The following is a 72,089-nucleotide window of genomic DNA, read 5'->3' as shown; positions in this document are numbered from 1 at the left end:
TCCATTCAACACATATGGTACTTCCAATGTGTGTGTGTGGAAGTCAATTTATACACTCACTATCATGCATTTAAATAAATTTACAAGAATTAGAGATTGATAATAAAGTTGAACTACCATATGCTTGACTTAATTATCACTCTCCACTAATGTAGGCTAATACACCACCTTAAATCATTAGGACTTCATGGCTTTTATTGTCAAGGCTAAAAGGGTATGGCTTAGAAGAAAGAAAAGGATAAGATATAATAAATTAATGAAAGAAAGCTAAATTAAGTATTAATGAATAAATTACTTGTAAAATTTGTTTCTTTCTTAGATTTTTTTTCTTCTTTTCTTCTTTAACTTTCAATATAAACTTACAAATCTTCTATTTCTCCTTTTCATTGTATATGTATTTTTTCTTCTTTTTCACATCAAACACATATATATATATATATATATATTTTCAATTGTTTTGCTTTTCTTTTTCTTTTCTTTTCTTTTTCACTAAAGCCCCAAACTCATTTTTCTTCTTATTACGCATTTGAACCTCCAACTTATACAAAAATACATACCAAAACCAAATTCACCAAATACTTAACCTCCAAACTTCATTTTTTCCTTTTTCTTCAACACTCCCACTAACTCATAAGCATATATTCATATCAATTCAATTAAAGCTCTCTTTATAGTATACTCAAGGTACGAAAAAGAGATTTAAGGCTCAAAAAGGGTAAGTAAATGTGCTTTAATGAACAAAAGGCTCTAATACATCTTTATGCATCCTAGAGGCTCAAATAAGGTACAAGTATAAGATGATGTTTTAGGTAGGCTTGAAAGGCTCAAACTTAAACAACGATGGCCTAAACCTAGGATTTCACCACAAGCAATAATCAAGCAAGTTCTAGAGTTCAATTAATAATAAAGTACTGTAATTCATGTAGACCTTCTTCAAAACACAATCTAAATCATGCATTATTAATTATGTGCTCAAAAAATATTGTTACCTATATGTGAATATAACTTCAAGCATTTAAGCATACACAAAACTAATCCACTATCTAAAAACCAATTTATTTTCAATCATATTCTTATCATTGGCTCATCTAAAGTTCTTAAGAAAACAACACAAAAATAATTTTTATTATTATTTTTTTTATAATGAAGGAAAATAAAAACTAAAACTAACATGTTTGAAAACTAATAAAAACACTTAAATGACAAGATTTAAAAGATGCAAAGCATGCTTTTCACCCCCAAATTTAAAATGAACAATGTCCTCATTGTGAAAAACATAAAATAAAGCAAAAGTAAATAAAAGGTAAAGAATACTCCCCTATGAAGACATGGAATGTTCCTCACAATGTGAAAACTTTGGAAAAACCTACATGTTGCATTTTCCCTACACATCATGCGACCAAAAAGAAGGGCATGTACCCATGCAAGTTGATGCACTCCAATGCATATTCAAGGTGGTTGTACTTAAAAAATCTAGCTTGAATCTCAAAATTCTTAAAACCCATCTTTTGCTCTTTTATACCTAAACATCTTAAAACCTTCCAAAAACTCAAACAAAACACATCAAAACAACCTAAAAACAAGAAAACAAGCAAAAACAACTAAAATAAATAGATAAATAATAGGTAAACAAAGAAACTTGGGTTGCCTTCCAAGAGCAGTTGTTTAAAGTCATCAGCTCGACTCCTCCTTTTAACTTAATTAAGATTATCCAAGTAAAGGCTAGTCTCAAGCACTCCACCTTCATAATATGGCTTCAACCGCTGCCCATTCACCTTAAAGCTTTCATGTCTCGGTTTGGTGATTTCAATTGCTCCACTTGGAAAAATTTGTACAATCTCATATGGTCCACTCCATCTTGATCTTAATTTACCTAGAAACAATTTAAGTCTAAAGTTATAAAGAAGTCTCAAAAGCATCCATCCTAAAATCTTCAAGTTCATCCAATTGCAATAGCCTATTCTTGCCCACGGCCTTTTGATCAAAATTGAGAAACTTGGTTGCCCAATATGCTTTATGCTCCAATTCCACGGGGAGATGACATTCCTTACCAAAAACCAATTTATATGGAGAAGTACCAATGGGGTCCTTGTAGGCGGTGCGGTATGCCCAAAGTGCATCATCTAGCTTTAAGCTCCAATATTTTCTTGAAGCATTGACCGTCTTCTCCAAAATCCACTTTATTTCCCTGCTTGAAATTTCTACTTGCCCACTAGTTTATGGGTGGTAAGGAGTAGCAATTTTATATTTAACACCATATTTAGCAAGAAGGGATTCAAATTGTTTGTTACAAAAATGAGTGCCACCATCACTAATGATTGCTTAGGGTGTACCAAATCTAGTAAAAATGTATTTTTTTAAAAATTTCACTACAACCTGTGCATCATTAGTAGGTAGTGCACTAGCTTCAACCCATTTAGAAACATAATCCACAGCAACGAAAATATATTTATTACCACAAGAAAAAGGAAAAGGACCCATGAAATCAATACCCCAAACATCAAACAATTCTACCTCATGGATATTCTTGAAAGGCATCTCATTCTTCCTTGATATATTCCCGGTTCTTTGGCTCCTATCACACCTTTGCACATAAATATTAGTATCTTTAAACATGGATGGCCAATAAAATCCAGAATTCAAAATTTTGTTATGGTTTTTCTAGTCCCAAAATGGCCCCCCATACTCACTAAAATGACAACTTTTAATAATGGACATTGTCTCTTCTCTAGGAACACACCTCCTAATTATACCATCGGCACACTTCTTAAAAAGATAGGGGTCATCCCAAAAGTAACACCTACTTGTCTTAAGAAACTTATGCTTTTCATATGGTTTTTCCAAACTAGGCGACAACACATTAGTGACCAAATAATTAACAATGTCAGCATACCAAGGTACATCAAACACACCATCAACCATAAACACTTTCTCATCTGGAAAACACTCTTCTATGTCTCTTTCTTCTTTTTCCTCACTAAATTCCAGCCTAGATAAGTGATCAGCTACTAGGTTTTCTACTCCTTTTTTATCCAAAATTTCTAAATGAAACTCTTGAAGTTACAAAACACGTATAATTAACCTAGGTTTAAACTCTTTCTTACTCATGAAGTACTTAATTGCACTATGATCGGTATAGACAATGGTCTTAGAACCTAATAAATATGCTCTAAACTTATCAAAAGCAAAGACAATGGCAAGCATCTCTTTCTCAGTAGGAGCATAATTAAGTTGAGCATCATTCAAAGTTCTAGAAGCATAATAAGTAACATGCAGTTTTTTATCTTTCCTTTGTCCCAAAACAGCTCCTATAGCATAATCACTAGCATCACACATAATTTCAAAAGGTAGATTCCGATTAGGAGCACATATAATGGGAGCACATATTAATTTTTCTTTCAAAAGATTAAAAGCATGCATGCATTCATCATCAAAAACAAAGGGAACATCTTTATTCAACAAGTTACAAAGAGGTTTAGTTATCTTGGAAAAATCCTTAATAAATCTCCTATAAAAGCCCGCATGCCCAAGAAAACTCCTAATACCTTTTATTGAAGTCGGTGGAGGCAATTTCTCTATAACTTCTATTTTAGCTTTATTTACCTCAATTCCCCTTTTAGAAACCTTATGACCTAAAACTATGCCCTCTTGAACCATAAAGTGATATTTTTCCCAATTAAGCACAAGATTAGTGTCTTTACACCTTAGAAGAACCCTAGATAAATTTTTCAAGAAAGAAGAAAAAGAATCACCAAATACACTAAAATCATCCATAAAAATTTCAATGATATCTTCTACCATATCGGAAAAGATGGACATCATGCACCTTTGAAAGGTTGCAGGTGCATTACATAAACCAAAAGGCATCCTTTTATAGGCAAAAGGTCCATAAGGACAAGTAAAAGTAGTCTTTTCTTGATCGTCAAAGGCAATAGCTATGTCTTTGATGGAGGAAAAAATTTGTCTAGGAATTTGGCCTCCATAACATCCCATGTAGTGACAGTACCTGCAGGTAAAGAATTTAACCACACTTTTGCCTTGTCTCTAAAAGACCAAGGAAAAAGTCTTAATCGACAAGTATCATCAGAAACACCATTTTGTTTAGACATATCACACAATTGAAGAAAACTATAAATAGGATCTTCATGAGGCAAACCACAAAATTGAACATTATTAAGCAAAGAAGTAGTAGATGCTTCAATTTTAAAATTGTTTGCTTTAATGTGTGGTCTCCTTATGCAAGACAAATCACCAACTTTCTTGTGAGTGGCATACTCGCATATGGGCAAATCATCTTCTCTTTGGTTGGCTATTGCACCTTCTTGAATTCCTTGGTCTATACATGATACGAACCTAGAGCGACCTGCCTCTAAACCCGTAACAAAGATTGAATTAGGACCGTCTAATTACAAGTTATTAATGGAAGACCTCGACCCGTTACCTATATTTGAGGTAAGAACCTTGGTATAGTGAAAACACCACAATAGGGTGCGGAATAATCAATAAGTCAAATTTGAACTCCACAAACAAAGCTTGAAAAAGTTCGATATAGTTCTTAGAGAACCAAGAGAAAAAGTTCGATAAGTTATTAGACCTCGACCGTCTAATGACTTATGTGCCTTTAAATAGGCAAAATAAATTACAAAGCTTTCCTAAATTTGCTAAAAGTAAAGGTGGAATAATAATGGACGAAAATTAGGTTTAGGAAACCTAATTTTGATAGGTTTAGGAAACCTAATGTGGTTAGGTTTAGCAAACCTAATGCGGTTAGGTTTAGGAAACCTAATTTAGCTCCTAGTTTCCTAATTTGAATGGCTTTTAATTTTTTGACCAATTCAACTCTAATAAAATTAGTAAAGTAATTTAAAAACCTAATAAAAACTAAATTAGGAAAGTAAATAGGCAACATGCCAAAATCCAATCAAAACACAAATAAAAATTAATATTTTCCTAATTATAAAATCTGGCCAAGCTTAGTTGGATGCCATGTCACCATATGATGCCACATCACCATGTTATAGAAGTCCATGCGTTAAACTCTCTTTCACGTTGGCATCGACCATCCCAATCATATGGACCAATTTTAGTTCATCTTCACTAATGAACTTGCTTCCTTGGGTTGAAAACACCTATTGGATTAAACCATTTAGTGCCTCTTTTAATCTCTTTGCTCATGCTCGGGTTATGGGTCCTGTAGACATTTGAAGTGGATCTGGGTTCCATCTTGAAGGGCTCTTGGTCATGTCCTCATCAATACGTACCCAAGTACCCCTTATGGCTTGTTTTCTAGATGCTGGTTTATTTTCCAAGTCAACTTCCTCCTTGAACTCTTGATCACCACTATGACTCATACACAGCACCTAATTCCTAAAAAGAGAGCACAGAAAATAAATAAGAAAGGAAATTAGAAAATTAAACAAGAAAACAAAAATTGGAATTCTATTGTTGCTAGCTAATCTAACGATTAAAATCGATTAGCAATAAAGAAAAACAAACTAACACTAACTAAAAGATAAATAAAATAACTGTAGGAAATAATGAACCTCATACGCTCACGGATGCGAGTATGGTAGTGAGATGATGATTTTGAGTGAATGAAATGAAAGTGAATAACCAGATAGTGATTGGATATGGAGATGGGATGCAGAACAAGGAACTTAAAAACAAAAGGAAAAAATATAATAAAAAAAAATATATCCAACTAAGACCCACTACCTATTTAGAGGTAGGAACCTATGGTATTGACTTATGATCCTTTATCTATGGAAGATAAGAACCATAAGTATAAAGACACTCTCAAGTGAGTAACCTGGAGGTCCAAGAATAATGGTGAAAAATCAATTCTCAATGAGAGAAAATTCATTAAAAAAAAAAAATCAATCTCCTTACAAATGGAAAAATAAAATCCTTAAATAGAGTCTAAGACTCTTTAGAAACCCCAGACAAAGCATTAAAGATTATTTTGACTTATTTTTTACCAAGATAAAATTAAATGCTTAATTTAACCTAGTTGGGCCTAGCTAGCATCAAATTACATGGCCTGGATGTTCTAAATTACTTGGTCTCCTAAAATAGCACCAAAACAGCCCATTTTGCAATTTCCTCAAGCCCATTTTATAATTCTCCAAGCCCAAAACGTTCCTTTTAATTTTGGCTTACTCTCCGAACCAAAAAAACTTGATCTTGGGCTGTCAAAAACCCTTATTAGCCTTCTTTTTACAGATTTTAGTTTTCTTCTCAATGTGCTCTTTCACCTTTGTGTGTAAGTCCTGCACAAAACAATTTCATTAGTAGGTAAGGGCAGCAAATCCAATGGTGTAAAGGGATTAAAACCATAAAAAATTTCAACTGGTGAACAAAAACAATCCTCCCAATGTTTCAAATTCCTTTGAATCAAAGCTCTCAACAAAGTTGCTAAAGTTCTATTAACCACTTCAGTTTGTCCATCCATTTGTGGATGACAAGTGGTTGAAAATAGCAGCTTTATTCCAAACTTTCCCCAAAGTGTTTTCCAAAAATGACTTAAAAAACTTAACATCCTATCCGAAACAATGACTTTGGCAATGCCATGTAGTCTAACTATCTCCCTAAAGAACAAATCAGCAACATGTGTGGCATCGTTTGTTTTGCTACATAGAATGAAATGAGCCATTTTTGAAAATCTATCTACTACCACAAAGATAGAATCATTTCCTTTGCTAGACCGTGGCAAACCTAAAACAAAATCCGTTGAAATGTCTATCCAAAGGGCATTTGGATTAGGTAATGGAGTGTACAAACCATGTGGTTGTACTTTGGATTTGGCCTTTTTGCAAGTAATGCATCGTTGGAAAACCCTCTCCACATCCTTTCTTATGTGTGGCCAAAAGAAGTGCTCACCTAAGATGTCTAATGTTTTAACAACACCAAAATGCCCCATAAGGCCACCCTTATGTGACTCTCTAACAAATAATTCCCTAAGTGAACATTATGGCACACAAAGTTTGTTTTCCCTAAACAAATATGCATCATTTCTATAAAACTTATCAAAAGCAATCTTTTCACATGCAGCAAACACATTTCCAAAATCAGGATCTTTTGCATACAATTCTTTAATTTGTTCAAATCCTAACATCTTAGTATTCAAGGTTGAGATTAGAGTGTACCTCCTTGACAATGCATTTGCCACTATGTTCTCCTTTCCTTGCTTGTGATTGATGATGTACCGGAACGATTCTATGAACTCCACCCACTTGGCATGTCTTCTTTGTAACTTGCTTTGCCCTTTGATATGCCTTAAGGAATCATGATCTGTATGGATGATGAACTCCTTGGGTCAAAGATAATGCTGCCAAGTCTCCAAAGTTCGGTACAAAGCATATAATTCCTTGTCATACACCGGGTAATTCAAAGCAGCTCCTCCAAATTTTTCACTAAAGTAAGCTATGGGTCTCCCGTCCTACATCAAAATACCTCCTATGCCAAGACCAGAAGCATCAGATTCGATTTCAAAAGTTTTAGCAAAATTAGGTAAAGCAAGAACAGGTGCATTTGTTAGCTTATTTTTAAGAGTATTTGTTAGGTCTAAAATATTGATGATTTTATGCCATTTTTATAGCTTAATATTTGTTAGTTTGTGTTAATTTGTTATGGAAAAATACTTAATTATGTATTTTTTTTTAATCAAGATGAAAGAGGAAGAATTTTAAGAAAACAACCATAAAAATGGATTCTTGGGTCAAATTATGGTGGAAAGCAAGATTTGAGCTCGAACGGACTAAGCATTAAAAAGATTCCAAAAAGATACCTTGAAGATTCCATAAAGATTCCATCAGGAATTTAATAATGAAAGTGGATGTTATATAAATCCTCACAATCTGACGATCTCAAATGTCTCATTATTTTTGAATTTCGAGGTGCCAGTAAAGAGTTATCGTCATTTAAAGTTTAGAATTTATGAAAAGGAATATTGTAGTTAAATCTCCACCATTGATCAAAAGAGGGAATCAAGGCAATTAGGGGGCCAAGATGAAGACAAGAGGCAATAATTGGTTAATTTATCATTATATGCTCTTCCAAACTCTTACTATATATAAGAATGTCATCAAAATACACAACTACAAACTTTCCTATAAATGCATGCAGGACATGATTCATTAACCTCATGAATGTACTAGGTGCATTTGTCAAGCCAAATGGCATGACCAACCACTCAATAAACCTTGCTTGGTTTTGAAAGCTATTTTCCACTCATCCCCCTCCCTTATCCTAATTTGGTGGGAACCACTCCTAAGGTCTATTTTGGAGAAAATTTCAAGCATGTCATCTAATCTAGGGATAGGATAATGATACTTTACCGTAATTTTGTTGACGGCTCTGTAATCCATGCACATTCTCCAAGTTCCATCTTTCTTGGGCACTAAAAGCACCAGTACAGCACATGGGCTCATACTATCTCGAATATACCCTTTTGCCAAAAGTTTTTCAACTTGTTTTTGCAGCTCCTTTGCTTCTTTCGGATTGGTTCTATAAGCTGGACGATTTGGTATTGTAACTCCCGGAATGAAATATATTTGGTGCTCAATCCCTCTTAGTGGTGGTAATCCACTTAGAACCTCCCTGGGAAATATATCTTCATATTCCTGCAAAAGAGATAGCATTGCATTAGGCAACATATTATTAGTATCAAGGTTCTCATCTTTGTACAACATAAGAAAATGGGTTTTTGAGTTATAAATGCACTCTTCAAGTCACTCATGTTTGCATAAAAACTCTTTTGTTTTCTCTCTTTTTCACCACTCTCTTTTTCTTGGTAGTCATTCCCTTTTCTCTCTATTTCTTTCCCTTTTTCTTCTCTCACTTTCTTTTCTTTTGCATCTTCACTCTTTTCCTTTTTTTCTCACCCTTTTCTTTTTCTTCATTTTTCTCACTTTTCTCTCTTTTATCTTTCATTTGTACTTCTAAGATTTGACGTGGAGTCATGGGAGCAAGAGTTGTTTTTCTTCCATCCTTGTTGAAGGTGTATTTGTTGGTGAATCCATCATGGATAACCTTCCTATCGTACTGCCAAGGCCTTCCTAAAAGAATGTGACGAGCTTGCATTGGAACCACATCGCACTCCACTTCATCTTGATATCTTCCAATGGTGAACAAGACTTTAACTTTCTTAGTAACTTTGATTTCCCCACAATCATTCAACCATTGCAACTTGTATGGGCGAGGATGCTTGGTTGTCCTTGGCTTTGACATCTTGTATGGAAAATGTTCTCCCTTTGGTCCTTTTCTTCTTCCTTGGCTTGTTCATTTAGAGCTCTCCTCACCACCAAAGATTTTCCTTCTGCATATTCACCTTCTTCATTTTCGCTTTCGGACTTGATTCCTCCATTCCTCATCACCATAGTTCTGCAATTAGGACATTGAGAGGCAATATGTCCTTTTCCTAAGCATTTGAAACATTGGATGTCCCTATGCCTTTTTTGTTCTTCTTCCTTAGCTTTCCCTTTGTCCCTTTCCTTAGAAACTTCTCCTTTTGAGTTGTTGAATTTACTGCTGTATGGTTTGTCATTCTTCTTCCAATTTGAATTCCCACCTTTCCAAGTATTTCCTCCCTTTCCAAAGGTGCTAATGGAGTTGTTTTTGAAAGAAGAATTCCTTTTCTTGAGTTGTTTTTCCACCTTGGTTGCAAGTGAATCACATCCTCCAATTCCACATATAGTTGCAGCTCCACCACATTTGCTATATCCTTATTAAGCCCTTCAATAAACCTAGAAATTGTAGCTTCTCGGTCCTCCACAACCTTAGCTCTAATCATAGCAACCTCCATTTCCTTTGAGTATTCTTCCACACTCATATGACCTTGAGTAAACCTTCAAGTTTTCGGTATAACTCTCGATAATAATAGTTTGGAATGAATCTTTTCCTCATAACAGCTTTGAGTTCTCCCCATGTTCTTATGAGCCTCTCACCATTCCTTCTTCGGTTCATGACAAGTTGATCCCACCATATGATTGCATAGTCACCAAACTCAATCACAGCAAGATTAGATCTACCTCTTTTCCCAATTGAGGTACTCATCCGGATCATTCCTTCCTTGGAATAATGGTATGCTCATTTTGGTACTGTTCAAATTACCATCCTCTTCATCTCGACCTCTATGATTCCTCCTTGGTAAATTCCCTCTCCTTACACCTCTCCTTGTACCCATTCTAGGATCCTCAAACTCAAACTCTTCCTCATATTCATCCTCACTAATTTCTTCAATATCTTCTTCTCTAGGCATTGGAGCTCTTCTATTGTTTCTCCTTCCTTCATTAGTAACCTGTGGTGTTCCCTCTTGTGGTCTAGGGAAATTCCTTTGAGTATTCATTTGTTCTTCCATCAAAGTCATACGCCTCATTAATTCTTCAAACCTCCTTTCCATATTGCTGTTGGCATTGATTTCTTCATATTTTGCTCTAAGCTCATCGGATGACATGGTGAAAGAAATGTCCTCACTACACTCCCTCACGTGTTTTCTCTCACTCTCATGTTTCACACACACACAATAAAGAAAGAAAATATGCACTAGGTGATTCACCAAGTTCTATTGGACTCAACAAGTACCACTATCAAGCACAATATACTTATTTGAACAAGGGTGAAACAAGAAATGTAGCACTTTTATGAGATGATGAATGAAATAACAAAGAATGAAAGGAACAAGATTCTAAGAAAGACAGGAAGAGAAAATGACAATGGAAATAGTGAGCAACAAAATGTAAAATAACAATCAATGAATTAAGATCAAATGAATAGAGGATATTGGGAAGATTTGTAGCAACTAATATAGATAATCCTTTTGTACCAGTGGCCTTTTAAACAAATCAAACAACCAGATCAATCAAAAGGAAAGATTTTGAAAGGTTGGATCTACTTTCAAGTGCCAAAAAGGATATGCTTCTTTTTTTTTTTTTTTAATATATGTATCAGATTTTTCACAACTTTTTTTTTTCGATTTTTTTTTTGTTTTTTTTTTCTTAAACAACCTTTACTAAGACAATGTGGCTGTATATATATATATATATATATATCAAACCTTCCAAACAACAGCAAGTGGTAGAAATAATTCAAAGATGCTAAGGAAACTCAATGAAAAAGATTGTGGATTTTCTAGGGTATGCCAAGCAAAAGAAACACAACAAAAATGGACATCAAAAAGGAAAATGGATGGAAACATAAAATGGGAATAGAAGAAAAAAAAATGAATAGCAAATGACAAGGAATGAACAAACAAGGAACAAAAGAAGAATACCAAAAAACAAAACAACGCAAGCTAGGGTTTCAATATGTTATAACCAGGAAGTAAATAAAACAAAGAGAATTCTCACATACCTTGTAACCAGGCTCAAGGATGCGGGTTTGATAGTGAGATGATGATTTTGAGTCAATGAAATGAAAGTGAATAACCAGATAGTGATTGGATATGGAGATGGGATGAAGAACAATTGCAACGAACTTAAAAACAGAAGGAAAAAAATAAAATACAATAAAATAAAATATATCCAACCAAAACCCACTACCTATTTAGAGGTAGGAACCTATGATATTGACTTATGACCCTTTATCTATGGAAGATAAGAACCATAAGTATAAAGACACTCTCAAGTGAGTAACCTGGAGGTCCAAGAATAATGGTGAAAAACCAATTCTCGATGAGAGAAAATTTTTTTAAAAAAAACCAATCTCCTTACAAATGGAAAAATAAAATCCTTAAATAGTGTCTAAGACTCTTTAGAAATCCTAGGCAAAGCATTAAAGATTATTTTGACTTATTTTGAACCAGCTAGAATTACCTTATATAGTTATTACACGTCCAAAATTACCAAGATAAAATTAAATGCTTAATTTAACCTAGTTGGGCCTAGCTAGCATCAAATAACATGGCCTGGATGTTCTAAAATACTTGGTCTCCTACAATAGCACCAAAACAACCCATTTTGCAATTTCCTCAAGCCCATTTTATAATTCTCCAAGCCCAAAACGTCCCCCTTTAATTTTGGCTTACTCTCCGAACCAAAAACACTTGATCCTGGTCTGTCAAATAGTTGTTCCTCAACTTGGAATTCTCAAAAGTGGGTTTGGTAATGTCCTCCCCTTTAAACACATCAAGAACCTTCATGAATGCAAATAAGGCCTCCTTGAATCTTTTGGCTCTACTTCGAGTAATTGGGTCTTGAGGCAGCTAAAAGGGATCATTGGAAGTGTGATGTATCAAGACAGATAGCTTTTGGTCTTGAATCTTCTATAATGAATAGTTATCTAGTTTACTAGTCGATCAATATGCATAATGCTTTGAATTATCAACTTTTGATGTAAACTGAGACAATAACCCACACACAATTCCTTTTCTGCACAAAATTTGTTCTAATTATTATTTCATTTTGGCATTGAACAACTTGGTTTTCATAAATGCTTTAGAGAATTACGCCTTTTTTAATTCTCATAGAAGTGGCCCCACTTCTACATTTATATAGGTGACTATTTATAAGAAATATCCTGCCATATTTTACTTGGATTTCCAAGATATAGACATCATTAAAAGCACAGCTTATCCTAATAACATGCTGCAAGCAATACTATTTCACCTTAGAAATGGGAAGAAGAATTTTCTCTTTTAATACTTCACAGTATTGCTTGTGAATTATACATACTTCTGTTGTTCCATTGAACCTAAACCCTTGGATCTCCATTCAGCTAAGTTGGGCTTCCATTTATGATGATTTATTAGATTTAGCATTTAGTCCCATTCCCCTCGATGATTTATAAACTTAACCTCTAGACAAACCATTAGTAAATGAATCTGCTAGGTTGCCCTTTGTATTTTACATATTGAATATTTATGATTCCATTAGAGAAAAGTTGTCGAATGGACGTATATCTTGAGATTTACCATTATACATATTATTTTATGACTACCAATTGCTGATTAACTATCACAATGGATACATATAAGAAATACAGGCTTTGATCAATTTGGAATATCTTCTAAAAATTTCTAAGCCATTCGGCTTCTTTTCCATCTTTATCTAAAGCTATAAATTCAGATTCCATAATTGTTCTCGCAATATAAGTTTGTTTTGAAGATTTCCATGATATAGCAACACCTCTAAATGTAAATACATATCTACTTGTAGATTGTGTCTGATATCTAGTTAGCATCACAATATCCTTCAACACAGCAGGATATCTTGTATAGTGTAACCCATATGTCATGGTATATCTTAAGTATTTCGAAACTCTAATTAATGTTTTCCAATGATCTTATCGGGGTTACTAATAAATCTACTTAACTTATTAATAGCATAAGCTATATTTGTTGTGTGTAATTTAAGATATATAGCAGGCTTTTTATAATTCTGGAGTATTCCAATTGATATACACTTTAACCATGATTTTTAGCTAGGTGTAAAGTTATGTCAACAGAGTCTTTGCTGGACCTCCATCATATTTATCAAATTTCTCAAGTACATTTTTAATGGAATGAGATTGTGATAGAACTAATCAATCTGATGTCTTAGTAATTTTAATACTTAAAATCTCATTAGCTTCACCTAGATCTTTTATATCAAACGTATTAGTCAACATTTTTTTAGTAACTTTAATAATTTCCATATTGCTATCTGTTATTAACATATCATCTATATACAAGCAAATCATGACATATCCTTTTTGAGTGCTTTTATAATATATACATTTTGAAGTCATTTATCATCATTACATTATCAAATTTCCCATGCCATTTTTTTGGTGCTTGTTTTAATCAATACAATGATTTAACTAGCTTGCACACTTTCTTCTCCTGTACGGGAACTATAAACCCCTTTGGTTGTTCCATATAAATCTTTTTTTCTAGATCTCCATTTTTAAATGCAATTTTTACATCCATTTTATGTACTTCAAGATTATACAAAGCTGCTACTACAATCAAAATTTGAATTGATGTAATTCTAATTACTGGTGAATAAGTGTCAAAATAGTCCAAGCCTTCCTTTTGCATGTAACCTTTAGCTATCAGTTTCGTTTTGTAGTTATCAATTATACCATCTGAGTTTAATTTTCTTTCAAAAATCCATTTATAACCCAATAGTTTAGCATCAGATGGAAGATTTACCAACTCCCATGTATGATTTTGCATTATGGAATCAATTTCATTATCAATTGCTTCCTTCCAAAATGGAGCTTTAGGACTTGACATTGCTTCTTTAAAGGTTTGAAGTTCATTTTCTAACAAATAAGTCACAGGACCAAATGACTTGAATGTTTTAGTTCTCTTACTACATCTCGGCGCATCCTCTTTTCTTTCATTTGTGTCTCTTTGAGTTTGATTATTGGTAATCATATCCTCATGAGAACTTTTTAGTGAACTATATATTTTTCCTATTTTGTAAGAAAAAATATCTTCAAACGAAGATGCAGTTCTCGATTCTATAATGGTGTTAACATGCATGTCAGGAATATCATATTTATACAACAAAAATCGATATGCATTACTATTTTGTGTATAGCTAATGAAAATACAGTTAATAGTTTTAGGTCCTATTTTGACCTTTTTAGGAAATGGTACCGCAGCTTTAGTAAGACATCCTCACATTTTCATGCACTGATATGTAGATTTTCGACCTTTCCATAACTCATATGGTGTTTTACCTAATTTCTTATGAGGTTGATTAGAAGTCAATAAAGCTTCTCCCCACAAATTTTGCAGTAAACCAAACATAAGCAATAAGAAATTCATCATTTCTTTTACAGTACGATTTTTGCATTCGGCTACGCCATTTTTTTATGGTGAATAAGGAGCGATTGTTTGGTGTATAATACCATGTTCTAAACAAAATTCCTCAAAAGGTGATTAATGCTCACCTCCTCTATCACTCCTCAAAATTTTTGTTTTATTGCTTAGTTGGTTTTCTACCACATTTTTATAATGTTTAAACATTTCAATTGCTTAATCTTTACTTTGCAATAAAAAAAAACATAACAATATCTAGTACAATCATCTATAAAAGTAATAAAATACTTTTTTCCACCTCTTGTTTGTACATATTTTAAGTCACATGTATCGGTATGAATTAATTCTAGAGGTTGTGTACTCCTTTGCACATTTTGAAATGGGGTTCTAGTTAATTTAGCTTCTACACATGTTTCACATTTATGATTAGAGTCAATCTCAAATTCAAATAATAAGTCCATGTTCATTAATTTGCGTAGTGCATCATAATTTACATGTTCCAACCTACCATCATACCATAAATTAAATGACTCCATAATATAAGTAGAAGAGTTAACTTTATTATTATTAAAAGGAGGTACAATAGTCAATACATTCATTTTCAATAGACCATTAGTTAAACACCCTTTTCCCACATACATCCCATTTTCAATGAGTATAAATTTGTCAGCCACAAAGACTCACTTAAATCCATTTTTGCTAAGCAAAGATCCAGAAATTTGATTCTTTCTTATTTTAGGTACATGAACAACATTTTTAAGAGTAAGTTCCTTGCCGGATGTCATCTTCAGAATGATTTTCCTTTGGCCTTCAACCTTAGATGTTGAGGAATTTCTCATATAAAGATCTTCTCCTATGTCCACACCATGATAAGTAGTAACATGTTCCTATTGGAACATATGCGTCTAGTAGCACTTGTGTCTACCCGCCACTCTTTGTTATTACAAACCAAATTTACTTCAAAAATCATAGCAGCAAGGTTCATTTCTTCTATGTCAATTGACAATTTATCTTCCTCTATCATGTGGACGTGAGATTTATTCTTTTTGTTGTCACTTTCTATTTTTCGATTTCTCCATTCATTTGCACGATAGCCTTGTTTGTTGCACACAAAGCATTTTCCTTTAAATTGTTTTGCATTTCCTTGGCTATTATTTTGCCCAAAATACTTTTCTGTCCATTCTTGATCACATTGGCTTTGGCTTCCAGGTAATGAGTTTTAATCTTCTTTTCAAATCTTCGATTGTCTTCCTCAATTCTAAGACAAACAATTAGATCTTCAAGACCCATTTCCTTACATTTATGCTTCAAATAGTTCTTGAAATCTCTCCTTACATTTCAGCATGAATTTCATAAAGGATCAATTGGAGTTCTAGTAGTTGGTTCATAAAAGTTTTGGAATTGACCATTTTGAAATCAAGAAACCTTCCAACCACAAATTTTTTCATGCTAGCATCCTCAGTTTTATACTTTTTATCCAAGCATTCCCAAAGTTCTTTGGAAGTCTGAATTGGACTATAGACATTATATAGTATGTTGTCAAGACCATTGAGGATGTAGTTCTTGCATAGAAAATCTCCATGTTTCCATGCATCCACAGCTGCTACAATTGTCCTAACTATTTCATTCTCATTAAGGATAGGAGCCTTCTCATTCAAAAACTTTGCCAAATTTAGTGTTGTGAGATAAAAGAGCATCTTTTGTTCCCATCTTTTAAAATCTACACCATTGAACTTTTCAAGCTTCTCTCCATGATTCACATGAGGAGGGATAGAATTTTGGCTTGTATTTGCCATTCGTTTGTTAACAAAACTTACAGACCAAGTTACTTTAAAAGTATACTTCAAGAATTTTGCACAAAATATAATATCCAAAATATATATTAACCAAAGAAAAGATCCAATAATCAAAGTATGTAGAGAATAAAATAAAATGTAAATAAGTTTAAGATCTATGAATATATATATATATATAATTTTGTCAAAGAAAAATCAATTAAAACATAAAACTGAAACTAACAAGAAACCATTCAAGACATCAAATTCACTGCACTAACTAATGTCAAACAATAATATTATATATATTATAATAAACCAAAAGCATAACAAGTTATTTATGTATATATGTATGTATATATATATATATTGATGTTAAACAATAATAGTATATATATATATATATATTTAAGTATGTATATGCTTATACTAGAAATGGGTAGTGAAGAAAAAATTGACGACTTCAGCAAAATGTCGGTGATAATATCGAATTTTGATGAACATCAATATCAACAGGGGTGAGAAATATCGTTGATAAATTCTTTACAAAATGGGTTGAAGATTACTTTTAAATAATTTACAAAACGGTAAAAGGAATCGAAACAAAAGGTTTTCGATACAGAATGGTAAGAGGAATCGAAAATCTCATGAATAGTATGATCTCTGTAATTGTATCACCAACCATACTGTGATTTGTCCGATTTAAAAACAAAAATAAATGCAAAGACTTAAGGAAGAGATTTGATCTGTGCTGGAGAGTATAGAAAATTCCCATAAGGTTTGAAGATTGGTATTAGTTCATTAACACTTCTATTACCTCTCTGTAACTTCTGAATTGTATTTACCAAAACTTTTTACAAAATTCTACAATGAACTTGTCATACTCTAGCAAAAAGGGCGTGAATTCAAGCATGAATTTCAAAATCCATACAATTTTGATTGGTAGAGGAAGAGAAAGTGTAATAACAAGAGAAAATGAGGGTTTTTTATGGTGGATGGGAACCGGGAAGGAGGGTGAAGGAGTGATTCTACATAATTACTAAAATATCCTTTCATAATAACATATTTTTATTTTTTAATGACATATTTAATAAACTTACAACTCCCAATTATCCCTATGTGGCTAATACGTGACAAGCTTTTTTTTTTTTTTTTTTTTTGGTTAATAAGTGACTGGCTAGTCAAATTATGTATTTTATTATTGTTTTTAAAATATTATTATTATTATTATTTAGATTTAGAACATCCTACAAATTATATTTTCGAACATGTTTGAGAATTAAAATATTAAAATTACAAGAGTTTTTTATTTTCCCTTACATTTCATACTTCTACAAATTGTACAGAATTGTGATGCCTAGTTAAAATTAAGTTTATAAAGTTATATATAATATACTATTATTTATTGAAATTTTATATGTATCTTATGATAAACGATACAAAAATTTTAAAAAATGATACACGATTAGATTCACGATTTAACAACCTTGGCAATAAGTTGTAAGTACACAAGTTAGTTCTTAACATAAAAATTTTGAGATTCCAATTATGTATCCAATTGGTCAAATGAGATCACATAATCCTCAAAATGATTTTGGTGTTGGTACCTTTAATTATCTCATATCTTAAAACGAATGCTATACTCCACCTTGGGTAAATCCACATGACCCTCAACTTGGATAGTTGGCTGAAATTGATAGAGAGATGATGTGTAAAATCAACTCGCAAGTGCACGAATCGTTTTCAAGTAATAAAGTGGAAAAATAGGGTTGTCGTACCCAAGGGATTAAGAATTAAATACCAAAGATAATTAGGTTTTGGTAATATTTGAACTAAAATTTAAGATGGCAATTGAAAACTAAATAAACTAAATTAAACAAAAGCAATCAATTAAAATTAGATCAATTTCAAGTAAGAGAGAGAATAATTATGAATACTAGGGCATTTGATTTCACCACTAACTGTTCCAATTTAATTACTTAGATATGTGAATTTAATTAACTAGTAATTTTGTTAACCACATTTAATCACAAAATTAATCAAAAGTAGTTTCCACTCACAATTGATAATATTCACATAACCTAATTTATTCCTTCCGGCCTATAAATTAAATCATGCAAATTCATCAAGCATGGATTAAGCAAATAATATGGCATGAGACATAACTATTTTCCAATCAATTATGCATTCATGTAAATCATTGGAGATCCATAATATTATCCTCTTCCAAGCTCAAATATTATTAAAATCATTCATTCCTTCCGGCCTATGAAAGCATTAAGTATAGCAATGATTTATTAACAAAACATATTACAAATTAAATAAAACTCACATATATTAAAATAATTAAACTTTCATAGTTAGGGCTACATCATAGCCCTAGCTATGAAAATTAGTTCATGGTAAAAATAATTTCAACATCCATAATTATTAAAAATAATAAGATTCACAATTAAAGAGAAAGGAAAGGAGAATAAAAACTATTGAAGAAATTCTCCTCCAAGAGCTCTCAAAGTAGTAGCCTTCTTCTCCAAGCAAGCCCACGTCTCTCTGCCTCCTCCAAGCTCTCCAATTGATCTTCTAAAACTCTAAAACTTTAAAACCCTAGAACGCTTAAGAGAATCTTAGAAACTCCCAAAATTTGGTTTGTTTCCATTTAAGCCTCCTAAAAGCTCTTAAATAACTCTCTAAATTTGTATATCTTCCTTCAATGTGGTGGGGGCTATATATATAGGGCCTTGGGAATCTTTTTCTCTCTTTATTTTCAATGTGGGAGTCTTGGAAGATACCTTTTTTAGGCCATGAAAAGGGTTGGACGAATTTCATGTGTGAAAAGGAAACTGTATATTACTTGTCTCTACTACTTTCCTTTTATCTAATTCCTCCTAAAAAAATAGTTAATTAGTCTAATTTACCCTTAATGAAGCATATGACATGACATGTGCCTCATTAATGATAAATTAACCAATTATTGCCACTTGTTTTTATCTTGGCCCTCAAATTGCCTTGCTTCCCTCTTTTGATCAATGGTGGAGATTTAACTAGAATATTATTTTTTATAAATTCTAAACTTTAAATGATGATAACTCTTTGCTCGCACCTCGAAATCCAAAAATAACGAGACATTTGAAATCCTCAGATCTTGATGATTCATATGACATCCACTTCCATCATGAAATTCCCGATAGAATCTTTATGGAATCTTCAAGGTATCTTTTTGGAATCTTTTTAATGCTTAGTCCGTTCGAGCTCAAATCTTGCTTCCCACCATAATTTGACCCAAGGAATCCATTTTTATGGTTATTTTCTTAAAATTCTTCCTCTTTCACCTAGATTAAGAAAAATACATAATTAAGTATCTTTCTATAACAAATTAACACAAACTAACAAATATTAAGCTATAAATATGGCATAAAATCATCAATATTTTAGACCTAACAAATATCCCCAAACTTAAGATTTGCTAGTCCCTAGCAAAGAAAAAGAATAAGAAAATGAAATTTTATTTAACGAACATAAGATACTTTAATGAGGTGCCTCAAATATTGTATAACATATGACTTTTCAAATGGTTTCAAAGTAATTATGTAACTCAATACCTTATATTCTATCCAACATATATGATACTTCCAATGTGTGTGTGTGGAAATCAATTTATACACTTAATTATCATATGCTTGAATAAATTTACAAGAATTAGAGATTGATAATAACGTATGAACTACCATATGCTTGACTTAATTATCACTCTCCACTAATGTAAGTTAAGGCACCACCTTAAATCATTAGGACTTCATGGTTTCTATTGTTAAGGCTAATTGATGTGTAAAATTAACTCGCAAGTGCACGAATCGTTTTCAAGTAATAAAGTGGAAAAATAGGGTTGTCGTACCCAAGGGATTAAGTATTAAGTACCAAAGTTAATTAGGTTTTGATAATATTTGAACGAAAATTTAAGATGGCAATTGAAAACTAAATAAACTAAATTAAACAAAAGCAATCAATTAAAATTAGATAAATTTCAAGTAAGAGAGAGAATAATTATGAATACTAGGGCATTTGATTTCACCACTAACTATTCCAATTTAATTACTTAAATATGTGAATTTAATTAACTAGTAATTTTGTTAACCATACTTAATCACAAAATTAATCAAAAGTAGTTTCCACTCACAATTGATAATATTCACATAACCTAATTTATTCCTTCCGGCCTATAAATTAAATCATGCAAATTCATCAAGCATAGATTAAGCAAATAATATGGCATGAGACATAACTATTTTCCAATCAATTATGCATTCATGTAAATCATTGGAGATCCATAATATTATCCTTTTCCAAGCTCAAATATTATTAAAATCATTCATTCCTTCCGGCCTATGAAAGCATTAAGTATACCAATGATTTATTAACAAAACATATTACTAATTAAATAAAACTCAACATATATTAAAATAATTAAACCTTCATAGTTAGGGCTACATCATAGCCCTAGCTATGAAAATTAGTTCATGGTAAAAATAATTTCAACATCCATAATTATTAAAAATAATAAGATTCACAATTAAAGAGAAAGGAAAAGAGAATAAAAACTATTGAAGAAATTCTCCTCCAAGAGCTCTCAAAGTCGTAGCCTTCTTCTCCAAGCAAGCCCACGTCTCTCTGCCTCTTCCAAGCTCTCCAATTGATCTTCTAAAACCCTAAAACTTTAAAACCCTAGAACCCTTAAGAGAACCTTAGAAACTCCCAAAATTTGGTTTGTTTCTATTTAAGCCTCCTAAAAGCTCTTAAATAACTCTCTAAACTTGTATATCTTCCTTCAATGTGGTGGGGACTATATATATAGGGCCTTGGGAATCTTTTTCTCTCTTTATTTTCAATGTGGGAGTCTTGGAAGATACCTTTTTTAAGCCATGAAGAGGGTTGGACGAATTTCATGTGTGAAAAGGAAACTGTATATTACTTGCTCTCTACTACTTTCCTTTTATCTAATTCCTCCTAAAAAAATAGTTAATTAGTCTAATTTACCCTTAATGAAGCATGTGACATGACATGTGCCTCATTAATGATAAATTAACCAATTATTGCCACTTGTTTTTATCTTGGCCCTCAAATTGCCTTAATTCTCTCTTTTGATCAATGGTGGAGAATAACTAGAATATTATTTTTTATAAATTCTAAACTTTAAATGATGATAACTCTTTGCTCGCACCTCGAAATCCAAAAATAACGAGACATTTGAAATCCTCAGATCTTGATGATTTATATGACATCCACTTCCACCATGAAATTCTCAATAGAATCTTTATGGAATCTTCAAGGTATCTTTTTTGGAATCTTTTTAATGCTTAGTCCGTTCGAGCTCGAATCTTGCTTCCCACCATAATTCGACCCAAGGAATCCATTTTTATGGTTGTTTTCTTAAAATTCTTCCTCTTTTACCTAGATTAAGAAAAATACATAATTAAGTATCTTTCCATAACAAATTAACACAAACTAACAAATATTAAGCTATAAATATGGCCTAAAATCATCAATATTTTAGACCTAACACTAATGGATAAGGCTAAAGAAAGAAAAGGATAAGATATAATAAATCAAAGAAAGAAAGCTAAAATTAAATATCAATGAATAAATTACTTGTAAAATTTGTTTCTTTATTAGAACTTCTTCAATTTCAATATCCTTTTTCTCCTTTTTATTGTGCATATACTCTTCAAATCACACATATTCTTTCTTTATTTCTTTTTTTTTTCTTTTCCACTAAACCCCCAAACTTATTTTTCTTCTTATTGCACATTCAAACCTCTAATTTACACAAAAATGCATACTAGAGCCAAATTCACCAAATACTTAACCTCCAAACTTTATTTTTTTTTCCTTTTTTTTTTTTCAACACTCAAACAAGCTCACAAGCATATATTCATATCAATTCAATTAAAGCTCTCTTTGTAGTATGTTCAAGGTAGGAAAATGAAATTTAAGGTTCAAAAAGGGTAAGTAAATGTGCTTTAATGAAGAAAATGCTCTAATACATCTTTATGCATCCTAAAGGCTTGAGTAAGGTACTAGTGGAAGATAATGTATTAGGTTGGCTTGAAAGGCTCAAACTTAAACAAAGATGGCCTAAATCATATTCTTAGTAATGCATCCACCTAGGATTTCGCCTCAAGCAATAATCAAGCAAGTTCTAGAGTTCAATTAATAATAAAGTACTCTAATTCATGCAAACCTTCTTCAAAACACAATCTAAATTATGCATTATTGATTATGTGCTCAAAATTTATTGAAAGTAACAATATGCGAATATAACTTCAAGCATTTAAGCAAACACAAAAACAAATCCACCATGTAAAAACCAATTTATTTTCAATCATAGTCTTATCATTGGCTCATTAAAGTACTTAAGAAAACACCACAAAAACAAATTTTTTTTTTTTATAATAATGAAGGAAAATAAAAACTAACATTTTTGAAAACTTATAAAAACACTTAAATGGACAAGATTTAAAAGATGCAAAGCATGCTTTTCACCCCCAAACTTAAAATGAACAATGTCCTCATTGTGAAAAACATAAAATAAAGCAAAAGTAAATAAAAGGTAAAGAATACTCCCCTTTGAAGACATGGAATGTTCCTTGTAATGTGAAAAAATTTGATGTACTCCAATGCATATTCAAGGTGGTTATACTTCAAAAACCTAACTTTAGACTTGAAATTCTCAACATTCGTCTTTTGCTCTTTTACACCTAAACATCTTAAAACCTTGCAAAAACTCAAACAAAACACATCAAAACAACCTAAAACAAGAAAACAACTAAAATAAATAGATAAATATAAGGTAAAGAAAGAAATTTGGGTTGCCTCCCAAGAGCGCTTGTTTAAAGTCATTAGCTTGACTCCTCCCTTTAACTTAATTAAGATCATCCAAGTAGAGGCTAGTCTCAAGCACTCCACCTTCATAATATGGCTTCAACCGCTGCCCATTCACCTTAAAACTTTCATGTCTCGGTTTGGTGATTTCAATTGCTCCACTTGGAAAATTTTGTACAATATCATATGGTCCACTCCATCTTGATCTTAATTTACCTGGAAACAATTTAAGTCTAGAGTTATAAAGAAGTACCTTTTGTCCAACATGAAAGTTCCTCTTTTTAATCATCTTGTCGTGCCATCTCTTTGTCTTTTCTTTGTAAATCTTTGCATTCTCGAAAGCATCCATCCTAAATTCTTCAAGTTCATCCAATTGCAATAGCCTATTCTTGCCCCCAGCCTCTTGATCAAAATTGAGAAACTTGGTTGCCCAATATGCTTTATGCTCCAATTCCACGGGAAGATGACATTCCTTACCAAAAACTAGTTTATACGGAGAAGTACCAATGGGGGTCTTGTAGGCGGTCCGGTATGCCCAAAGTGCATCATCTAGCTTTAAGCTCCAATCCTTTCTTGAAGCATTGACCGTCTTCTCCAAAATCCTCTTTATTTCCCTGTTTGAAATTTCTACTTGCCCACTAGTTTGTGGGTGGTAAGGGGTAGCAATTTTATGTCTAACACCAAATTTAGCAAGAAGGGATTCAAATTGTTTGTTGCAAAAATGAGTGCCACCATCACTAATGATTGCTCGGGGTGTACCAAATCTAGTAAAAATGTATTTTTTTAAAAATTTCACTACAACTCGTGCATCATTAGTAGGTAGTGCACTAGCTTCAACCCATTTAGAAACATAATCCACAGCAACCAAAATATATTTATTACCACAAGAAGAAGGAAAAGGACCCATGAAATCAATACCCCAAACATCAAACAATTCTACCTCAAGGATATTCTTCAAAGGCATCTCATTCTTCCTTGATACGTTCCCGGTTCTCTGGCACCTATCACACCCTTGCACATAAATATTAGTATCTTTAAACATAGATGGCCAATAAAATGCAGAATTTAAAATTTTTGCTATGGTTTTTCTAGTCCCAAAATGCCCCCCATACTCACTAGAATGACAACTTTTAATAATGGACATTGTCTCTTCTCTAGCAACACACCTCCTAATTATACCATCGGCACACTTCTTAAAAAGATAGGGGTCATCCCAAAAGTAATACCTACTTTCCTTAAGAAACTTATGCTTTTCATATGGTTTTTCCAAACTAGGCGGCATAACATTAGTAACCAAATAATTAACAATGTCAGCATACCAAGGTACATCAAACATACCATCAACCTTAAACACTTTCTCATCTGGAAAACACTCTTCTATATCTCTTTCTTCTTTTTCCTCACTCAATTCCAACCTAGACAAGTGATCAGCTACTAGGTTTTCTATTCCTTTTTTATCTAAAATTTCTAAGTCAAACTCTTGAAGTAACAAAACCCATCTAATTAACCTAGGTTTAGACTCTTTCTTACTCATGAGGTACTTAATTGCACTATGATCGGTATAGACAATGGTCTTAGAACCTAACAAATATGCTCTAAACTTATCAAAAGTAAAGACAATGGCAAGCATCTCTTTCTCAGTAATAGCATAATTAAGTTGAGCATCATTCAAAGTTCTAAAAGCATAATAAATAACATGCAGTTTTTTATCTTTCCTTTGTCCCAAAACAGCTCCTATAGCATAATCACTAGCATCACGCATAATTTCAAAAGGTAGATTCCAATTAGGAGTACACATAATGGGAGCACATATTAATTTTTCTTTCAAAAGACTAAAAGCATGCATGCATTCATCATCAAAAACAAAGGGAACATCTTTATTCAACAAGTTACAAAGAGGTTTAGTTATCTTGGAAAAATCCTTAATAAATCTCCTATAAAAGCCCACGTGTCCAAGAAAACTCCTAATACCTTTTATTGAAGTAGGTGGAGGCAATTTCTCTATAACTTCTATTTTAGCTTTATCTACCTCAATTCCCCTTTTAGAAACCTTATGACCTAAAACTATGCCCTCTTGAACCATAAAGTGACATTTTTCCCAATTAAGCACAAGATTCGTTTCTTTACACCTTAGAAGATCCCTAGATAAATTTTGCAAGCAAGAGGTAAAAGAATCACCAAATACACTAAAATCATCCATAAAAATTTCAATGATATCTTCTACCATATTCGAAAAGATGGACATTGCATAAACCAAAAGGCATCCTTCTATAGGCAAAAGTTCCATAAGGACAAGTAAAAGTAGTCTTTTCTTGATCATCAGGGGCAATAGCTATTTGATTGTAACCGCTATAACCATCTAGAAAACAATAATATTCCTTACCAGCTAACCTTTCTAACATTTGATCAATGAATGGCAAAGGAAAATGGTCTTTTCTAGTGGCCTTATTAAGCTTCCTATAATCAATACACACTCTCCACCCAGTAACTAACCTAGTAGGAATAAGCTCACTCTTATCATTCTCTTGCACAGTCATCCCACCTTTCTTAGGAACTACTTGAATAGGACTTACCCAATTACTATCCGAAATAGGATAGATAATCCCGGCATCTAAAAGCTTTAAAATCTCACCATGAACCACTTTCTTAAGATTAGAATTAAGCCTCCTTTGATGTTCTACAGTCGGTTTATGGTCTTCCTCCATAAGTATTTTGTGCATACAAATAGAGGGGCTAATACCCTTAATATCAGCTATAGTCCAACCTAGTGCAGTTTTATGTTCTCTTAAAACTTCTAAAAGTTTGGCTTCTTGGTCCTCACTAAGGGCGGATGAAATTATTACCGGAAGGGTATTATTAAATCCTAGAAAAGCATATTTTAAATGACTAGGTAGTGGCTTCAAATCAATTATAGGTGGGTGCTCCACACTCGGTATCTTTCTAGGTCCACTCTCACCTAAATCCTCAAACTTTCCAACATAATCTACCTCACAGTGGGTGGCTATATCTATGATGTTACACTCTTGTTTTTCTTCTTCTGTACATGGTCCAAATAACTCACTCAATCCTAAGGGATCTAAATTACTTTCCTTTGCCATATCATTTACCAATTCATCACATGCATCGACAAGAAAGCAGCAAGAAATTTCATCAAGATTAGGAAATTTAACAACATTAGGGATTTGAAAACTTACCTCCTCATTGAGTACTCTAAGGGTTACTTGCCTTTGTTGCACATCAATTAGGGCACGTCCGGTTGCAAGAAATGGTCTTCCAAGAATGATTGGAATGTTGTCATCTTCCTCCATATCAAGTATCACAAAGTCTGCAGGGAATATGAACTTGTTTACTTTTACAAGTACATCCTCCAATATTCCCCTTGGCCTTTTGATGCTTCGATCTGCCATTTGAAGAGTCACTGTGGTAGGCTTCACATCTCCCACTCCAAGCTTCCTGTAAATGCTATATGGCATCAAATTAATGCTAGCACCTAAATCACAAAGAGCCATAAAATTATAATGTCCAATGTTACACGGGATATCAAAGCTTCCCGGATCTTTTAACTTGGGTGGAATCCTATGGTGTAACCTAGCACTACTCTCCTCACTCAGAGCTACTAACTCATAATTCTCCCACCTCCTCTTGTTTGAAAATATCTCCTTCAAAAACTTAACATAGGAAGGCATTTGTTCTAAGGCATCTATGAAAGGGATATTTACATGCAATTGCTTAAATACATCAAGAAACTTTTTAAATTGATTATCTAACTTTGCATTCCTAAACCTAGATGGGAAAGGTGGAGGTGGGGTTTTCTTGTAGGCTTGATTCTTCTCCTCATTTTCGTTGTGCTTGTCAATAGGTTTGGTTGGGTAAGGTGCTGGTTCAACTTTCTTTGATCCAGTTGGTGAGCTTTTTAAATTGATTATCTAACTTTGCATTCCTAAACCTAGATGGGAAAGGTGGAGGTGGGGTTTTCTTGTAGGCTTGATTCTTCTCCTCATTTTCGTTGTGCTTGTCAATAGGTTTGGTTAGGTAAGGTGCTGGTTCAACTTTCTTTGATCCAGTTGGTGAGCTCTCGGCCTCTCTTACATGTGGTGGTATGTACTTTGTTGGTGGAGACTTCATGGCATCTGATGTGTAAAATCAACTCGCAAGTGCACGAATCGTTTTCAAGTAATAAAGTGGAAAAATAGGGTTGTCGTACCCAAGGGATTAAGTATTAAGTACCAAAGATAATTAGGTTTTGATAATATTTGAACGAAAATTTAAAATGGCAATTGAAAACTAAATAAACTAAATTAAACAAAAGCAATCAATTAAAATTAAATCAATTTCAAGTAAGAGAGATAATTGAATAATTATGAATACTAGGACATTTGATTTCACCACTAACTATTCCAATTTAATTACTTAAATATGTGAATTTAATTAACTAGTAATTTTGTTAACCACACTTAATCACAAAATTAATCAAAAGTAGTTTCCACTCACAATTGATAATATTCACATAACCTAATTTATTCCTTCCGGCCTATAAATTAAATCATGCAAATTCATCAAGCATAGATTAAGCAAATAATATGGCATGAGACATAACTATTTTCCAATCAATTATGCATTCATGTAAATCATTGGAGATCCATAATATTATCCTTTTCCAAGCTCAAATATTATGAAAATCATTCATTCCTTCCAGCCTATGAAAGCATTAAGTATACCAATGATTTATTAACAAAACATATTACTAATTAAATAAAACTCAACATATATTAAAATAATTAAACGTTCATAGTTAGGGCTACATCATAGCCCTAGCTATGAAAATTAGTTCATGGTAAAAATAATTTCAACATCCATAATTATTAAAAATAATAAGATTCACAATTAAAGAGAAAGGAAAAGAGAATAAAAACTATTGAAGAAATTCTCCTCCAAGAGCTCTCAAAGTCGTAGCCTTCTTCTCCAAGCAAGCCCACGTCTCTCTGCCTCCTCCAAGCTCTCCAATTGATCTTCTAAAACTCTAAAACTTTAAAACCCTAGAACCCTTAAGAGAATATTAGAAACTCCCAAAATTTAGTTTGTTTCTATTTAAGCCTCCTAAAAGCTCTTAAATAACTCTCTAAACTTGTATATATTCCTTTAATGTGGTGGGGGCTATATATATAGGACCTTGGGAATCTTTTTCTCTCTTTATTTTCAATGTGGGAGTCTTGGAAGATACCTTTTTTAGGCCATGAAGAGGGTTGGACGAATTTCATGTGTAAAAAGGAAACTGTATATTACTTGCTCTCTACTACTTTCCTTTTATCTAATTCCTCCTAAAAAAATAGTTAATTAGTCTAATTTACCCTTAATGAAGCATGTGACATGACATGTGCCTCATTAATGAGAAATTAACCAATTATTGCCACTTGTTTTTATCTTGGCCCTCAAATTGCCTTGATTCACTCTTTTGATCAATGGTGGAGATTTAACTAGAATATTATTTTTTATAAATTCTAAACTTTAAATGATGATAACTCTTTGCTCGCACCTCGAAATCCAAAAATAACGAGACATTTGAAATCCTCAGATCTTGATGATTCATATGACATCCACTTCCATCATGAAATTCCCGATAGAATCTGTATGGAATCTTCAAGGTATCTTTTTGGAATCTTTTTAATGTTTAGTCCGTTCGAGCCCAAATCTTGCTTCCCACCATAATTTGACCCAAGGAATCCATCTTTATGGTTGTTTTCTTAAAATTCTTCCTCTTGCACCTAGATTAAGAAAAATACATAATTAAGTATCTTTCCATAACAAATTAACACAAACTAACAAATATTAAGCTATAAATATGGCATAAAATCATCAATATTTTAGTCTTAACAGCATACTTAAACCTTCATCTTTTCTCCTATAAGCCTTATTATGCTCCACATTTGATTTTGAGTTGTCATGTGTGACCAAGTGTGATGTTGAGTCTATAGGGCTCTCTTCATCTTCATCATCAAGAATTACCATCCCTTTGTCACTTTCTTTAGGCCAGGCTACTTGCTTTCCACTTCTTAATGTAATGGCTTGAACCTGCTCCTTTGGGTTCTTCTCCGTTTGGCTTGGCAAAGTTCCTTGACTTCTTTGGAATTGAGTTGCTAATTGACCTATTTGGTTCTCCAAGCTTTTGATTGCAGCCATTTGGTTGTTGAACATTTGACTATGGTTTGTCAATTGTTGCTCAGTTCTCTGCATGAAAGAATTAGTATTATTAGATAACTCTTGCAAGGATTGTTCAAGTGAAGAAAATTGAGTTTGAGCTTGAGAAGAATTTTGATTTTGATGTGCAAGTTGCGGCTTTTGGTAGAATGGAGATTGGAATTGTTGTCTTTGAAACCCTCCACTTTGTCCTTGATTAGACCCTTGCTGGTTGTTGTTAGACCATGAAAAATTTGGGTAGTTCCTCCATCCTGGATTATATGTGTTCTAATATGGATTGTTTTGTTGCTTTTGGAAGTTCCCTACAAAATTAACATCATCAGAAGCAAAGGGATTTCCAACTTGGCAATCCACACTCTTATGATCATGAGCACCACATAAATCACAAAATAAAAAATTATTAGTAGATTGAATAGAATTCACCCCTCTTTGACCAAATTGAGTGTTCAAGGTCTTCATGAATTGGGTTGCAAGTTGAGCTCCTAAGTTGTTAATATCAACGTCTTCCACGGCCTTTACTTGACTTCTTCCATTTAGTCTCCTCTCACTTGGATATTGGTAGTTATTATGGGCCATCTCTTCCATTAATTCAAATGCTTCTAATTGCCTCTTCTTCATTAAAGAACCTCCTGCAGCTGCATCTACCAATTGTTTGTTACCATAATCTAGACCATTATAGAAAATCTGTACCTGTATCCATGTTGGAAAACCATGGTGTGGGCATCTTCTTAATAGTTCCTTGAAGCGCTCCCATGCATCATACAAAGTCTCTTGGTCCCATTGACAAAACTTGTTTATATCACTTTTCAATTTTGCAGTCTTTGATGGAGGAAAAAATTTGTCTAGGAATTTTGCTTCCATAGCATCCCATGTAGTGATAGTACCTGCAGGTAAAGAATTTAACCACACTTTTGCCTTGTCTTTAAGAGACCAAGGAAAAAGTCTTAATCGAAAAGCATCATTAGAAACACCATTTTGTTTAGACATATCACACAATTGAAGAAAACTAGAAATATGCATGTTTGGATCTTCATGAGGCAAACCACAAAATTGAACATTATTAAGCAAAGATGTAGTAGATGCTTCAATTTTAAAATTGTTTGCTTCAATGGGTGGTCTCCTTATGCAAGACAAATCACCAACTTTCTTGTGAGCAGCATACTGGCATATGGGCAAATCATCTTCTCTTTGGTTGGCCATTGCACCTTCTTGAGTTCCTTGGTCTATACGTACCCAAGTACCCCTTATGGCTTGTTTTCTAGGTGCTGGTTTATTTTCTAAGTCAACTTCCTCCTTGAACTCTTGATCACCACTATGACTCATACACAACACCTAATTCCTAAAAAGAGAGCAAGTAAAATAAATTAGAAAGAAAATTAGAAAATTGAACAAGAAAAAAAAAATTATTAGAATTCTAATGTTGCTAACTAATCTAACAATTAAAATCAATTAGCAATAAAGAAAAACAAACTAACACTTAACTAAAAGATAAATGAAAATAACTCTAGGAAATAATGAACCAAACGAATTGAATGCAAAAAATTAAACCCTTTTGTGCAAGTATGCTTTTAAAGTAAACAATTATGCCAAACTAAAATTTCAACTAAAAGTAAGCTAAACCTAATCTTATTCAACCAAACAAATAAAAAATAATAATAAAATCCCTAAGTATGCTAGACTTGTAACCTAAGCACAAATAAATTAAAAACACAATTTTGGTTTCAAGTACCACAAAATAAGTATTAAAAATTCAAAGCAAGTTGGCCAAACAAGCAAAGAATTAAAACCCATGCAACACTAAAACCAAAATTAAGAAACAAATATAAAAAGTTAAAATAAGAAAACAATGATCAAAGTACTACTAAACCCAATCCGAATTAATATTAATGCCTTAATCCCCGGCAACGGCGCCAAAAACTTGATGTGTAAAATCAACTCGCAAGTGCACGAATCGTTTTCAAGTAATAAAGTGGAAAAATAGGGTTGTCGTACCTAAGGGATTAAGTATTAAGTACCAAAGATAATTAGGTTTTGATAATATTTGAACTAAAATTTAAGATGGCAATTGAAAACTAAATAAACTAAATTAAACAAAAGCAATCAATTAAAATTAGATCAATTTCAAGTAAGAGAGAGAATTGAATAATTATGAATACTAGGACATTTGATTTCACCACTAACTATTCCAATTTAATTACTTAAATATGTGAATTTAATTAACTAGTAATTTTGTTAACCACATTTAATCACAAAATTAATCAAAAGTAGTTTCCACTCACAATTGATAATATTCACATAACCTAATTTATTCCTTCCGACCTATAAATTAAATCATGCAAATTCATCAAGCATAGATTAAGCAAATAATATGGCATGAGACATAACTATTTTCCAATCAATTATGCATTCATGTAAATCATTGGAGATCCATAATATTATCCTTTTCCAAGCTCAAATATTATTAAAGTCATTCATTCCTTCCGGCCTATGAAAGCATTAAGTATAGCAATGATTTATTAACAAAACATATTACTAATTAAATAAAACTCACATATATTAAAATAATTAAACCTTCATAGTTAGGGCTACATCATAGCCCTAGCTATGAAAATTAGTTCATGGTAAAAATAATTTCAACATCCATAATTATTAAAAATAATAAGATTCACAATTAAAAAGAAAGGAAAGGAGAATAAAAACTATTGAAGAAATTCTCCTCCAAGAGCTCTCAAAGTAGTAGCCTTCTTCTCCAAGCAAACCCACGTCTCTCTGCCTCCTCCAAGCTCTCCAATTGATCTTCTAAAACTCTAAAACTTTAAAACCCTAGAACCCTTAAGAGAATCTTAGAAACTTCCAAAATTTGGTTTGTTTCTATTTAAGCCTCCTAAAAGCTCTTAAATAACTCTCTAAATTTGTATATCTTCCTTCAATGTGGTGGGGGCTATATATATAGGGCCTTGGGAATCTTTTTCTCTCTTTATTTTCAATGTGGGAGTCTTGGAAGATACCTTTTTTAGGCCATAGAAAGGGTTGGACGAATTTCATGTGTAAAAAGGAAACTGTATATTACTTGTCTCTACTACTTTCCTTTTATCTAATTCCTCCTAAAAAAATAGTTAATTAGTCTAATTTACCCTTAATGAAGCATGTGACATGACATGTGCCTCATTAATGATAAATTAACCAATTATTGCCACTTGTTTTTATCTTGGCCCTCAAATTGCCTTGATTCCCTCTTTTGATCAACGGTGGAGATTTAACTAGAATATTATTTTTTTATAAATTCTAAACTTTAAATGATGATAACTCTTTGCTCGCACCTCGAAATCCAAAAATAACGAAACATTTGAAATCCTCATATCTTGATGATTCATATGACATCCACTTCCATCATAAAATTCCCGATAAAATCTTTATGGAATCTTCAAGGTATCTTTTTGGAATCTTTTTAATGCTTAGTCCGTTCGAGCTCAAATCTTGCTTCCCACCATAATTTGACCCAAGGAATCCATTTTTATGGTTGTTTTCTTAAAATTCTTCCTCTTTCACCTAGATTAAGAAAAATATATAATTAAGTATCTTTCCATAATAAATTAACACAAACTAACAAATATTAAGATATAAATATGGCATAAAATCATCAATATTTTAGACCTAACAATTGTATACAAAATCAAAAACCCAATTAGCCGATAAGCATAAAAATTATGACCAGAAAGTTTTAGAAGTGAATAATAGATCAAACAAAATTGTACATTCAACCGAAACAATATAACAACATAGAAAAAACTAAATAACAAATAAAAGAAATTTAAAGTCAATAGAATTAATTTTAGAAAAATAAAAGTTTCAAAAGCAAATATAAGGCACTAAGTAAAAACTACTATTCGATAAAATTAAGAAACAAGATTCTTCACAATATATAAAAAAATCAAACAAGAAAACCAAAGCATTTTTAACGGGATGAACTTACAAGAACAAAGGAAAATTTATAGTAGAAACACGAAATTGAATTAGTATATTGTATACGAAATCAAAAACCCAATTAGCCGATAAGCATAAAAATTATGACCAGAAAGTTTTAGAAGTGAATAATAGATCAAACAAAATTGTACATTCAACCGAAACAATATAACAACATAGAAAAAACTAAATAACAAATAAAAGAAATTTAAAGTCAATAGAATTTCCAATAGAATTAATTTTAGAAAAATAATCACAATAGAAACTATAAAATTGTCATAAGATTGTTATTAAAATATGATTTCTACTACAAATTACATAAACGCCAAATACATATATAAGAAGAAGATGATAGAAAAAACTATTAATTTTAGTCGTAGCAAGAATTTGATTCTTTGGCTTTAAGATAATTTTCGTCTTGCACTGGTGCCAAAGGTTTAATATATGACGAATATCTCTCAGGCTACAACGACTACTTTTTTAGAATAGTAATACTCTAAATTCTCAAAAATAATAAATAATTTTTGTGTTACTGAATTCCAAACTTCTAGTCTTGTACTATATGTGGTGTTTGGAATAATTGAATAAAAGGTTCTTTCACAACTTTTTAAGAACTTTTTTGATAATATAAGCTAGATTGTTCATTTGTTTTTTAAGGTTGCAGCTTTCAAGTTGTTCTTTTTTTATGTCCTGTAGCTTTCAAATTGTTCAAATCCTAAAACTAATTATTTTTTTTTCTTTTAATCAGATATTTAAGATTTTTCTGATTCTTACATCATCTTGAAGTTTACAGTTATTAATTGCATCTAAAGTCTTTTGTACTACCCTGTTTATTATTAATTGTACCTTACATAATTTATTCATTGTCATATATCTTCAGATTTATAGTTGCACGACTGTTTTGTTTTTTTAAAAATATGAACTTCCTTGGGAGTGGCCAGTGGGAAATTTAAAATAAATAAATAAATAAATAAATTTAAATCTACTTACCTTTGGTATTTTGGCTTTACTTTTTGTTAGACTTTTTCAATAGATGTTTTATGCAGCTACGTTATGGTTTTACACTATTTTCCTAAGGCTGAACTAATGAGATTTGAAAACTCTGCTTGCATTGGTTTTACAGTGGTTGTTGAAACAAAATTTGTTAAGTTTCCGTGGAGCTCGGTCTGGCAGAGCGGGGAGGAGTGGAAAAGCAATAACTTTTTATACAAAGCAAGATAATCCCATATTTGCGAAATACAGCAAATGTCATCAGAGCATGAGGTATGAGGTTCCCACTTGGATCTTGGCATGGCGCAAACTCAGATGGAAGAAACACCCGCCACAGAGATTCAGTATCAACCAACCCAAGAAATGAGGGAGAATAAAGTACTAACCAGAGATAGTCTTGCATTATCTGCTTTGTTTTTTGGGTAAACAATCGGAAGCAACATTCCCAGAGTTTTAGATTATTATTATTATTATTGTTGTTGCTGTTGTTGTTGAAAAGCACATCGGACGAAAACCAGGGTGAGAAAATAACATATATTTAATCTTCTCAACCATAAAATATTCCTTGCCCATATAAGGATCGGAAGAATGCAGCAAACGAACAGCTTCAAGCGAGTCACTAACCAATTCTCCTCCAGTAAACCCCGTGTAGCTGCTGGAGAAACCTGTGCAACAGTATAGCTGCATTATAATCTATACGTAAACCAGCAATACTGTCACATAACTGCGCACCAGACTTGGCAAACTCACCATAGATACATTCATTGCATCTGTTCCAAAGACCCCAACAAAGATACACAAATCTTTCCGGTTGAAAACTTGTCAACCTGCTTGCTACAGCCCGAAATAAGTCCTGGAAAGAGTAGAACTGTAGTTTCCACAACTCAACCAAAAAAATAACACTTTGTCAAACGCCCTTAACAATGAAGCAGCTCCATAAAACCTGGAAAATTGATTCTTCTCCTCGCTGGCATATACAACACAACCAATTATCACAAACCTTTCATAAAAATAGCGAACTTTTACATGGCAGAGCTTCTGAACAGGCGTGCTAGAGGAAAATTCGAACCTTGTTGGGCACCTATAAGTGCCAGATTGCACACCATCAGTTTTGCTCTGTTCCTGCACTCGAACCTCCTCTAAGAGCTCCCCCACCCGTCATACGAGCAACCCAGTAGCCTGAGTCGACAGAATAAACTCCAGAGTTGGTATAATGCCAACACAATATATCCTCTTTGTCAAGACTACCAACTGGTAATCTCAAAATTGACTCGGCTTCCTCGAGTAAAACTAGATTGCACCAATGGCACATTCCCGCCCCCTGAAGGTGTTTACAAATCAGATGGTATTTAACATTTTTTTGGCCATTGGCTACATGTTAATTTAGATATTAATTTAAGTCCTCCAGGCCTTATACTACAGTACTACTTTTATTACGGGTAAATTTTGAATACTAATGGTCTAGTGATGCTGATTTATCTAAATAGCTTCTGCCGAAGAGTTGGTTAGGAAGATGGTTGGATGTTGTAGTAAAAATTTATCGAAGTCTGAAACCTCAACAAAGGCAGACAAAGTTTATAGCTTATATAAGCTTGTGGTCTATTCATATAATCCTCAATGTCATTCATTGAGGAGAATGGCATATAAGATAACTATACTAATTCAGTGGTAATCTAAACACATTCTTGGTACAATATTGACGATTTATTCAATTTCAGTGAATTTCCCTTCACTGATTTTTATTATTTATGGAATTGATCTTCTCCTTTGTTTTCACCAAAAAAAACAAAAATAATAATAATAATAATAGTAAAAATAATTGAACATTCTTTTGTTAAGCGATCTGCCGAAGCTGTGAAATGTAAAAATGCATCGGTAAATAAGCGTTCCGCCTAGAGTGAAGCACCTGCACAAACAGTGGTAGATGAAGTTCGGCCCAAGTCTCTACCAGAATTTTTCATTGAAGACTGATGATGTCTTGTTATGTTGAACAACACCATAGTGCTCATTGGTCATATACAATGGTCATGAATCATGAAAATGGAAGTTTTTATAAGCAATCAGATGCAAAGAACAGATTTATCAATAAACAGCTGCGGTTCTCGCAGCCATTAGTGTGATACTCTGCTTGGTTGCAGCAACAATAAATTGAAAGAAACAGTGATGTGTTTCAGCACAACTTAGATGGCAGTAAAACCTTTGACCGCAGATCCTACAAAAGTAATAGACCTCCAAAATTATAATTGATATTTTTTGTGGGGTGAAGAAAGAAAGCAATGGCAGAAAGAAATTCTCTGTTGAAGATATAAACTGGCTGAAAAGGACCTTATAAAAAAAGAATAACAAATGATACCACCCTCCATCACTTTTTCAACCAACAATCTTACCCCCAAAAAAAAATAAAAATAAAAATAAAAATAAAAATGAACATTAAAAAAAATTTTAAAAAAAGAAATAAAAAAGCTCTTTCTACCAACAGAATCTCTTATAACCAACGTCTTACAATACTGGTGGCCTTTGTGTTTGTATGTCTGTGTTGTGCTTAGAGAAAAGGAGAATCGACATAAAGAAGCCACCTCAACATAAAGATAATAAAAGTTGGAATCCAAAATCAAATTTTGACCAACAAAAAGGTCCATCTTGAAACTTTTTTCCGTATACAAATCCCAAAATTCCTTGGCCAGGACCATATCAGTCTGCTGTAATGGGCGAACTGGAAAGCAGATGAAAACTAGACTCGTAGAGCTGACTCAACACACAGAAAGTAGTTAATCAAGTTAGCAAACGAGAGAAGGAAAAAAGAAAAAAATTGAAGTACAACTACAGAAAGTCTAGCTACTAGATAGACTTTGCATAACATGATAACAGAATAGAATACAGATCAACATGATATATTACCTTTTTGGTTCCTGCTGCCGTTGCAGCTTGCCCCAGAGTAAGAAATTAATAAGAACGATAAAATTATGGTTGAAAAAATTTGATAAAACCTGCTTCCTGACTTGCAGTGAAATCATTTGTCTAACTTCTGCAAACTCAAATTCAACCAGTATGCCTACTCTTACTCCAACAGCCTCACCTGTGAAGGAAATATAGCACAAGTCATATGATCATGATATCTATAGAGAAGTGAACAAAATAACATAAAAAAGGAGTTTCCTAATTTCTTATCTACATTCAGGCTGCCGAATTCGCATTAGGCCATAATGTACTATGGAACAAGTGCAAGGCCCATATCTGCATAGGCAAGGTGGAAATAAAATATGACAGAATCACATGACAATATCAGCAAAATAGGAAAAAGGGACTCATATATTGTACATAAATCAATATATCGGATGATAACCTCCTAAAAAGGAAAAAAAACACAAATATGATAATGAGTTAAACTATCATTTAAAAAAATAAAATAAAAGAAATTAAAAAACATTAAGCCCAATATTTATCACGTGTTGCAAAAATGCTACCATTCTCAATTGAGAATACAGTATCCACCATCATGAAAGGAATGCAACTAAGTTTTCACTCTATTCTCAGTGTTTTTGTGATTGTTTTTCACATGTTTTGGACAATTGCAAGAAGGATGCATATGTTCTAAATGGTTAAAATTGTAATGGGTATTCTTTAAATATAATATAATGAAACCATCAGATCAGTTTATCTGGTATGATGTATAACACAAACATATCTGTTTTATATTAATTTTGTGACTTTAGACTAGGACCTTTTCTTCATTAACTTATTATAACAGTTTATGGGATTTAAACTGACACAGAATATAGTAAGAAAACTTACCACTTTACCAAGATTGATTTATGGAAAATCCGTTCAAGCTACAATTTTCTGTATGACCCAGGCATCATAATGCATGTTTTTGAACAGACACATAACTTCTACTTTTTACTTAAAGCCTACGCCTGAAATAGATCACAACCATCATCCAACGTCTGTAACCATAATTCCTCTAGCATTTCATATATTTTGCCTCTTTCAGGATGCAGAGTATCCTCTGCCAAAAACACATGGAAATTTCCCTTAACTTCAATCCAGCTCTGACCAGGAACTTTCATAACACCCCTTTCTTTCATAAAGTTTCTCAATCTGGCTACATCTCCCCAACAACCAGAAGAAGCATATATGCTGCAGAGCAATACATGAGCGGCAGAATTGAAAGGATCAATTTTTATTATATTCTCCGCAGCCTGTTTTGCTAACTCAACATTCCCATGAGTCTTACAGGCTGCAAGCAGAGTCTTCCATACCACAATATCAGGATCAAATTCCATTTGCTGGATAAAATCCTCTGCTTCGTTTAAGAATCCTGCACGGGCTAGCAAGTCAACCATACAAGAACAATGCTCTTTTGTTGGTACAATCCCATATTTGTTTTCCATTGTTCTATAGATTTGCCACCCTTCTTCAATCATTCCAATATGACTGCAAGCAGTAAGGACCCCTACAAATGTAACTTCATTTGGCTTTACACCCAAACCCCTCATCATTATGAAGAGTTGAATAGCTTTCTCTCCATATCCAAACTGAGCATAACCCATAATTAAACTACTCCATGAGACTACATCAGGATTTTCCATTAAATCAAAGAGCTTTTGAGCATTTTCAAGGGATCCACACTTTGTATACATGTCAATCAAGCTATTGATCACCGAAACATTGGACACAAGCCCACTTTTCACAGAAAAGCAATGAACTTGATTCCCCACCTCTTCAGATGCTATTTCAGCACAGGCTGCAACTGCATTACTTAAAGTGACATGATCAGGTTTAATTGTAGAAATAAGCATTAGCTTCATTAGTCTGAAAACATCTCCAGGCTGGTTGTGCTGCATGCATGCTGACATAATGGCATTCCAAGAAACAGAATCAGCAGCATTTCTTATATCTTCAAATACTTTAAAGGCATCAAAGAGAACTGAACACTTTGCATACATGCTTAGTAAAGTGTTGCAGACAGGAATATTTAAGTCAAACCCCATCTTAATAAGATAGGAATGAACTTGCCTACCTTGATGGACTGCCAAAGGACTTGTGCAAGCAGAAAGTAAGGAAAGCAGAGTTACATCATTAGGCACAAGCCCCATACCCCTCGCTTGAGTAAAGAATGATATTGCTTCGTTGACATCTCCACTATTAGCACAACCTGAAATAATTGCATTCCAAGACACCAAATCCGGCCTATCTATATTATAAAATACTCTTTTTGCAGACTCTAATAACCCACATTTCCCATACATGTCGCACAGGGAGCATCCAGCAAAAATATTTCTCCCTAACCCAAATTTTATACAGATCCCATGCATCTGTTTTCCATATTCTGGTTGAAGGAGGCAGCTACAAGCACTGAAAACACTGCCAAATATGAACTCATTCGGCTGGTAAGCATCCTGACATAGTATCTCCTTAAAATGATGCAATGCTTCTAACTCGTAACCAAGTTGGGAAAACCCTGCAATCATTGAACCCCAAGATATTAAATCTTTCGATCGTATATATGAAAAAACCTTATATGCATCTTTAATTTGACCAAACTTCGTATACATAGCAATAAGGGCATTTTGTGGAATAAGGTGGTAGCCACTTTGAGATTTAATGATATGGGAATGTAGTTGACTCCCCAAACATGCATCATCCATACCCGAGCAAGCTTTAATTATACTTCCAAATGTGAATTGATCTGGCCTATGACCAGATCGTAGCATTTGAAAATACAATTTGATGGCATCATCATCTCGTCCGTTTTGTGAGTACCCAGAAATCATCGAAGTCCAAGAAACCACATTTCGTTGAGGCATTGCGTCGAAAACCTCTATGGCATCTTTCAGTGACCCGCATTTTCCATACATATTGAGGATATGATTCTGGAGAATAAGGTCCACATGACATTTCGACATCAAAATATGCTCGTGAATCCTCTTACCATGTCCAAGAGATCGTAAAGACGAGCAAGCACAAATTAAATGGGCGTAAGTGCTGGGAGTTATTCTAAAATCCGTATTATCTTCCAACAATTCAAATACTTCAAGAGCTTCTCGGTGAAGGTTCTGTTTGCATAAAGACCTCATATAGTCATCACACGTCTTTTGGCTGCTCAAATCAGGTAAATTTCTTCGATGTCTGCCAAGCTGATCAAAGATCAATCGCAACTGTGGTCTATAGTTTTTAAGCATGGCTATCAAAATTTATAGTATAAGCAAATATCGTTGAAAGCTTTATCATTTACTCTTGTAACCCAACGAAACTTTATTACAAAATTCCAGTAATCCAGCATCTTCAATGTCGAATGTTATTTTGGATTGTCATTTTCAAAAGAGATGCTCTTAGCATATATATTGTAAGAAGTGTTTGTGGGATGTGCTTGTTATATGATAAGTTATACATTTTTGGGATTATTGCATTTTATTAGCAATAATGCCAGAATTTATTTTTATTTTTATTTTTTATTTTTTAAGTTCTATTCATAATAAGAAATAAAATAATTATACCACATTTTAAATTACACATTTATATTTCAAAAATATTTTTTAAAAAACTGTTACAAATACCTCTAAACACTTTAGCAGAATAAAAATAACATATTAAGCACAGTAAAAGATAGTTTTAGGAAAAATAAAAAAATTAGTAACTATACTACATTTTAAATTACATTTTTTTGTTTTAAAAATATTTTTTGATAAAAGGTAATATATACTTTTAAACACTTAAGCAAAACAAAAATAAAATACTTAGCACACTGTAATATAGTTTTAATAAATTCTACCAATTAAGACAATAAAATTTAGCAATTAAAAGAAAAAGATAAAGAAAAATAACTAGCAAATTACTCATTTCAATCTTGAAAGTATAAGTATTTAACGTTGTTTTATAATTTATTTATTTTCTTTGTATGGTTTTTTATTTGGTTTTTAATTTTTTAATCTTTTGTTCTATATGTTGTTAGCACAAATAGCTTTTGAAATGGGAAAAAATAAAAAATCTCTTAAGTTATCCACTATACATAATCCAGATAAATTTGAACCTATCTAAATTATGTATATCGGATAAAACAATTAAAATTATATAAATTGAATAGAACCTCACTGATATATTAAACATATATTTCCACTAGTACCCATTATAAGTCTTTAGGATACATCAAAAATATATGTTAGAACCTTTGTTTCATAAAACCACATTTACTTACCGATTTTAAACCCAAAATATGTATTTTTCATGTCTTTTAAAAATTATGAGATGTGGTATCATTGGTCAATATGTATTTTTAATGTAAAGTGGAGGTTTGAATGTATAATGAAAAGAACAAGTTTGGAGTGTATCGGATAAAGAAAAAAAAAATCAAAAGAAAAAGTAAAATAATCAAATATATAAAGGAAGAATTTAAAAAAAAAACAATAAAAAGAATATTAAAAAATAAAAATTAAAGGAAAAAAAAGGAAGACGGTGGTAATTTTTTTTTTTAAAAAAAAAGGGAAAATAAAAAGCGGTTGTGACAAAATCAAATTAGAAAAAGGAGGAGGTTAGTAAGTGCCAATAAAAAATAATGTATAGAGTTAAAAGGAAGGGAAAAAGAAATAAGTTTTACAAAAAAGACAAACAAATAATAAGAATATGATTCATTGATATTTATTGATTATTATTTCCTTTCTTTTTTCTTTTTTTTTTTTTTTTTTTATATATCTTACCATTTGACCCATACATTATAAGTTTAACAAAGTCCTTTTGATATAAAATAACATATTAGTCTACCTTAGTAGAAAGTAATTAATTGTCAACACATGGTATGCAACAACCCAGCCTGAGAAAATATCCTATGTTTAAATTTTGACCAAGTGGTCCACGGTTGACTTTTTGGTGTAGGTGAAATTTCGTATTGACCAAGGTACCATGGCAAATTACTCGTCGACACGAGTTCGTACACTAGTAGTATACCAAAATTGAAGCTAAGAATAGAAAGTTATGGTCAAAATAAAATGCAATATGAACTGATCAACGAGTCTAGAGTTGATTTTTTATTTACATAGATTTTGATGTTAACCCATGTGTTATATGAAAGTGATCGTTGATACGAGTTTGTAAACTGATGGCACATTTAATTTGGATTTACGATTCAAAAGTTACCAGTATGTGAAGTTGTGTCCGTCTTTCCCAAGATTGATTTTTATTGCGAAGTGAAATATTTTAGGGAATCCTTAAATGTTGCCACGTGTTACCACTTAGAAGGTGCCATGTGTCATGTGTCACAAAGCAAAAATGCCATGTCTCACCATAAATTAACAATAAAATATTTTATTCTCTTTATCTCTCTCTCTCTCTCTCTTTCTTTTTCTTTTTCCCTTATTTTTTTCCCTCTCCCCCACTCCCTCACATGACTCTCTTTCCCCCCTCTCCAAAAACAATTTCACTCTCCTCTCCCTCTCTCTCTCTCTCTCTCTCTCTCTCTCTCTCTCTCGCGCGCATGTATTTCTCTCTCTCTTCCTTCTCCTCTCACTCTACACGAGTTGGCCATAATTGATAAAATTTTGACTACCCTTTTGCAGCAAGCGTTGGCTACCGATATAGCTTAGTCATGAAAAAGCTCGCCTGCCAAGTTTCGAGGTCGGCCAACCAGCGATGAACCCATGCTGGGCTTGCGAAGCGGGCAACAACAATTGTTGTTTTTCCAACAATTTTTCCTTTTTCCGGCCGACCTACTTTGATTTCACATCTTATCCCCCCTATTTTTAGTCCTCTGATCTAAAAAATGGCCTCCATTTGTCGAAATTTTAAATGGGTTGTGAGATATATTGAACAGAAGTTTGGCCAAGATTTCCTTGTCATTTTCTGGTCACCGACGATGGGATATGCAAGATTGAGTTAGATATTCTTGATCCTCATTCCTCAAGCTTCCATGTGATATATAGTTTGTAAATTTTGGATGGGTATTTGAGATTTTGCTATTTTTGAGTAATTTTTGTATTTAGTGTAAAAGTGGGGTGAGATTGAATAGCCACGTACATGTTTAGATGTATATGTGCATGTATAGATGTCTGTATATTTGCAAATACATATATTTTGCATAAGTATATATATACATATATATATGTGTGTGTGTGTGTGTGTGTGTGTGTGTGTATGTATGTGAAAATGTATATATATTTTAAATGTATGACTACATAAATGTAAATATATGTATAGTTATTCCTAGGTAAATGTACTTATGTATACATAAATTTATGTATATATGTATATGCCTGTGTATATATGAGAGTATATATATATACATATGTGAAGGTACACATACTCGCTAGAAAGTTGGACATATATGTGTGTGTGAATACGTATATATTTGTGCATATGAAGATGTTATATATGTATATATATTGTGTATTATTTTTATGTGTGGTTTTGAAGAAAAGTATTTACGTAATTATTTACTATGGGAATTATTGTTAAACTTTACTATTATAATTATTTTGCATAATAAAATATATCATAAAAAATCAAGTTGAATGTAAATTTTATATGATTTAATGTAATTTTTGGCATAAATAAAATTTAAAGATTAAGGAAGAATAATAAGTTTTAGTGTATAAAATATATTGTGTATTTGGATAATCGTGAAATTGAATTATTGTGGAAAAAAGTAATTTTATGAAATTGATTGATTTATTTTGATGATAAGAGAAATATGGAATTTAACAGATTTAATAATAGTATATAAATTCGGATGTATATTATCTAATTTCAGAAATTATATTATTATAAAATTTTTTATATAGTTTTTAAGATGCACAATACAGTACTAGTGTTCTGTACTGTATTGTTGATAAGTGTGTAAGTTTGTATGGTTATCTTGTGGGATGCCATGGATTTGAGGGTTGGCAAGTATCATACAGTTAGCATAAGACATCTCCTTTCATGGCCAGAAATGACTGTTTATTATATTATGGCTATCCTGTAGATATAATGGACCTAAGAGTTAGCAAGTATATATTTGCATAGTGAGCATTAGTCGTCCCCCTCCTTAATCGTCGTAGGATGGTTATATATTATGGTTATGGATCAGTGCACAAGTTATATTCATAGTTGTTCTTGTGAGTGTAGGCAAGTATAATACAGAGTAAGAACCAGCCATCTTTCTCTTGGCTGCAGGATGACTGCCATTACGGATTAGTGTGCATACATGTATGGCCATTCTGGGAGAATTATGGGTCCAAGGTATGGCAAGAATTGTGCACAGTGAGCATCAGCCGCCCTCACGATCGACTGTTTAGCCATGACAAATTATAAGCAATCGGCACCATTGGAAGGCAAAGGTGGATTGTAAGTTTCTCTCTTTAACCTCCTCGTCAAGTAGTATTCGGGATTCCGGGTATCGTCTGGCACTACTGGCATATGGTATACTAGCATCAAGTATCTTTATATATTTATATATATACACCTATAAAGAGTCCTTTTAGGGTGCGTTTGGTACACAGGACAAGTTCGAATCGGACAGGATTGGACAGGACAGGTCCGGATCGGACAGGATAGAATAGTGCAGTCCTATATTTGGTATAGTTCTGGACTAAATAGTGGACTGGTTGTTCCATGTTTAATGCAGGATTAGACTGGATTGGACTATTTTATAATTTTTTTTAATGAAAATTTATAAAATTCGATTTATAATTATAATAAAAAATAATATATTTAATTAATATTGTAAATTGATATATTTGTATTTACATATAAAATTTCAATTTTTATTACATCCACAAACTATATTAATTTATAATTTTAAAAATAAATTATAATATAATTATAACATAATATTTTATAAATAATAATCAATAAAAAATAAAGATAATTAATGAAATTTTGTAATTGTAATTTTTTATTTACATTGGAATTAAATTGTAATTTTTTTTAATACCCACAAATTACTTTTAATATATGGTTTTAAAAACCAATTAAATTGATATTATAATATATTAAATCATATGTACAAATAAAAAAACATAACATCATATTTAATTAAGAACTTGTTAATAACTACGATTTCACATACTTGTCTGGATACAAATGTATATATTTGAGTTTACACCGATAACTAGTTATATGCGAAATAAATAAAAACACCCATTGATAATAATCCAAACAAATAACCGATTATACAACCATTACGCCACCCATTATTCAAGTTGGCACGTGTATGTGCGGTGATATATTGTATTGGATTTGCCTCATTTAAATTCCTCATCATTTGTTCTACATACTTAGCATATGCTATTTCAGCTTCTTCGGTTGTACTATAGGCTTGATATAAATTATCCTTAAATCCTTGGACTTGTTGATGACATTCAGGCCAAGAATTATATATCCCTGGTTGTCTATCTTTAAATACAACATAAATTATTCTCCTTGCCATTGAATATTCCTGCATATTATATTAATTTATAACATAATATAATAATATAATTAAACAAAATGACAATGCATTAAATCAATCAAGTGCATATTAATACACTAAAACATAACACATGCTTCATAAAAGTGTCTTTACATGCATAATTAGATACCAACATCCATTACTGTAACACCCCGCCCCAAAGTACAACGGAAATTTTTCAACTTTGACCGAGGTTGACCATTGACCGTTGACCGAAGGGATCAAAAGTTGACTTTTTGACTTGGATGGAATTCTAGGTTGACTAAGGTACTGTTACGAAGTACACATTGGCACGAGTTCATAGACTAGTAGCACGTCGAAAACGGAGCTACGGTTTGAAAGTTATGGGCACAACAAGTCGAGGTGCAAACTGTCCAAAAGGTGCCCGGAGTTGACTTTTTATCATTGTATAATTTTGTTTTGACTTTTGTATGGTTGTAAAGTACTCGTCAATACGAGTTCATAGACTAGTGGCACGCTTAAATTGGACATCTGGTTAAAAAGTTATGGACGTATGAAGTTTGCCGGATACCATAATATTTTATTATATCTGGCTTAAGTGCACAGTTACGCCACGTGTCGACACCTGATTGGTCCATGTGGATGAACAGTATCACCCACAGTGGCTTTTATTTGGCCAAAACGACGGGGAGGAGAGAGAAAGAGAGAGAGGAGAGAGAGAGAAACGACCGGCCGCCGGAGTTGTCAAATTTTTCGACCGATTCTTGCTACACGCACTGGCCAGGCAGGAGCGCCTCTCCATTCCCGGCCAAACCTCAAAATTTCACGGCCAACCGACCGGCGACGCGCCCAGATCGGGGCTTTTTCCGGCGATGGTGATTTTTCCCCTCCACCACCGGCCACCGCCGTTTGACCCCTTTTCGGCCATTTTCAGGCCACACGCGCCAGTCATCCTTCACCACCTCCTCATTTCCAGCCAGCCCACCAAATTTCACGGCCACCAGACCTTCGACGCGCGGTGATCGGAGTATTTTCCGGCGAGGGGCCGAAAATCTTCAAACCCAGATCTCTTCGCCGTCCGGCCTCCGTTTGCCTCACCACCGGTCCCGTTGGAACCCTCTCCCCTCGATCTACAAAACCTCCAAAAATCTCAGCCATCGGCCACCGGACGTGCCGGCGCGGCGACCGTTGCCGGTGACCGCGGCGGCTCGTCGGAAATCACTGTTCATGCGTGTACCCTGTTGCACCGCCGGTCCCTCTCCACTAATTCTGACCTCCTGAATCCAAATCCAGCGTCCTTTTCCTCCAATTTGCGACGGTTTGGGAGAATCGAGGAGTTGAATCCCGAAAGCTTTCCGGCGAGATTCCGACCACCTCGGGTCCGATCTTCGGGAAGTAAGACCGGATCCATGATCCTCGTCATTCAAGCTTCGATTCAGTATATTACTCGTAATTTTTGGTTGTCGTTTGTGTTCACTCCCCAGGTACCCATTTAGGAGTTACCCGATTAAAATATTAATATATTTGGTTGGTGTACTGTGGATGTTTTAGGTGCACGTGGGGGTAGTGGAGTTGATCCTGCGGAGGATCTTAGCTGATATACGCGTTCAAGGTGAGTGACTCACCTTTAAAAATATTATGGGGCAATTAATTATATTTAATTGATGTTTAATTGATATTTGGAATTATGCTCATGTGATGCAATTTAATTATAATTGTGGAAAATTATTATTTTATTGTGATTTAATTTTATTTATTACGCATGAGCAAGGTATTTTCAGTAATAAATCGTATGTGGTTTTAATATTATTTTTTTTGGGCATAATTGGTTTAAATAATTTAAGGAAATTATTTGTTTAAATTGGTAGTTTAAATTTTATAATTATGCCCGTGGAATGTTATTTGCTGAACCTCGTGTTACGAGAAAATTTATTTTTATATTGTTATCGATGGTTTCGTACTGGGTATGTTAAAGGAAAATATGTGGGATGATAAATTGGAGAACTGGTATATTTCCCACGGTAATTTTGGAAAATCGGTACGTGATGTGTAAAATCAACTCGTAAGTGCACGAATCGTTTTTAAGTAATAAAGTGGAAAATTAGAGTTGTCGTACCCAAGGGATTAAGTATTAAGTACCAAAGATAATTAGGTTTTGATAATATTTGAACTAAAATTTAAGATGGCAATTGAAAACTAAATAAACTAAATTAAACAAAAGCAATCAATTAAAATTAGATCAATTTCAAGTAAGAGAGAGAATTGAATAATTATGAATACTAGGGCATTTGATTTCACCACTAACTATTCCAATTTAATTATTTAAATATGTGAATTTAATTAACTAGTAATTTTGTTAACCACACTTAATCACAAAATTAATCAAAAGTAGTTTCCACTCACAATTGATAATATTCACATAACCTAATTTATTCCTTCCGGCCTATAAATTAAATCATGCAAATTTATCAAGCATAGATTAAGTAAATAATATGGCATGAGACATAACTATTTTCCAATCAATTATGCATTCATGTAAATCATTGGAGATCCAAAATATTATCCTTTTCCAAGCTCAAATATTATTAAAATCATTCATTCCTTCCGGCCTATGAAAGCATTAAGTATACCAATGATTTATTAACAAACATATTACTAATTAAATAAAACTCAACATATATTAAAATAATTAAACCTTCATAGTTAGGGCTACATCATAGCCCTAGCTATGAAAATTAGTTCAGGGTAAAAATAATTTCAACATCCATAATTATTAAAAATAATAAGAGTCACAATTAAAGAGAAAGGAAAAGAGAATAAAAACTATTGAAGAAATTCTCCTCCAAGAGCTCTCAAAGTCGTAGCCTTCTTCTTCAAGCAAGCCCACGTCTTTCTGCCTCCTCCAAGCTCTCCAATTGATCTTCTAAAACTCTAAAACTTTAAAACCCTAGAACTCTTAAGAGAATCTTAGAAACTCCCAAAATTTAGTTTGTTTCTATTTAAGCCTCCTAAAAGCTCTTAAATAACTTTCTAAACTTGTATATCTTCCTTCAATGTGGTGGGTGCTATATATATAGGACCTTGGGAATCTTTTTCTCTCCTTATTTTCAATGTGGGAGTCTTGGAAGATACCTTTTTTAGGCCATGAAAAGGGTTGGACGAGTTCCATATGTAAAAAGGAAACTGGATATTACTTGCTCTCTACTACTTTCCTTTTATCCAATTCCTCCTAAAAAATAGTTAATTAGTCTAATTTACCTTTAATGAAGCATGTGACATGACATGTGCCTCATTAATGATAAATTAACCAATTATTACCACTTGTTTTTATCTTGGCCCTCAAATTGCCTTGATTCCTTCTTTTGATCAATGGTGGAGATTTAACTAGAATATTATTTTTTATAAATTCTAAACTTTAAATGATGATAACTCTCTGCTCGCACCTCGAAATCCAAAAATAACGAGACATTTGAAATCCTCAGATCGTGATGATTCATATGACATCCACTTCCATCATGAAATTCCCGATAGAATCTTTATGGAATCTTCAAGGTATCTTTTTGGAATCTTTTTAATGCTTAGTCCGTTCGAGCTCAAATCTTGCTTCCCACCATAATTCGACCCAAGGAATCCATTTTTATGGTTGTTTTCTTAAAATTCTTCCTTTTTTACCTAGATTAAGAAAAATACATAATTAAGTATCTTTCCATAATAAATTAACACAAACTAACAAATATTAAGCTATAAATATGGCATAAAATCATCAATATTTTAGACCTAACAAATACCCCCAAACTTAAGATTTGCTAGTCCCTAGCAAAGAAAAAGAATAAGAAAATGAAATGTTATTTAAAGAACATAAGATACTTTAATGAGGTGCCTCAAAGATTGTATAACATATGACTTTTCAAATGGTTTCAAAGCAATTATGTAACTCAATACCTTATATTCTATCCAACATATATGATACTTCCAATGTGTGTGTGTGGAAATCAATTTATACACTTAATTATCAAATGCTTGAATAAATTTACAAGAATTAGAAATTGATAATAAAGTATGAACTACCATATGCTTGACTTAATTATCACTCTCCACTAATGTAGGTTAATGCACCACCTTAAATCATTAGGACTTCATGGTTTCTATTGTTAAGGCTAATGGATAAGGCTAAAGAAAGAAAAGGATAGGATATAATAAATCAAAGAAAGAAAGCTAAAATTAAATATCAATGAATAAATTACTTGTAAAATTTGTTTCTTTATTAGAACTTCTTTTCTTATTTTAACTTCAATTTCAATATCCTTTTTCTCCTTTTTATTGTGCATATATTCTTCAAATCACACATATTCTTTCTTTATTTCTTTTTTTTTCTTTTTTTCTTTCCTTTCCACTAAACCCCCAAACTTATTTTTCTTCTTATTGCACATTCAAACCTCCAATTTACACAAAAATGCATACTAGAGCCAAATTCACCAAATACTTAACCTCCAAGCTTTATTTATTTATTTTTTTTCCTTTTTTTCTTTTTCAACACTCAAACAAGCTCACAAGCATATATTCATATCAATTCAATTAAAGCTCTCTTTGTAGTATGTTCAAGGTAGGAAAAAGAAATTTAAGGCTCAAAAAGGGTAAGTAAATGTGCTTTAATGAAGAAAAGGCTCTAATACATCTTTATGCATCCTAAATGCTCAAATAAGGTACTAGTGGAAGATAATGTATTAGGTTGGCTTGAAAGGTTCAAACTTAAACAAAGATGGCCTAAATCATATTCTTAGTAATGCATTCACCTAGGATTTCGCCTCAAGTAATAATCAAGCAAGTTCTAGAGTTCAATTAATAATAAAGTACTCTAATTCATGCAAACCTTCTTCAAAACACAATCTAAATTATGCATTATTGATTATGTGCTCAAAATTTATTGAAAGTAACAATATGCGAATATAACTTCAAGCATTTAGGCATACACAAAAATAAATCCACCATCTAAAAACCAATTTATTTTCAATCATAGTCTTATCATTGTCTCATTAAGGTACTTAAGAAAACACCACAAAAACAAATTTTTTTTTTTTTAATAATGAAGGAAAATAAAAACTAAAACTAACATTTTTGAAAACTTATAAAAACACTTAAATGGACAAGATTTAAAAGATGCAAAGCATGCTTTTCACCCCCAAACTTAAAATGAACAATATCCAATTCCTCCTAAAAAATAGTTAATTAGTCTAATTTACCCTTAATGAAGCATGTGACATGACATGTGCCTCATTAATGATAAATTAACCAATTATTGCCACTTGTTTTTATCTTGGCCCTCAAATTGCCTTGATTCCTTCTTTTGATCAATGGTGGAGATTTAACTAGAATATTATTTTTTATAAATTCTAAACTTTAAATGATGATAACTCTTTGCTCGCACCTCGAAATCCAAAAATAACGAGACATTTGAAATCCTCAGATCGTGATGATTCATATGACATCCACTTCCATCATGAAATTCCCGATAGAATCTTTATGGAATCTTCAAGGTATCTTTTTGGAATCTTTTTAATGCTTAGTCCGTTCGAGCTCAAATCTTGCTTCCCACCATAATTCGACCCAAGGAATCCATTTTTATGGTTGTTTTCTTAAAATTCTTCCTCTTTTACCTAGATTAAGAAAAATACATAATTAAGTATCTTTCCATAACAAATTAACACAAACTAACAAATATTAAGCTATAAATATGGCATAAAATCATCAATATTTTAGACCTAACAGTACGGTTATAATTAATTTAATAATTATTTTAGACGCACTCATACAGTATTGGTGTTCCGGTGTATATGTGTTTACCGTGCAAGTAATTATCTCTCCCGTGAGTTGCCATTGGATCGAGGGCAGGAAAGTTTGATATTGGCCACAGCCGCCCCCCTCCTTGGCCGGGATGACGGTTTCAGCAGCGGTACTGTTGGGACGCCGAAGTGCCGTTTGCAAGTTTCTCTCTTTAACCCCCCGCCAGTCGGTGCTCGGGACGTTGGGTATCGGAGGGCATTACTGGTATATGGTGTGGTGCGTCAAGTATAAATTTTCAGATAGAAATTTCAAACCCCAAAGTGTTCAAAATTATTTATCATATTTTATTACATTTTATTTATATTTGGGGTATTTATTTATGGTTTATCAAATTATTTGATCCCTTGGTTTTCGGAAAATACGAATATCGGGTTTTGTGAAAATGTTTTAAAAAGGGAACATTTCCAACGGAGTGAATAGTGAGGGTTTTAAGAGAAATTATTACTTTCAATTGTTTATTATTTAATTATCTATTTAATTGTTGGTATTAATTAAATTCCCTTATTTGTTATATTATTAATATTAAAAGTGTTCAGTAGCTAGGGTCACTCACTGAGATGATTAGCATCTCATGTTTTTAAATTCTGTTCCCTTAGGTGCAAGGGGTGGTAGACGTTCTTCCGGAGTGAACCAAATCTCCGCCGCTATCGTAGTTCGAGAAGTACCTTTGTATTCGTTTATTTCAATTGTAATATTTCTTTCATCCCTGTTGTATTCTATGCTTAATAGTACTTCATGAAACTCTGTATACTATTCTGGATACTTATGTTTTATCTATGCACTGGATTACTGTTATTCCTGTGAAGTGCTGTAAAATTGTGGAATCAATTTGTAGTATTGTGGGAGGAATAAGGGGATGAATATAGAAGTGTGTTTTCAGTGCAGAAAATTTGTGGTAAGTCCAACCCTTAGGGGAGGTTCTGCCGGATTTTCCATTGGAGGGTCCGGTAGGGTTTTCCTGGGGTCAGGGCTTGTCTAGGGTTCCGATGAGGAGTTTTGGATGGGTCCTGACAATTACCATACCACATATGTCCATAAACAACCATACAACATATGTCCATAAAGTTCAAATATAAGTGTTCCTAATTATCATCCTCTCATACATAGGCTTAAATATATGATCCACGACGATACTTAGTAATTTAAAATTTTCCTAGCAAATTCATCAGTAGAGAAGCCTAACCTGTCAAGCTCCATAGCTAAGTATTGTGGATAATTGGCTTCAGATTTATCTAACTTCGTAGCCAATTTATCAAACAATTTCTCTGCTACATTGTCAAACCCACTCACAATATCATCATCCTTCAATCCAGATTTTCTCTTACCTCTTGATTTAGGTCGGGTGGATGGTTCACTATGTATTTCATTCATAGACATAGGAAAACACACATCATTAAATTGTTCATTTCCACTATTCAAATTCAAATCATCGACCATATCAATCGGAGTCTATGCTCCATGTCCTGTTGCCCGATCCTTTCCAAAAATTGTAGCAAGCCTCTCATACATCGGAAACGATTTACCTCTCCATGCTTTTGCACTTCGATTACTCTAAAATAAAAAAAAATAAAAAAACAAACTTTTAATTGTAAACAATAGAAAAACATACTTCAAGTTAAAAAATTCAATGGAAAAAAAGATGTCCAATGTTTCAAAATCTGCACATATGCTTTCCAAACTTCATCACTATCAACTTCCACACATTTAAGAGAGTCATTCCATCCAAACCCACTTTTGTTTAGCATATCGTATATTATACCGTATTGCTTCTTCCACTTTTTCAATTTTGACTCAATGTGTGGATTTGCTCGCAACCCCGAATTAGGACATATCTCAGTTAATCGCCTCTCAATTATAGCACTTGTGCCAGGCTTGAATGATCCTGTATCACACCGCTACCCACTAGTTACAACCTCATCTAAAATAAGCAGCAAAGCATCTTCCTCCCTTTTACTCCATATTCGTCTAGATTCGACCCCTCGGATATCATGACTGCTACCTCCAACCTCCATTTCTATCGAAAATTCACATTTTTATGATTTCAACAATACAATAATAGCAAGCAAATAAGCAACAATCATTCACGGTTGACAACAATGGCACAAAATATATATTGGTTTTCATACAAATGATCCAAGATGTTTAACAAACAATATAAAATACAACATTTAGAGAAGCATTAAAGACAACAATCAACCACTAATGACCACGACGACCTCTTCACTCATCAAACATTTGCTTAGCTAAATCATCTCTCCAATGGGTCCATTGGTCTGATGAAGAAATCGATCCTATAAAGTCATCCTCCATACTAACGTCAATAAGATTATGTATAAGGCAACATGCGGTAATTATCTTGATTTGTGTTGCAATAGGATAGAAAAATGGACTTCTTAAAATTGCCCACCGCTTTTTAAGAACCCCAAAACATCTTTCAATGACATTCCTAGCAGATGCATGCTTCATGTTGAAATACTCTTCATGATTTATGGGTGCACAACCATCTCTCCACTCAGAAAGGTGATATCTTGTTCTTCTATATGGTGCAAGAAACCTTTCACCATTAGTGTAACCAGCATCCACTAAGCAATGACAACCTAAAAAAAGAAAAAACATATCTCCTATTAGTGTATGCAATGTTGACTACTACAACGTAAAACTTGAGAATTAGTCTTATCGGTTTGTACCCTTAACCCATTTGGCCTACTTAATGCATCTCGGAGTACTCTTGAATCCGAAGTAGAACCTTCCCAACCAGGTAATACAAATATAAATTCCATATTTGGATTACATACACCTAAAACATTTGTGGCTATCTCACCCTTTCTTGTTCGATATCTTGGTTTATCGTTTTCTGGGACATTCACCTTAATATATGTTCCATTTAAAGCTCCCAAACAATTCTACGTCATTAACAACGTACTAATATCAGATAATGTTACAAATAATTAAACTATAATATAAATAACTAAACAATTCCACAAACGTACAGTAAATACTTTCCATTTATCATCCAAACAATTATCTGACACAAGTTCTAGTTGTCTCAATAAAGTCTTATGTAAGCGCAATACTCCATGCAACATAGAATTGAAATATCTACTAATCGTCTCTCCCGATCTAAAAAATCTAGTGATAATTGTACGATTCTTTGTATGATGAGCAATTATGTGCAGAAATATACACACTTGCTCTTCTAATGTAAGAATACCATTACTTTTAACATATCCATCCTCGCGTAATAACTGACACAAAGTATCAAATGTTCTCCTATCCATCCTAAGCTGACTAATACAATTAACATCATTGTCTAACAGACTATTTAGAAATGACATACGCAATTCTGCATTTCTAGGTAGTTGATTCCTATAACCTGTAGCATGTCGCCTTATATATGCCCAGTACATATACATAAACAAAAGCAACATAAATGCCATACAAAAAGACTCTAATTGTGAATCATTTGGAAGCAAAAAGAATGCAGCGACTTTTCTTCGATCCATATGTACTACCAAAAAAAAAAAAAAAGAACAAATATATCAAAAGCACATTATATTTAAGACACATAATTTATTTTGTATGAAATAGAAACAATTATTTATGGAACTAAGAAAAGATAAAAGAAACATAATTATTCCCAAACTTTTTTGTTTAATTGATTATAGCAATGAGGTAGGATTAAAGATTAAAAAAAAATATATGAACTGCATATTTAATATTTATTTACATTTATGTTCTACTAATATTTTTTTTTAACATTTGTTAATTTGTAATCAAATCATGTACTTCATAATTGTTATATTTAATACGTATTTTATATATTTTTATTTGTTTATAACATGTTTTAAATAAATAAGGCATCAATTTCATAACCTCATTTCAATAAAATGGATCGGCTCAATAGGGGTGTGTTAGACATTGTTGGAGTGGAGAAAATGCACAAAGACACTAGTAGTCTATCCATTTCTCCTTGAACTTATTTATATACTATTCAAATCATTTATTTAGTTTTTTGAAAATAATAATAAATAGAGATAACTTGTTATCTGATTTTTATTCAATCTCCTTAAAAAAATAATATTTTGAAAATTCAATTTTTAAAATAATAATAGTTTAATATGTTCTTCTACTTTTGTTATCCGACTTCAATTGAAAATTTGAAAATATATATATATATATATATTTTTGTTTTTCAAATAATACCTTTTTATTTTAAGTTATTTCAATTGAGGATAAAGTTTCAAATTATTAAAGGAGCCCCTAAGTATGTATTGTTTTTAGATGATGATGTTAGGCTTCACCCTGGGACAATTGGAGCCCTCACTGCGGAGATGGAGAAAAATCCTGAGGTAATAATGCATGCTTCTTGCTGTTACCCAGATGTCTTCAACCCTGAAAGTTATTTCTATATACCTGCATACACTTTTTTTCGCCTATCTTATACTTCTAGTATTGGCTGTATACTTTTGATGGTTGTGGTCTGTCAAATTTCTATTTTTGTGGGTCTTTAACTATTTTGCCAATGATTTGCAGATATTTATTCAAACTGGATATCCGTTTGATTTACCTTCAGGGAGTTTAGGGAGTTATTGCATTTATGAATATCATATGGTATGGAAGCATCTGTTATTTCTTTTCCTAAGACTATTTGATATGCATGGACATATACTTCAAATATTTCATTCTGTATTTTAACTTATGTTTTGCTGATTTTCACAATATTTCAGTCAGTATTTTAACTTATGTTTTGATGATTTCTACTATTCCATCTTATACCAACCATGGAACAAGGATTGTTTACTGTAAATTGTATTGGGTTAAGGATAGTATTCATGTAACACCCCGTCCCAAATCGCAGCCAGGCCACATAAGGAGGGATTGCCCTTATGGTAGCGGCAGTGTGCTAGGAGCAGGTCGACGGACACAGCATACGGGAGTATTTCCAGGACAGAGTTCCCAGGGGAGTCAGCCAGTAGGAGTTTCTTCGGGATCAGTCCAGCCGTCTGCAGGATCGAGTCGAGGTAGAGGAAGGAGACCCCAGCAGACAAGTCAAGGCCGGGTGTTTGCTATGACGCAGCAGGGAGCCAGGACTACGCCCGACGATTTCACAGGTACTTTGAATATTTTTGGTAATGACACATGTGTACTTATAGACCCGGGAGCAACACATTCGTTCATCTCAAGAGAGTCTGTCGTTCGGGTCGGTATGACCCCTACTCCTTTAGAATGTCTGCTAGAAATAGCCACTCCTGTAGGAGAATCCTTGTGGCCTAGCCAGTTAATCAAGGAATGTTTCTTCTGCATCGAAGATCAAGTGATGGAAGCGGATCTGATCCTGTTGGATCTATTCGGACTTGAAGTAAGTTTGGGCATGGATTGGTTGGTAAGGAACCACTTAGTCGAGGAAGCGACGTAGGAGCCCGAAGCGCAAGTGCGTGATCAGAACCCTTATCTGTTCTAGTGACGCGCGGAAATTTCGAGGACGAAATTTTTGTAAGGGGGGAAGGCTGTAACACCCCGTCCCAAATCGCACCGGAATCCGTGCACGTTGACCGAGGTTGACTGTTGACCAAAGGGGTCAAAAGTTGACTTTTTGACTCGGTGGGAATTTCGAGATGACTAGGGTACCGTGGCGAAGTGCACGATGCCACGAGTTCGTAGACTAGTAGCACGTCGAAAACGGAGCTACGGTTTGAAAGTTATGGACGAAACAAGTTGCGGTCCAAACTGTCCAAGGGGTGCCGGAGTTGACTTTTTGTTTATGGGGAATTGAGCTTTGACTCATGCATGGTTGTGAAGTGCTCGTCGATACGAGTTCACAGACTAGCGGCACGCTCAAAACGGACATCCGGTTAAAAAGTTATGGACGTTTGAAGTTTACCGGATACCGTATTATTTTAATGTTTTTTTTGGGTCAGTGAACAGTGAAATGCCACGTGTCAGCTTCGGATTGGTCCACGTGGCATGAACAGTGTCACGCAGGGTTTTAATTTTGAAAAGCTCTCGGGGAAGAGAGAGAAAGAGAGAGAAGAGAGAGAAAGAGAGAGAGGAGAGAGAAAGAGAGAGAGAGAGCCACCGCCGGCCACCGGATTTTGCCACTGTTCCGGCCGCGTTACTGTACACGCGCCGGACAGAAAGCTTGCCCACCTCATTTCCGGCAAAACCTCCAAGTTTCACGGTGAACGGCCGCCGGACGCGCCCGGATCGGATGTCCGAAGTTTGGCGGCGATTTTTCCCCTCCACCGCCGGCCACCGCGAATCGGCACTGTTCCGGCCATTTTCCGGCCACACGCGCCTGACAGCCTTGATCCTCTCCTCAAGTCCGGCCTACCCACCAAAAATCACGGCCATCGGACCACCGACGCGCCGGGATCGGAGCGTTTTCCGGCGAGGGGTCGAAAATCTTCAAACGGTGATTTCTCCGCCGTCCGACCTCCGTTTTGCTCACCGTCAGTCCCGTTGGATTGCTCTCCTCACGATCTACAAAGCTGCAAAATTTCACAGCAAACGGCCACCGTCGGAAAATACTGTTCCGGTGACGGTTGCCGGTGACGTGGCGGCCCGCCGGAAAATACTGTTCCGGAGAGTACCCGAAAATTCCGGCCAGCTCCAGTCCGCAGTGTTCGACCTCCTGAACCCAAATCCGACTTCCGTTTCCGCCAATTCGCGACGGTTTGGGAGAATTGCGGAGCCGAAACTCGAAAAGCTTTCCGGCGAGATTCCGACCCCGTCGGGTTCGATCACCGGAAAGTAAGACCGAATCCGTGATCCTCATCACGCGAGCTTCGATTCGGTATATAACTCGTAACCCTTAGATGTCGCTTGGTGTTCGCTCCCCGGGTATCCATTTGGGAATTACCCGAATAAAATATTAATCTTTTTGGTTTGTGCACTGTGGTTGTTTAGGTGCACGCGCGAGTAGTGGAGTGGATCCCGAGGAGGATCTTAGTTGATTTGCGCTCTCCAGGTGAGTGACCCACCTTCAAAAATTATTTTGGGCAATTAATTAAATTTAATTGGTATTTAATTTAGTATTTAATTATGGTTTTAATGCGGTTTAATTTAATTTATTTGTTATGCATGAGCAAGGTATGTTTCGGTATTAATTTTACGTGGTTTCAAATGTGATTTCTCGGGCATAATTGGGTTAAATATTTTGTGAAAATATTTGGTTAAATTTTATAAATTATGCCCGCGGTATTTTTATGGTTGCATTTCGTATTTCGAGAAAATTGTGGTTTGTTGGTTATCAATGTTTCGTACCGGGTTATTAAATAAAAATATGTGGGATGGTGTTTGTGAAAATTTGGTATACTTCCCACGGTGGTTTTTGGAAAAACGGTACGGTTGGTTGTTATTGTTTATTTTTAGACGCACTCATACAGTATTGGTGTTCTGGTGTATGGTGTATGGACACGTGGTTTAGCACGCGGTTATTATATGGTTTAGCGTGCGGTTATTACTTCACCCGTGAGTTGCCATTGGACCGTGGGCAGGCAAGGTTATTGTTGCGCACAGCCGCCCCCCTCCTTGGCCGGGTGATGGTTTTTAGCAGTCGGTACTGTCGGGACGCCGAAGTGACCACTGCAGGTTTCTGTCTTTAACCTCCCGCCAGTCGGTGCTCGGGACGCTGGGTATCGGAGGGCATCACCGGTATATGGTGTGGTGCGTCAGGTGTAATTGTCGGTGTAATTGCAAATAATGGTTTAAACCCCAAAGGTGTTCAAAATTTATTTATTATAATTTATTATATTTTTATTATATATTTGGGGTATGTATTTATTTAATTGTTGTTGTTAAATTATTTAATCCCTTGGTTTTTGGGAGGTATGCACATTGGGTTTTGCGAAAAGGTTTTAAAAAGGGAACATTTCAAACGGAGCGATTGGTGAGAGTTTTGAGGGAAATCATTATTTTCCAAAGGTTATTATTATTTATTATTAATTGTTGGTATTTGTTCCACTCCTTAATTATTATTATTTTATTATTATTATTAAAAGGTGTTCAGTAGTTCGGGTTACTCACGGAGATGATTAGCATCTCACACTCTTAAATTCCGTTCCCTTAGGTGCAAGTGGTGGTAGACGTTCTTCCGGAGCGAACCAAGTTTTCCGCTGCTGTTGTGTTTCGAGAAGTTTCTTTGTACTCTTTCATTTCAGTGTATTATTTCTTTTCAGCCTTGTTGTATTTCTGTTGTTTAGCACTTCTTAAAGCTCTGTATACTATTGGAATACTTCTGTTTTATTTATGCACTGGACTGTTGTTGCTTTGAGAAGTGCTGGAATTTGTGGAATCAGTTTGTAGTTTGTGGTAAGTAAATCCCTTAGGGGAGGCTCTGTCGGATTTTCCTTTGGAGGGTCCGGTAGGGTTTCCCTGGGATCAGGGCTGTCTAGGGTTCCGGGGAAGGAATTCTGGACGGGTCCTGACAATTCACATGTTGTATGGTGGGTATGCCATCACTGGTTTTACATGTTAACTCCTTCCCATTTTCTAGATTTTGGGTTTGACTACATGCTATTAGATCACGTGAGTGGCTTTTGAGAGTTGAGACCTCCCCTCCAGTTCTTGTATAGTTTATCTTGGAGTCATTTTTTGATGCCTATATGTGAACAAATTTTAAAATTATGTGTTTCATCATCCTCTAATGGCCAAAGAAGTTGATCCTTTTTTGAATTATAAGTAGACAATAACTAAATGCATAACTAAAAGACTTATCATTCAAAATTTAAAGCATTAACAAATTTCAAAATATAAAATACGAGCTCTCTGCTAACCAAGAAAGGAAAAAAAAATGGATTGTCATGTGATTGAACACCATGTTACTTGGACTTTGTACTTCATCATACCGAGATCCAATACCTAGCTGTTGATAAGGATAGGGCTATTGGAACTCAAAATACATGGTTGTACTTTGGAAAATAAAGTAATCTATAATTTTGACATGTACTCAAACCTAGATACTTGCACTTGAGTATGACAATGTAGATTGAATAAAAACATGTCTAAGTTAACCTGTGATAGCATGCTAATTTTCTGGCAAGTACGGGATTCAGTATTTTTTTTTTTCCCTTTGAACTCATATTTCTTTATTTGTTTTTTATTATTCAAAAAAGCCGAGGAGGTTGCTATATGTTTATTTCTTCTTTTACTACATTTTCCTTAGTTGCTAATAAAATAAATCTTCTTAGTGTGTCTGGGGTGCACATGGTGGAATTATATATATGTCATCTAATTTACCTTACCCTGCAGTTATAATTTTTTTATATCTCAATAAGTGTTCTTTAACCCATAAATATCTAGATATGTTCTTTTTCCAGCCCTGTTCAATGGGTTTTGCAACTGGTGGGAGGACATTCTTTCTGTGGGGAGGTTGCATGATGGCATGATGGCAAGTAACTGCTACCTAGTTATCAAATGCTGCATTTTCTGCAGTAAATTGAAGTTTTTTTTAGTAGCTACCTAGTTATATCAAATGCTGCATTTTCTACAGTAAATTGAAGTTTTTTTTAGTACCTACCTAGTTATCAAATGCCACTTAGTTATCATATACTTAGTAGCTAGAAGACCAACACCAGTTTATGCATATTTTCATACAAATATGTTACCATTGCTACCTAGTTATCAAATGCTGCATTTTTTGCAGTAAATTGAAGTTTTTTTTAGTAGCTAACTAGTTATCAAATGCTACCTAGTTATCATATACTTAGTAGCTAGAACACCAACACCAGTTTATGCATATTTTCATACATATATGTTACCACTGCTACTAGCAATACATATTTTCAAAGTATTATCACAAGCAGATTGCAGATCTAATTCTTTGCACAACGACATTAACCAAATTAGATATAATTCTCAAACCAACGTCACAAACATAATTAGATATGCTAATTCTCAAAGTATCATCTGAAACCGACACAAGCAAGTAAAAAATGGTTTATATTAATCTAGCCAACACATCATAAGCAACACATTAACAATAGGCAAAAATAGAACACTTACCTTCCAAATCGGATGCTTTAGCTCTAGTTTAAGCCTCCAAAATTAAGCCTTCTTCCTCGTGAATATCAAGCCCTAATTTTGCAGATCAACAAATGACATGAAAACAAAATATAAGCCCTAATTTTGTAGGTAAAAAAATGACTTGAAAAAACGAAGAAGAAGATGATGATGGAAGATTGAAGAAGCAGAAGAAGAAGAAGAAGAAAAATGCAGAAGAAGAAGAAAGCAGAAGATGGAAGATCAAAGAAAAACGCAGAAAAAGGGGATGGAAGATCGAAGACTAAGATTGAAGACTGGGAAGAAGAAGAAGAAGAAGAAGAAGTAAAACGAATGGAATGCAGAAGAAGAACTGTACTCACCGGCAGTTTCCACTCCTACGAGAGACGCGAACAGTCCAGCAAAAATGATATAGCCAGAGACACCAGCAGGAGGGAGACACCAGCGAGAGAGACCTTCGATGAGCTTGGGACAAATATGACCCGCGGGGGGGGGGGGGGGGGGGGGGTGGGGGGGATGGGTTAATTGAGTCCCGGTTTTTTAGTATTAAAACACTATTTGGGTTAATTTGTCCCAAACTCAAAATTGCAAACCAAACACCACACTTGGGACACAATCCCATCCTGTCCTGGTCGATCCCATCAACCAAACGCACCCTTATGGTTAGGTCAGTCCTGACCAATATGATGTGGTCCAAAAACATATGGAAATGCCCAACCATTGGATTTCAAGGAGTCTCACGAACAGCTCAGATTACTTCTTGTCATATGTGAAAATTAATTGCGGGACAATTTACATTCCTTTAACTTTCCCTATATTCAACATTCCCCTTATTCATTTCCAACCCGCGAGTACTATTGTTTCACACAGATCTTACCGTTTAAAAATTTCCAAACCCACCATCACATCTCCTTTTCACACCAACGTTCCTGCTCGGCGTGAGGCTCGACTTAACCATTTCAAAAATCCCAAATCCTGTCCAACCGGCCACCATTCCGAACGTCGCACCGCCGCCGTCGGTATCATACTTAGGGTTCAAGTTTATTATTTGTGAGCCATTGGGATTTTTTTTCCCCCTTCCTTCCCTCTATCGTAATCAGCATCATTACCCAACAAAAGATTACATTTTTAGAAAAGCTTCATAGCATAACCAATCTACATGGTACACATTCAGGGAAAAGTTGGTAATCACATCCCACTTTAAAAATTCATCCAAATCGAAACCCCTAGTTCTATATTCCATTAAAATTAATTAACATTTTTTTGTACTTTAAAAGTACCATTTAAACTTACCAAAAAAAAAAAAATTGATCGAAGACGAAAAAAAATAAAATAAAAAAGGGTCAAAGTTACAACTTTTTTTTAATTTTTTTATTATTTTTTTGTAAATAGTTTTCAATTTTTTTTGTAATTCTTTTGTAATTTTTTTTTTTGTATTTTAAAAGTACCATTCAAAATTGCCACATTCAAATTTACTAAACAAAAAAAAAAAATTTTGATCAAAGATAAAAAAATAATAATAATAATAAAATACAATTAGAAAGGGTCAAAGCCAACACTTTTATCAATGAAAGCATCCGCTTATACAAATTTTTTTTATTTTTTTATTTCTTTCTTTTATAAATTTTTTTTTGATTTTTTTTGTAATTGCTTTATAATTTTTTTTTTTTGGTATTTTAAAAGTACCATTCAAAATTACCACATTCAAACTTACCCAAAAAAAATAATTTTTGATCAAAGATAAAAAAAAAAAAAAGAAAAAAAAGATCAGAGCCAACGCTTTTATCAACAAATACGTTGCCTTATACAAATTTTTTAAATTTTTTTATTACATTTTTTTGTAAACTTTTGTAAATTTTATTTTTGTAATTTTTTATAATTTTTGTAATTTTTTTTTATATTTTAAAAACACGTTCAAAATTATCAAATTTGATCAAAGATAAAAAAAAAAAATCAAACAAATAATTAAAAAGGGTCAAAGCTGACACTTTGTTGACAAAGACGTCGGCTTATTGTGTACGGTCACAAAAAAAGCTATTGATTTAGCCATAAAAAAGTAGATAAGGACGTGGAAAATGGGCTAATGTAGGTTTAGTGGCACAATTTAATATAATTAATTAAATAAAGTCTTTCATATTATATATATATATATATATATGTTACTTTTTTTGGTCCCTTTAAGTTGACAGGGACACCATTTTGCCATTGCTGCTTGATCTCATCCGAATTTGGTGTTTGATCAATAATCATGTGTTACGTATCAAGTATGGCTGACTGCAAAACCTTTAATGTATTTAAATTAAGCCATAATTACTAAATGAATTAAGAAATTTTTTTTAAAAAAAATATCATTTGTGAATGCCAATTGTCCATGTGGTGGTCATTAAAGAAGAAGCAGTGACTACATGTAAGAATGTGGGTCTTATTCTCTCTCCCCTTCTCTCTCGGCCTCTTATTTCTTTTACTCCCTTTACGAAACAACTGTGCAAACTCTCTCTCTCTCTCTCTCTTTTCTGTTTGTATTTCTCTTTCTCTCTCTCAAAATTCCATAAAAAAATTTAGAAAAAAGGAAAATTTAAAAAAAAAAAAGTTGGTATAAGCTGATGCTTTTGTTGATAAAAGAGTTGTCTTTGACCCTTTTTAATTTTTTTCTTTTATCTTCGATCAAAATTTTTTTTTTTGTTTGGTAAGTTTAAATGTAGTAATTTTTTATGGTACTTTTAAAGTATATAAAAATTTGAAAAAAAAAAGTAATAAAAAAATTAAAAAATTTTGTTTATGCCAACGCTTTTGCTGATAAAAGCATTGGCTTTGACCCTTTTAATTTAATTTTTTTTGTCTTTGATCAATTGTTTTTTTCTTTGGTAAGTTTGAATGTGGTAATTTTAAATGGTACTTTTAAAGTATTAACAAAATTTAAAAAAATTACACACGAATTACAAAATAAAATTTTAAAAAATTTACAAAAAAAGTAAAAAAAATTAAAAAAATTTGTATAAGCTGATGCTTTTGTGGATAAAAGTGTTGGCTTTGACCATTTTTAATTTTCTTTTTTTTTTTGTCTTTGATCAATTTTTTTTTTTTTCTGTTTGGCAAGTTTAAATATGATAATTTTAAATGGTACTTTTAAAGTATAACAAAATTAGGAAAAAGTTACAAATGAATTACAAAAAAAATTGAAAAACATTTACAAAAAGAGTAATAAAAAATTAAAAAAAATTTGTATAAGCCAATGCTTTTGTTGAAAAAAGCGTTGGCTCTGACCCTTTTTAACTTTTTTTATTTTATTTTATATCTTTGATCATTTTTTTTTTGGGTAAGTTTGAATATGGTAATTTTGAATGGTATTTTTAATGTACCAAAAAAAAAATTATAAAACAATTACAAAAAAGAAAATTGAAAAAAATTTACAAAAAAATGTAATAAAAAAATTAAAAAAATTTGTATAAGCCGGCGCTTTTGTTGATAAAAGCGTTGGCTTCGACTCTTTTTTATTTTTTTTTTCTTTGATCAATTTTTTTGGTAAATTTGAATGTGGTAATTTTGAATGGTACTTTTAAAGTACAAAAATATTATAACAAAATTACAAAAGAATTACAAAAAAAAGATATAAAAATTTAAAAAAGTAACAAAAAAATTTTAAAAAAATATTACATAAAAAAAATAAAAAAATTAGCAAAAAAGTAAAAAAAAAATCTCTACAAGCCAATGCTTGTTTGGCTTTGACCCTTTTTTTTATTTTTTATTTTTTGTCTTTGATTATTATTATTATTATTATTTTTTGTTTTGTAAATTTGAATGTGATAATTTTCAATGGTACTTTTAAAGTACAAAAAAAAAAAATTACAAAAAAATAACCCAAAAAAAAATTGAAAAAAATTTGCAAAAAAAGTAATAAAAAAATTAAAAAAAGCTATATAAGCCAACGCTTTTGTTGATAAAAGCGTTGGCTTTGACCATTTTTAAATATTTTTTTGTCTTCAATCAAATTTTTTTTTTTTGGGGGTAAGTTTGAATGTAGTAATTTTAAATAGTACTTTTAAAGTACAAAAAAATGTTAATTAATTTTAATGGAATATAGAACTGGGGGTTTCGATTTGGATGAATTTTCAAAGTGAGATATGATTACTATTTCGATTTGGATGAATTTTCAAAGTGAGATATGATTACCAGCTTATTCCTATGTACCGTGCAAATTGGTTATGCTATGAAGCTTTTCTGATAATGTAGTCTTTTGTTGGGTAATGATGTTGATTACAATACAGGGAAGGAAGAAAAACCCAACGGCTCACAAATACTAATATTTAACCCCAAGTATCGCACTGACGGCGGCGATGCAGCATTCGAAATGGTGGCAGGATTTGGGATTTTTGAAATGGTCAGGTCAGACCTCACGCTGAGTAGGAACGTTGGTGTAAAGGAGAGATGTGATGGTGGGTTTGGAAATTTTAAACAGTGAGATCTGTGTGAAACTATAGTGCACGTGGACTGGAAATGAATAGCAGGAATGTTGAATAGCAGGAAAGTTAAAAGAATATAAATTGTCTCACAATTAATTCTCACGCGTGACAAGAAATGATACAAACCTAGGATGATCTGCTCCTAAACTCGTATTATATTAGCCCGGATCTAATTATGTTCAAGTTCTAATGGTCACCTCAACCCCTAACCAACTTGTGATTAGAAACCTTGGTATATAATGAAGACGCCACAATAGGTGATGGAAGGTCTATTGATAAGTCAAACTAAAACACTCATTCACTAATGGTGTTTTAGGTGTTCAAAAGAACAAAGAGAATTCAATCTCACAAATAATTTTCTGTATAAAATTCAAACTTCCTCATTGAAAAATAAGTCATTAAATAGGCTACAAAGCCATGAAATAAAACCCTAAAAACAAAGGAAAAACCGGCCATACAAAGTAGTTTCCTATGGTGGCCAAAATTCTCACTCCTTTCCTAATCTAATTTGGATTAATTAATTCCTTTATTTTGAATTAGGAATTAATTAATTTACAATGAAAATAATAAAATAATAGCTTTCCTAAACTTAGTGTTCCAGAAAATAAATAAATAAAAACTAAAAGTAATGGTAATTTCCTAAAACAAAAAGTGGAATCAAATTAGGAAACTATAATACTAGCTTTTTGACTAAGTTGACTTTGACCTATCTTTGACCAAATTGAGCTCCAAATTAGCTTCAATATACTTTTTAGGATGCCAAATAATCTGAATATGAAGTCCCACACGTTGCCCATGCTTGGAAGAGGAAGAAAAAGCCAACTCAGCAAAATACAATAAAGCCAGTACAAAATATAGTAAAAACAGGCCAAATTTGAAGCTGTCCGTACAACCCCTTTTTGAATGCCTTTGAAGCCGGCTTGACTTGATTCCATATCCTATTAGACATATGTATTGAATCCACAAAGAGTTGGAACCATTTCATGCTGTCCGTTGTCCATATTTGCACCAAAATAGCTACCCGAATCCGTATCGGCTTCCACCACTTGAACGCTTAGAATAGGCTTTGTATCTTCAAGTATGGACAAGCTCTGTTGAGATTGATTACCCCCTGTATAAATGCTCCCAAGTTGTCCTTAAATCTCTTAATTTGAGCTCTTATGATTGGCCTAGTCTTCATCCGTGTCGGGTCAGCACCCCAGCGGGTTATTGGTTGAGCGGGGCTCGGGCGGATTCGTATCATTCCCCTCCTCTTGAAAAGGATTTGTCCTCAAATCTAGATCATCACCTGCAACAAAAGGAGAAAACTCAGCAACATTAAATGTGGCACTAACACTATACTCACCTATTAAATCAAGTTTGTAGGTATTTTCATTGATCCTTTCCAAAACTTGAAAATATCCATCTCCTCGCGGCATAAGCTTGGACTTTCTTTGTTCGGGAATCCTCTCCTTCCTTGGTTGAAACCAAAACGAATCTCCTGGGTCAAATACTATCACAACAAATACTAGAAATACAAGTTCATCAAACTTTTTAATATTAGCAAATAATCTTTCCCAAATTTTCAAATTTCCACTAAGTAAAGCTTTTAACAATGAAGATAAAGTTCTATGCAACAAAAACATCTTTAAATAAGTATCTTTAAAATTCATGACCAGCAATGATTTCTTACTCAAAATTACTTTATTAGCTTCACCAAAATTAAGATAAAAAATTTTATTTTTCCTTTCTTTCCTTTCTTTTCCTTTCTCACTCACGGGTTCATTGAATTTTGCATCACTCTCGGCTTTTGCTCCAATTTTCTTACTCTCGAATTTGTTTAAATTTTACCACTCAACCTGGGTTTTAGAGGACTTACCTTGGACAAAAAGCTCACCTTTCCCCTCTTGAATGGATGGTGGAACCTTTGGTACCATACTAGCCTTACCTTTGAGCCTCTCGGCTTCCCTCATTTGTTGCATTTGAAGTTGATCACTAAATACTTCCTTTAGAGTTAATGGCTCCAGCTTAAACTTTTTCCCTTCAAATTTAAATACAATGCTATTCTTTCTACCATAATGGATAGCATCTCTATCAAATTGTCATGGCCTACCCAACAAAATATGACCCACATGCATAGGAACAACATCACACAATACAACTTCCACATATGTATCAATGCTGAATTTTACTTTGGCTTGTTTATTTACTTTTATCTCACCACTATCATTTAGCCATTGTAATCTATATGGTTCTGGATGTTTAATAGTTGTTAAGCCTAATTTATCAACTACCATGCTACTAATTACATTTGCACAACTTACACTATCTATAATCATACTACATATGTTACCTTGAATTTTGCATCGGTTGTGGAAGATGTTTTCTCTTTGAATTTGTTCCTCATCTTTGTATATAGTAAGGACCCTCCTTGCAACCAAGCTCAAGTCATCCCTTGAAGGTTGGAGTGTTTCGGGTTCCTCATGCTCATCATCTTCGACTTCTCCATCTTCAATTTCAGTTTTAGCATCACTTTCTTCACTTTCTGATTCTAGTTCGCCATTACCTTTCAACACCATAATCCTCCTATTCGGGCATTGGCTAGTGATGTGTCCTCATCCCTGGCACTTAAAACACACAATTTCATGAGTTTTAGAAGGCTTAGGATCATATTTACCTTCATTTTTGTGTGCTTGGACAGATTCGGTTCTAGTCTTCTCCTTGGCCGATTTGAACTTTCTTCTCCCACTTTTGGCTTTGGGTTGTTTTCAAAGGTAGGATTATTTCTCCAGCCACTTGGAATTGATCTTCTGCTATTGGAAACTCCTCTAAACCGTGAGCCTACACCCCTTCTCTTGAATTGATGCTCCAATTTAATAGCCACATGCAACATCTCCTCCAATTCCACATATTGTTGCAATTCTAGTTGGTTGGCTATCTCACGATTCAAACCACCAAGAAATCTTGCCATGGTTGCTTCTCTATCCTCATTCATGTTTAATCTCATCATAAGCATCTCCATCTCCTTGTAATAATCCTCCACGGACATACTTCCTTGAGACAGGGATTGAAGCCTTTGATGCAGCAACCTATGATAATGTGATGGTACGAACCGCTTCCTCATGGCTCCTTTCATTTGGCGCCATGTAGTGATCAAGTCATCACCAACTCTCCTTCGGGTGTTTTGCTCATTTGTCCACCATTGGAGTGAATAATGGCCAAACTCCATTGCTGCCAACTTCACCTTCTTACCCTCCGAATAATTATGGCAGTCGAATATCATCTCCATCTTTTCTTCCCACTCCAAATATGCCTCGGGATCACTTTTTCCCATGAATGGTGGGATGTTGATCTTGATATTGCTAAGATCATCATCTTCATTCCTTGCTGGTCTCCCATGGATTAGCCTCTCTTGAGGTTCAAAAATTTCATCAAACCCTTCATCCAAGTCATCTCCATAGTTACTTCCCCCGAATTCCTCTCTTAGTAGCCCTCGGCCTCCTCGACCTCGACCACCATGAGCATCTAACCTTATATTGGGCACTCCATGGGATGTTTCTAACCTGTCCATCTTTTGATTTAAATGGTCAAATTGGGCATTTATCCGCTGTAATTGCTCCAATATAGCCCTCATGTCTGTTTGCTCACCACTCCCCGTAGCTCGGAAATCACCTTTAAATCCTACGGACTCCTCTTGATTAATTCTCAAAGGTGGATCTCCTCTCCTAACCCGTGAATCTGCCATGTTAGTATAAATAATCCGAAACAAAATAAATTCTCACCAAAAGGCACTCCCTCACGTGTTTCACTCAATCAAGATCTTGACACTCGTGTTTTCACACTAGTTTCGGTTTTTACCCTCTTTTAAGCTCACACACTCTTGCCTTTTTCCACTCAATGAATTATCTCAAAGTTCTAATTAAAACACCCACAAAACAGCAATTAGATCACAAGTATGTTTTAATTAAACTTATTAACAAAACAGTGGCAAAAAGTAGGCAATGCTGAAAGAATTCAACAAGACCTAGTTTTCGGCTTTTCTAGGCAAAATAAAGCAAATTAAGGAGAAATCTTTGGAATTTTTAAGAAATGGACCAGATGGTAAGAGATTAAGGATTCAAGAATAAAATTTAGGAAAAAGAATTTCAAACTCAAACAAGAATCAAATTGAACAAAAATATAGAATAGTGTTGGTTGTTGTTCTTGTAATTCAAGTTTTGTATCAAATCCTTTAACTAATTTTAATCCAATAGTTTAAGCACCCAAAATTCCAAATATCCAGCAGAAAAAATAATTCTCCAGCAACTCCAAATATGTAACAAATAGTCAACAATGCAGCAGTTCAAGAAAATTTCCAGCAAACACCAAATTCAACAAACCGATTTTTTTTTTTTCAAATTTGGCTTTTTCTTCTTCTTCTTCTTCTTTTTTTTTTTTTCTTTCACTCACAGAAAATAAATCAACTGCAGTAGCAAATATCAACACCAAAAGTTACAATTCCACCCCAAAAATCCACCAAACCCATGGCCTCCAACAAAAACAAAAGTGCAGTTTTTTTTTTTTTTAATATGTTGTCACAAACCCTTCTCTTTTTTTTTTCTTTTTTTTTTGAATATATGAATGCAAATATTTAAGGCTAAAACAGCAAATAAAAATCAACGAAAACCAAAATTAGCAAGAACAATGATGAAAAACAACCAAAAAACTAGGAAATCCTAATTCAACTAGGAATGAATTTTTTTTTTTTTTTTAAGATGCAGAACATGTATGATGATAGAAGCAACCTTAACCTAATGCTAAAATTGCAGAATAACACAAAAACAAATAAAGCAAATAAAGATAGATCAAACCTGAACAAAATTTGGCTCTGATACCAAATGATACGAACCTAGGATGACCTGCTCCTAAACCCGTATTATATTAGCCCGGATCTAATTATGTTCAAGTTCTAATGGTCACCTCAACCCCTAACCAACTTGTGATTAGAAACCTTGGTATATAATAAAGACGCCACAATAGGAGATGGAAGGCCTATTGATAAGTCAAACTAAAACACTCATTCACTAATGGTGTTTTAGGTGTTCAAAAGAACAAAGAGAATTCAATCTCACAAATAATTTTCTGTATAAAATTCAAACTTCCTCCTTATTGAAAAATAAGCCTTTAAATGGGCTACAAAGCCACGAAATAAAACCCTAAAAACAAAGGGAAAATCGGCTATACAAAGTAGTTTCCTATGGTGGCCGAAATTCTCACTCCTTTCCTAATCTAATTTGGATTAATTAATTCCTTTATTTTGAATTAGGAATTAATTAATTTACAATGAAAATAATAAAATAATAACTTTCCTAAACTTATTATTCCAGAAAGTAAATAAATAAAAACTAAAAGTAATGGTAATTTCCTAAAACAAAAAGTAGAATCAAATTAGGAAACTATAATACTAGCTTTTTGACTAAGTTGACTTTGACCAATCTTTGACCAAATTGAGCTCCAAATCAGCTTCAATATACTTTTTAGGATGCCAAATAATCTGAATATGAAGTCCCACACGTTGCCCATGCTTGGAAGAGGAAGAAAAAACCAACTCAGCAAAATACAGTAAAGCCAGCACAAAATACAGTAAAAAACAGGCCAAATTTGAAGCTGTCCGTACAACCCCTTTTTGAATGCCTTTGAAGGCGGCTTGACTTGATTCCATATCCTGTTAGACATATGTATTGAATCCATAAAGATTTGGAACCATTTCATGCTGCCCGTTGTCCATATTTGCACCACTTGGACGCTTAGAATAGGCTTTGTATCTTCAAGTATGGATAGGCTCTATTGAGATTGATTACCCCCTATATAAATGCTCCCAATTTGTCCTTAAATCTCTTAATTTG

General features: G+C 33.4%; 1 protein-coding gene, 1 long non-coding RNA gene and 1 other non-coding gene across 8 annotated transcripts; 1 reads left to right on the top strand and 2 right to left on the bottom strand.

Moving 5' to 3' along the window:
- Positions 1-30,298: 30,298 nt before the first annotated feature.
- LOC125419728 (small nucleolar RNA R71) lies at positions 30,299-30,405 on the top strand. The gene has a single exon (XR_007238587.1). It is a non-coding gene; the product is annotated as a small nucleolar RNA R71 (small nucleolar RNA).
- A 4,811-nt stretch (positions 30,406-35,216) lies between these two features.
- LOC125420258 (pentatricopeptide repeat-containing protein At3g53360, mitochondrial) lies at positions 35,217-40,928 on the bottom strand. 6 transcript variants are annotated; one of them, XM_060813040.1, is made up of 6 exons: positions 40,196-40,928; positions 38,338-40,006; positions 37,444-37,779; positions 37,049-37,290; positions 35,615-36,757; positions 35,217-35,512 (listed from the first exon to the last, which is right to left on the bottom strand). In XM_060813040.1, the coding sequence occupies exons 1-2, from the start codon at positions 40,725-40,727 to the stop codon at positions 38,454-38,456; spliced, it is 2,085 nt and encodes a 694-aa protein (XP_060669023.1). In that variant the 5' UTR covers positions 40,728-40,928; the 3' UTR covers positions 35,217-35,512; positions 35,615-36,757; positions 37,049-37,290; positions 37,444-37,779; positions 38,338-38,453. The 6 variants fall into 6 exon arrangements, with proteins under 6 accessions (XP_060669023.1, XP_060669021.1, XP_060669020.1 ...); XM_060813037.1 differs by having other exon boundaries at positions 35,218-35,512; positions 37,444-37,621; positions 37,718-37,779; positions 38,338-40,928; XM_060813039.1 differs by having other exon boundaries at positions 35,218-35,512; positions 38,338-39,394; positions 39,566-40,928.
- A 12,501-nt stretch (positions 40,929-53,429) lies between these two features.
- Positions 53,430-62,249, bottom strand: LOC125420259 (uncharacterized). Its single transcript, XR_009634979.1, has 3 exons — positions 62,128-62,249; positions 61,769-61,840; positions 53,430-53,780 (listed from the first exon to the last, which is right to left on the bottom strand). It is a non-coding gene; the product is annotated as an uncharacterized LOC125420259 (long non-coding RNA).
- Positions 62,250-72,089: the final 9,840 nt, after the last annotated feature.

Source organism: Ziziphus jujuba, chromosome 11 (genome assembly GCF_031755915.1).
Source record: "Ziziphus jujuba cultivar Dongzao chromosome 11, ASM3175591v1".
NCBI lineage: Eukaryota > Viridiplantae > Streptophyta > Magnoliopsida > Rosales > Rhamnaceae > Ziziphus > Ziziphus jujuba.
Note: the sequence above shows the minus strand (reverse complement) of the source record. Positions and strands in the feature narration are given on the sequence as shown.

Bases quoted from the DNA above. Each gene is read 5' to 3' on its own strand.
- LOC125420258 (XM_060813038.1), bottom strand. From the start codon at position 40,727: ATGCTTAAAAACTATAGACCACAGTTGCGATTGATCTTTGATCAGCTT.